We start from the raw sequence: 58,146 nt of genomic DNA on the forward strand, positions 1-58,146 counted from the left end.
TTAAAAAAATAAAAGTACATTAAAAATCACAAAAACAAGCTAAAGCACACAATTTTCAGATAGGTCTACACTGACAAAATAAGAAAATTCCAACAACTAAATAAAATGAAACTTTCATCATATAAACCCACTAATGCTAGTGCAACATTGTCCTCCTTTAAAATAAAGAATATCTAGCTTAACTGAAGATTATTTGCCCATAAAACTTTGAGCATCACAAATTAAACAACTGTCAACCAAAATAAATATCTAGTTGTATATGATAAATTCTGAATAATTTGAAAGAAGAGAAATAAGAAATTATTGAATATTCATAATTAGGTTTTATTTTTAAAGAATACATTTTGTTCAGGTACAGCACATATTATAAGGTAAATATATCTGGGAATTAATAAGAAGAATGAACCATGTAGTTGAAATATTACAATCCAAAATAAGCCTATGTTACATAATGATGACTTTTAAACACAAAAGCTCCATTTCATTTATTTCAAATATTTCTCAAACAGCATCACAATTTTTAAATATTGGCCACAAAATTGTCAGGTTAGTACATCAGTAATATGTATTGTTCTGTATTAACAGATTATATCTACATTTTAAATGGCAAATTTGGATTAAATTCTGATATAACTCTACCACTGAGCTAAGAATAAATATGGAAAAATACTGGTCTGATCCCTTCAAAGGAATTTTTTATTAGAAATGAGATATTAAAATAAAGTTTTATGTAAACTTAATATAGCATAATTGGGGCACAGATTGTACGTGATCCAAGAACCAAAACCTCAATCAGCAAAAACCAAAAACAAAACAGAAACAAAAGAAGCTTTTATTTTTTAAGAGTGGCAATGGAATTTCAAAATATAAATTAATAATTATTCCAAATTCATTTCTATAACCCATCACTTACAACATTTTTCTTCAAGTTAGCCAACAAATATGTGTGCTTTAGGAATCCCAGCACATACATGTCTCCTTCTGCATCAGTTCTTCTACTTAGAATGATTTTTTTCCAAATTAATGTAATTCCTTCAAATTTTTGAGAAGAGAACAAAAAATGCAGGACCTCAACCAGGCAAAGTGCTTGGAAACCATACACAAAAAACAAATTACAACCTAAAGTTTTTTTTTTTTTTAATAATGTGGTTAATAAAAATAAAATCACATTTATAGAGCACTTTTCATTCAAAAAGATCTCAAATTCACCAAACTAAGATTTGCTTCACTCATTACTGATGTATGTTCATGCCTGCAGAGAAAATATGGAATTTGATTAACAGCAAAAGTGCACTTCAGATATTACTGTCCTCTGAACCAAGAAATAAAAAATAAAAAATAAAGTCTCAGGAGAAAATACTAAGTGGAGTCAATTTGCAGCTGTACCTCCTTAAATTCCCCCAACTAGTATTCCGCCAGTCTTGATGTGTGCAACTTTTCTGCATCATTTTTCCAGTGTTGGATGGAGCTGGGTGGGCACAAAGCCATGCACAATATCACATCCAGCCTCCCTGTGCCTGGAAAACAGCTTCCTGGAGGCTTTGATGATGAGAATCTTGTCTTTGAAATGAAACAAGCTATCCAGGATTGCATCGTAACCCTGACCTTTCACATTAGTATTGAGCCTAAAGCCTAGGCCAGAGAGGAAATGATCACTTCTGCTTGACAGGGGGACACTCAGGCCCAGATTCAAACTTCTACCTCAATCCATGTTCCTGTGCTGTTTTCCATCCACCTCTTGGTGCATAAATCCACAATTACAACAACTAAGATGATACAGCTGGATTACATACATTAACTCAAATAGCCTAGAGCTACTCCTCTTCCAGACCTCGCCTATTGCCCTTAAATAGCATAAATGCCTTTCAAAATAAAAATATCTGAGGCCTGTTATTCATTTATCTGCTTTTTTATTCAACAAAAATGTACTGAGTGCTGTTATGTGGCAGGAGCTGCTACAGGCAGTGAAGACATAGCAGTGGGGGATAAAAAAAGACCCCAAATTCCTGCTCTCACGGAGTTTACATTCTTCCTCAAATTGTTGTCTCCCAAGACTACACTGAGAACACTCTGCAAATTAATGAGTTGTACAAAAGGACCAAATTTGTGTGCGTACATTATTGGAACAATAGATTCACACTGTACATTGATTCTAAAAGGTTCTTGTGTTTTTAAAGACATTACCTCCCACTCCCAAGCTGTTATTTCACAGAAGTGAAAATGGGGGACTTGGGGTGGGGTACAAACTTTGTATTTATACATCTTTGCATTATTTAACTGGTTACAATTAGCATGCATTGATTTTATAACAAAATATAATTCCATAAAAAATTTTAAAGTGTATATCGGCTCCTCAATATTCCTGAGAAACTGAAGCAAGACAGATGGAAGTGCATGAACCCAGACAAAGGCCCAGAGTCAAGAGGGAAGAATAGCATTGCCTCACAGAAACTCCTTCCCCAAAACCTAGTGAAATAACAGCAAAGTTCACCAGCAGCAACTGACAAGGACAGGGGCATGGCCAAAACTGTAAGCTCAAAAAGGGGCAGCTGAGAAAAGAAATCCATTCTGGGGTGGGGCTGGGCAACAGAATGGCAAGGTTCCCATCTGCTCCCTGACTCTTCAAAAGCTCTGGTGATAAGTCAGGCCAATCCTGAGAATTCTCACTGAACATTCTAAACCTGGTGAGAAGCAAACTGAGAGGATTTCCTAGTGTTTTTCTTCTTCACTGGGAAGCAGTGGAAATAACTGAACAGCTGCTTGGAAGAAACAGAGGAAGTATTCAAAGAGGCTGACTCTGGCAGAAGTGGAGACGCCAGCATCAGGTCCTGAATGGGGCATGAATCTGAAGCCAGAGGGTGTCTGTCCATCAAAAGGAGATTACCCCACCCAAACCAGACAGTGTGAACTCTGCTACAAAAGGAGAACTGAGCCTAAGCTGTCTAACAGTCTGCCCTTGCTCTCAGGTGAGTCCTCCTTTTCCCTTTGCCCTCAAGCTACTTTAAAAAAAAAAAAAAAAAAAAAGATAGTTCTTTAACTGTAGACCCCAAGGAAAAAACCAAATGATACTGTGAAATGGGAGTCAAGACATCACTAACACCATAAAAGTAAGTAGAAAACATACTATGGATAGGGCTACTAAAGCGTGATGAAGAAAAAAGAAATGGAATGACACCAATGCAAGTATATACAAGACACACACACACACACACACACAGCATGCAAAAGACACAGAAACAACCACCCTATAAAATATTCAAGAAACAGAAGAAAACATTTTCACATGTGCCTTTAGCAAGAAAATAGCCTAATAAGAACATGAGTTCATAAGATGATATAACAACAGAATGAGATGAAAAAATAAATAGCAGCTTGCAGCTCTAAGGAAACAAATGGGTGCCAAAACATCATTAAAAATAAATAAAAATACCAAAGGACAGAATAGATGCAGTAAAATAAATTACAGTTATAGAATAAAGGATTGAAAAAAATATTTGCATATGGAAAAGACTTAAATCAGAGAGAAGCCAATAGACCTGGGGGATAAAGATGATCAATAATAATAATAACCGGTATCTTTAAAGCAGAAAACTCAACACATAAAGTGAAAAAATATTAAAAGAACTAACACAAGAAAATTTTCCTAAAACAAGAGCAACTTCTTAAATAATCCTTATTACGTGCCATACACTGTTCTATGCAATTTACATATATTATATTAACTCAAATCATTCCAACAATTCTATGGGGTATGTATTATAATAATTTATATTTTGCATATAAATAAATTGAGGCATGAAGAGGTTAAGTAACTTGCTAAGATCTTATAGTTAATACCATTAAGCCAGGTAGAACTGAATCTGCCTATTGAAAAGTGCACCTTGGATTCTAGAAATACTGAATGTAAAGCTCGCACACCAAAGTATAACGTCAGAGATAAAGAAAAAAACTTTTCAGACTTAGTCAGAAATTGTAAATTATCTACAAAGGGAAATAATCACGCTGACAGCCTTTTCCACATGCTGACAGCCTTCTCCACGACATCTAACACCAGGAATACAATGGAGAAATAACTACAGAAATGAAGTGTGAAACAAGAATAGTATCCCTATTTTTAAAAAAGGCAACATATTTAAAAGAACTCAATGAAACAGTACCAATGGGCTGTTTCAGAAGAAAAAAAGTGTTTACAATGAAATCCAGTCACTGAAACAATACACCTAAATAAAGAACTCAAGAATGAAGAATATGTGGTAAAGGAATACAACTAAAAGGAATGAATGCTAAACAATAGCTATAAAATATGGCCCTATAAAAATAGAAATAATACAAAATTTGACAATGTACAAATAAAAATAATACAACTAAATATCAATAACAAAATAATGTGATGTAACAGTAAAAAATCTAAATGAGGGAAACGGAGGTGGGAAGAGAAAAAAGAGTATTAAGTTCTCAACTTGCATAGCTGGAAATAAATCAGTACTGCCGAACACTGAATCACCTAGGGTAAAGGATAATGACTACAACCTGTTAAGGTATTTCATAATCCCTTTTTAACATTAGAAGGGATATTTTAAGAAATTATATCTTCAGTAAAAAAGAAATGTTTATTTGAGGTTTAGTAATTTCTGCAATCCCTTTTCTTATTTCAATTTAAGTGAAGTTAAATGTAATAATTTTGTTTAAAAATAGCAGGTACGGTGTGATCCATTTTGAGTAAAAGTAATAATATCTGAGTGTCTATATCTATCTATCCATTGTTCTGTCTGTGCCTAGGAAATCATTAAAATCATAAACTGTTTGTAAAAGCATAAACTATCTTTAAAAGTGAAAACAAGGAAAGGATTTTTATATAAATAAGGAAATAACCTTTTGACAGATAGAGGGGAAAAGCAGACACTGGAGACTACCAGAGGCAGGAGGGTGGAAGGAGGGTGGAAGGAGGGAGAGGATCAGGAAAAATAACTAATGGGTACTAGGCTTATTTCCTGTGTGACGAAATAATCTGTATAATGAACCCCCACGACACAAGTTTACCTGTATAACAAACCTGCACATGTACCCCTGAATTTAAAATAAAAACTAAAAAAAAGAAATTAAGAATCATGGATTTGGGGAGAAGGATGTGACCTTCAAAATCTCCTTACAGATGGTAATGAGAGAGAAAGAGAGAGATTAAGTCCTAAGGGTCACATAGGCTGTTGTGATCTGAGCTAACGTTCACTCCAGGCATTCTGATTTCCTATTAGGAATTCAAGCAGCGCAGAAAAGCATAAAAGAACGTTAGAAAAAAACAAATCACACCAAGTCCTGCCATCTAGAAATGACCATCATTACCATTAGGTGAACATCGTTCCAGAAACTTTTTATCCAGGTATAAGAATTAGTGGATAGATGGATAGATAGTTGAGCAGATAGCAATAATATTAAAAAACAGAGGGAGAGTATATGTGTTATTTACTAACAGACAGATTCTATTTAATTCCTCAACTATGATATTGTCCAAAGTGATGTAAGGAATTGGTGGCAGAGTTGGCAACAAAACTCAGATTTTTTAAACGTCTGGTTTAGGGTCCATATCCTAAAGGATACTTGCTTCTCTAACATACACACACCACTGGGCAGATGTGATGTGCAGATGTGATATGACAGTGCTACCCCCACACAGGTACATATATGGCTGGCTTGCCTGGTGATCCTGTCTCATCCTGAGGTCTGACTGAGTCTCGTCTGCACCTGCATACCCCACTCTGACATGGAAGGCACTGCACAGGCATGTCAGAGCAGAGACCTGAGACGAATGAACGAGAAAAGTTTCAGAAGGCGGGGCAGTTGAAACCAAGAGGATTAAGAGAGGAAGAGTGCTTAGGAACAATGATGGCAATCCTAGGGGGCAGAAGGGGAAAAGTGACAGGCACAGAGCACAAGAAAACAAAGCAGGAAGAGAAGAGAGCTGCAGGATGTACAGAGTAAAAGAAGGGTCTAGTTCCCACTCTGAGACCCACAAAAAGATACTTTCCTATGGGCATATACTGGCATGGACAGCAATAGGGATGCAAGAAGAATGAATCAGTTTCACCGAGATCGAGTTTGGCAGGAAAAAAAAAAATACCTCCACTCAAGAAACGGATTCACTAATAAAAGCGGGTCAAAAACAAGATTAAAAATCAGCTCTTTTCTGAGAGGCCCACATCTAACACACCTGGGGCGAGATGATACATAAACAGACACTTATCGGGTTCGGGATTCACTTGGGAAGAAGGGGGTAGTATCTTCTCTGGGGAAGCAGTTGCAAAGAATCACAAGTGACCTGGGAAACCAGACACATAAAACACATAACTCTGGGTGAAGCCATTGGGTGTCTGGAGGCCATTCTTTCACCCAAGCTATGAGCCTTTTCTACCCCAGGATGCCCAATAACTTGGCTGTATTTTGGAGGGCACTGATGAGTACTTGGTACCCAGAGTTCTAGAGGGAACTGAGTAGATCACTCCTGGTCATATGAATGGTGTCATCATACTTGAATTTCTATCAAGCACTGTCACAACTCTTCTGACTCCCCTTGAAATGATACAAAAAAAAAAAAAAAGCAGGAGGGGGACAGGCGCAGTGGCTCCTGCCTGTAATCCCAGCACTTTGGGAGGCCGAGGTGGGCAGATCACTTGAAGTCAGGAGTTCAAGACCAGCCTGGCCAGCATAGTGAAACCCCATCTCTACTAAAAATACAAAAATTAGCTGGTTGTGGTGGCATGTGCCTGTAGTTCCAGCTACTCAGGAGGCTGAGGCAGGAACCTGGGAGGTGGAGGTTGCAGTGACCCAAGATCGCATCACTGCACCCCAGCCTGGGTGACAGAGTGAGACTCCATCTTAAAACAAAAAACAAAATACAACAAAACAAAACAAAACAAAAAACAAACCAAAAGAGGGAGGCCTTTCTTAATGACCATGACTAGTCAGAGCCACTTGCCAGCTCCATTTCCATTTTTCTTGCTCTTCCAAACTATTCTACTATTATCACCCAAGAGCAACTCCCTCAGTCTAAAACCTTCGGTGGCTCTCCTGTGCCTTCAAAAATTAGTCCAAAGTCCTTCGTTCAGCACTCAACTTCCTCTACAATCTGGCACCTAACTACCTTTGTGGCTTCCTTTTCCTCCTTATCGTTCCCGTTACCCAATGTTCCAATGACAATATATTCACCAACATTTCCTGAATATACTATGCACCCACCACTCTGGACCTTTACTGTGGAGTTCTCATAGCCAGACATAGCCCTAATTCAGATCTTTCTATCAAAATCCTACTCATCTTACAAGGCACGGTTCACACGCTCCCGACCCCCTAACCACCTATGGGAATGAAGCATTCCTTCCTTTCAGTGCTACAGCACTCTGTTTTGACCTCTAGTTAGCACTTAATTCATTTTGCCTGGAATTCGTTGCTGTTTAAATCTGCCTTGACTAAAATCTGTCCTTATAGGTGGTAAGTGAATGAATGTTTACTGAACATCTACTGTAGGAGCCAGGCACTTCCACAGATATCATCTAATTTATCCTGTGTTGCTAATATGTGGCAAAGTGTTCACACATTTCAGGTGTTCACAAATGTTTGTTGTGTTATTCCGCGAAGAGAAGGGAGACTGATGTCTGAACTTCTTCAGACAAGCAGTCACTAAACTATGTCTCCTTTGGGGGACTTGATGAAAGAAATGAGAAAATGAGTTAGACTAATCAGCCCAGTTGGACGGCATGAGAAAAGGGTGACAGATATTTAGTCTTTCATAGGTCTGTCTCAGAAAAACACCCTAAGTGGGGCATGGTGGCTCAGGCCTGTAATACCAGCACTTTGAGAAGTTGAGGCAGGAGGATCGCTTGAGCTCAGGAGTTCGAGACCAGCCTGGGCAAGAGTGATACCTAGTCTCTACAAATAGCTAAAAAAAAAAAAAAAAAATTAGCCAGTTATCATGGTGTATGGTTGTAGTCCCAGACACTCTGGAGGCTGAGGTGGGAGGATCACTTGAGCCCAGGAGATAGAGGCTGCAGTAAGCTGTGATCACACCACTGCACTCCAGCTTGGGCAACAGAGCGAGACCCTGTCTCAAAAACAAATGAGAAAAACAAAAAAGTAAAAAAAAGAAAAAGAAAAATGCCCCAGCCAGAAAACCACACCATCTTTTTTTCTGCTTGTTTTTCTTTACCCTACCCAAGAACTCAATACCCATCTCTACTCTGCCTAGAGTGAGGTCTCATCAGGGTGAACAGTTCTAACCCCAGATCAGCCACTGAATCATGAATTCTCTCCAAATTTTAGGCAAGATGGTGCCTCTCACGCTGCCTCAGTTTTCCTTCTATAAAACGGGGGGTTTGAGGCTGGTTGCAGTGGCTCATTCCTGTAATACTGGGACTTTGGGAAGCTAAGGCAAGAGGATTGCTTGAGGCCAGGAGTTTGAGACCAGCCTGGCCAACATAGTGAGACTTTATCCCTATAAAAAAACAAAACAAAACAACACAAAACAAAGAATGGGGAGTTTGGGCTGGATGGTCTTGAGGGTCCCTATCAGTGCTACCAAAATCCTAAGATTCTACGTTGAATGAGTGTAATCAAAATGACTTGAGAACGGACTCATTCTTCAGGCCAACTTGCAAACACCAAAATATGGAAGATAATGTAAACATGGCAATAGGACAGCAGATCTCTCTGTCTTTCTCTCTCTCTTGCTCGCTGTGTGTGTGTATGTGTGTTCTGTGAATGGTTTCTCTTCATGTACAATGGGGAGAGAGGTGGAAAGCTGTCAATCCATGAGCATATATGTTCAAGAATTATTTTTCATTTGTTCAGATAAATACATGAATAGTAAAACCATTGCTTGGTTACTCCCCACTGGGGGTTACCATTTTTTTGTTGTTGGTGGTGTTAATAAGAAATTAATAAAGGTTAATTTTAAATACATAAATCTTACAATTGAAGATCACTTGAAAAATCCACAGACGTATAGAATCCAATGAGTAACATTAACAAGTACACTCTCTTCATTTACATCTAAAACTGACTAATCACCCACAGGATATTCTGTTGGATAAATAAATGAATAAATCAACAGCATTGCATCAACTTCTGCAGGGGAGAGGGTGTGCATGTAACCGTTGATTTTAGTCAGATAATCAATGAAAGCGTATCACTTACCAGCTGATCTGAATTCAACCATTGTTTTCAAAACTATCTATTAGACTGGGCTAACCCCTTTCCCAGACAGATCTGGGTGAAAAGATGCAACATATATACAAGACACATGCATATACACATTGCAACATAAACTCCACTTTAGACAGCTCCATGAAAACCCAAGAACTTCAGCTTGAGGTCGGCAGAGCCCACCTCAGATCTGAAGGATATACGGAGCCCTTTGACTCTTCTGCTGTTATAGAAAACCAAGAATAAACAGGGGCTTCGGTGCTGCTAGTGTCAGGGTCAGTCTCACACCTTTATTTATATGTAATATTTGTGCAGTACAGATATTTGAAAATTTGTGCAGTTCTGGTATTTCACCCAGACCGTTTTACCCAAGGCCACATAATAATGGGCCTCAAATGTAGAAATACCAGAGTGGTCCCAATAAAAAGACTCTGACTACACAAGGATTACAAGTTTGCTACATGTAAAGGTATTTGCTCTGCAGGAAAAAGAAATGTTTAAATAAGAAAAAGGAAAAAGAAAGAAGACAAAAAAAATCTTTTTTTGGTTGGGTACATTTTGGCAGGGTGGGCGCAAGTGGATGTGACATTCTGAAGAGAAAGAAAACATCCAGAAAGAAAATGAAAATGAAAAACAAGTGACTAATGCACTCCACAGGGTAAAACACATTTTTAATGCAAACATAGGAGGAGCATGAGAGCTCTTTGGAAATAAGAGACCAGCCAGCTAGTCAGTTCATTAGCTCTTAGAAGGCCAGACTTAGCAGCCAGTCTACAAGGAGCAGCACAGCTTTGAGATCAATGTTGTTATAGCAATACAATTTTTAAAAGGAAAGAAAAAAAAAAAGAAAAGAAAACCAAATCAGTTCATGAAATTTTGAGCAAAAAATTTAATAGAATATTTTTAAAATTTAATTTCCTGATAAAATATATAGTATTCTTTCAGGGTACTTTTTTTTTTTTTTTTTTTTTTTTACTATATTGAATGCTTTTCCTAAAATCAAATATGTATTTTCTATTTGCTGAGAATTTTCCCTAAGAGAATCTTTCCCTCCAAATCTATGTGTTTTCACATAAATTAGATTCAACCTTCTTATTTGTTTTTGCAGAAATTGCTATAATTTTTTTTTTTTTCTGAAAGAAGATCCTTCCCCAAAATTGTATATTTTTATTCAGGATATTTTTAAATAATTACTACTTTTTCAAGGATTTTGTGATTATGGAGTAATTAAGATTTTAAAAAGTTAACCATAGTTATGACTCAGAAAACCCTTAATCCAATTATTAGGGTGAAGGATGCATTGACCTTTTCCCCTTTCAATCTTGTTCCTAGTTTGGAAAAAAAGAAATATTTTTCAGAGAGTATTAATTTGTATATTTATCCAAATATGGTAGCAAATTTAACAGCAGTGAAATTTTAAATAAGCTTGATATCGATTAGAAATATTTCCTATGTATAAATTTTGGTTTATGCATGTGTTTTTCTGCAAGAACAGAGTGGCACAGAAATTCATGTGATATTTATACTGTATGTTTTAAACTTATGTCAAATAGTCCTCTAAATTTAATTTCCCATAGTCAGATTTTTTCTTTCCTTTTTCTTTTTATATTTTAATTATTTTTCCTTTAATTGTCCTGGATTTTTTTTTCTTTGTTGCTCAGTAGCAATACCTTTTAATCACAAAATCATCAGTAAATAATGATGGTTACAGTAACATTAAAGGTTATAATTATATTTCTTACTGTTTTTCTTCTAAAGCTCTCAAGGTAGTTTACGAAGATAAAATCAGTTCTTTCTCTTTTCGCAGGATTTAGAAGCTTGAGAATTGCATTTTTTTTTTTTTTATGTGATACTGATGCTAAAGCATTCTAGTTGGGATTTCCCTATACTTAAGGCTGGAGATGAAAATTTTACTTAAAGGTATTTTGATTTAGCATTGTCAGACACAGATACTTGCACAGTTCCATAATCAATCTTTTTAAGGAAGGAAAAAAACGTTCTGAGTTTTAGTTCAGATTTGATGGTAACCTATTTTTGATTAAAAGACTATCCCATGTCAAAAAGATATTGTCAATATTTAGTTTATTTATGTGGCAGACAGACTCCACTTTGATTTGAAATGAAACTTAGGGGAAATCATATTCTAGTGCCCTGGTCAGCCTGAGCCAATTGAGACTGTTCTAACATTAGGGTGGCTTCAGATACAAATGGCTTTACCTTCCAGGTGAGAAAGTTGGCCTAGGGACTTTGCTTGTGAGTATATGTGCCTGTGTGTGCATGTGCACATGTGTGTGCAAATATGCAAACAAAAGAAAGACCTTGAAATTAACAGTATGCAGACGAACGTTGAGCATACGATTTCGGGATTTTCATGACATCGCTAAGCTAAGAAGTTGGAATAAGTTCCCTATGTCTCTCTGTACCCTGTCCTCTCCAAGTTACTTCCTAGCTGGTAACAAACTTCTCCCTCAGTCAGTGAGGATCTTTTGAGAACACAGCCTCCCTCCTCTCTTCTCAGTAAACGCATCTTAGCCTCTAAGAGTGTGTGACATCAAAAAAGGATCCTGATCCCCTTTAAGAGAAAAAAAAAATTAGCAGGCATCAACTTCCCTTCCAGACTACCATAAAACCTCCATTAAAAAAAAAAATGGCTCTATAAGCCGTATTTTACCCATACGTTTGCATATTAACAGTCAACAGGAAGGATGGAAAAAGACCCATGTATTCAAAAAGATTATACCCCAGGTTGTGCCTGTCTGCTCAGAAAAATGGCAGGGAAAAGGAAGTATGCAATAGTACAATAAATTTCATCCTTGTGATCACTTCACGTCTCAGCTTCTCTTCCATGCTCACATAATATATTGAAACACAACAGGTGGGTGGTCACAATGCAAGGTATGAGAAACAATGAAGTATTTGAAAAAATATTCAGTGAAATTTTTGGAAAAAAATAATTTGGAGTAACTCTGGGACTCAGGTTTTTATGCCGGTTTTTTTATTTTTAATATTTGATGGTGTGAATTTGAATTACTTCTGAAAATTTCCATAAACTTTATTAATTCTCAAGTAAATGTCAGAATCTACTGCTTTAATTTATTATAGGCCTTCCTGCATTAAAAAAACACACACACAAAATTTTGCCAAAAAGCAAAGCAGTAAATAAATAACAGTCACTATTTAATGTCATGTATAATCCCTTCATAAGTATAAATATTATAAATAAAACAACCTGTTTTGATACATTATATTAAGATCTATACATTTTATAATCTATGAGCACATACAGAAAGAAAAAATTGAGATGAAATCAACCTAGTGTTAAAACATAAGCTCTTAAAAATAAAATTAGTTTAAAAATGCTCTCAGTTTAAAATCGTACCTGGAAAAATATTTTAACTGAAAACTATATTTCTAACAAAAATATTAACTCAAAAAATTTCTTATTTTCAAATTAAGGAATGAAGCAGAAGAAAGTGGTGCACCTCCCCTAAATAAACATATTAATGAATTACCATAAAACTCCCTGTGGAAAGTCATATTTTCTTTGTGTCATATGAAAGTTAATGTTTTATAGTCATAAATAAAATACCTTCTTAGATAGTTGAGCTCTAGTTAAATGATGATCTTTACTGGAATAAATTATCTTTAGTGTTTACAAGTTAAGTATACAGAAAACAAATACAAAAAAAAAGAAACACAAAATTTCATTTTAAATCTCAGATTAGCTGAGAGGTAGCTCACAAAGAAACAAGATTTTAAATTATAAAATGAAAATAAAACTATACAGTTTATTTTAACAGGTTTTCCTTCTTTTAAAAAGATTTTCCTTTCAGAATTCTAAAGCATCACTAAAAAATAAACTCAAAAGCTAATAGCTAATCCTCAAAAAAGCAATAAGCTTGCATTCATATTTTTAAAATCTCATTTGTTTGTTATTTAAAGTGATAGCCACTGTTTTCATGATTGCTTCATATTTAAATACAGAGATTTCTTGTGTAAAACTATGTAAGACAGGTTTTTTCAAGAGAAACTTCCTAAAGGATAACTTTGAGAGGAAAATATCTACAATTTAGAGTTTTACAAGCCTGCAAATATATGAAAACACTAGATTAGACATCTATTTATATTACGGCCTAAAATGTTTGCTTAAATGTTTGTTTTATAAACAACACTGAGCAAATTTTAATTCAGTATGCTGTCAGTAAAAATCTATTTCTTTAATAATTTGTATTATAAATGACAGTTTCTGTATTTCATTACCCTATTTATTAAAAAAATTTTTTAAATTAGGCATAAGAGAATTAACTGAGGGAAAACTGTTTTCCTCCTTTATTTAAATATTATTTCATTTAAACATGGTGTTGAGGTTCAGAGCTGGTAGAAATCTAAAAGATAGTTTGGAGGGCTATATCTAATTCACTCTTGGTTTGAGATTAATTGATAAGCTATCAAATTACTTACTGACCCTTCATCAGCTGAGAAGTACAGAATTTTCCTGATAATTTCATTTAGGTTCATAGAACCCCCACCTGTAGCAAGCATGTTTTCTGTCCTCTTTTTCTTATGCTTTGCCCAGTGCTCTTGGCCACAAATTCAAATTTAAAAAAAAAAAAAAAAATCGAGCTGGATGCAGTGGCCTGTAATCCCAGCACTTTGGGAGGCCGAGGTGGGCGGATCACAAGGTCAGGAGATTGAGACCATCCTGGCTAACATGGTGAAACCTCGTCTGTACTAAAAATACAAAAAATTAGCCGGACGTGGTGGCATGTGCCTGTAGTCCCAGCTACTCTGGAGGCTAAGGCAGGAGAACTACTTGAACCTGGGAGGCGGAGGTTGCAGTGGGCTGAGATTGCACCACTGTTCTCCGGCTTGGGCAACAGAGTGAGACTCTGTCTCAAAAGAAAAAAAAAAAAAAATCACTCACTCCACCACAAAATAAATGGTAAAATTATTTCTTGTCTTGATTTTTTTTTCCCCTAAACTTAAAATCTGGGCCTTAAAGATGAGTTGACCCTGGGGATCATGGCTCCTCTACCGGGTTAATGTTAATGATTTGCCAGTTGAGGTATTAAAAGTTCAAGGTGCAATGTCCTTGCAATTTAACTGACCAGAGTCTACTACTTAGAAGCCAGGAACCCCTGAGCGAACCCCCCCTATGCAGTCGTTATTGGTTCAGCTCCAGACTCAGCCCCAGCCCAATTCACAACATCTGGAAAATCTTGGTAAGATTGGGACACTTGTGAAATTCCAAGAGTTTATTTAGACTCTTCTCTTATCTCATGACTCCTAGTCATTTTACATTCACTTTTCTGCTTCCTTATTCAAGGTTCAACTTCTCCAGCAACTGTTGGACTATATTTAGACCTGGATCTGCAGGAACTTGTCTTAACAATAATAACAGTTCATCTCGCTTGAGTACATACTATATGTCTGATGCACTGGAACGTGTATTTACTGACAGCTCATTTCATCTTCTCAACGATCTTATGATCAGCTACTTTTAATATCCCCATTTTACAGATGAGGAAACTGGCTCAGAGTTGCTCAAGGGCATGCAGCTGATAACTTGCTCAAGGGCATGCAGCTGATAAGGGCAGAACTAGGCAAAAAACCTAAATCTCAATGGTCTTCAAAACCCATTGTTCTTGACCAACAGGTTTCACTGCTTCCTTCCAATACTGCCTTCATCATCCTGCCCTTAAACAGTTAAAAGGAGAGATAGCAAGACCACTATCTAGGCCATGTTTGATGTATCCCTGAACCTTTTATTAGAATTTTTTTTTAAAAGACAGAAAAAAGGAAAAGTCACCAAGTGGAAGCAATGCATAGGCTGTGGGTTTAAATGTGGGAAAGTGGAAATGTAGAAAGGTCCATGAGGAAGGCTCCAATTTCTATGAAAACTGAATAAAATAAAGAGATAATAAACAAAAACAAAAATAGTTTTTGCTTCTCTTTGGAATGGCCTCAGATGTGTTCAACAGGTTCAGGGGACAAATGGTGGCCCTGGTGTTTTCTCCTAGCATTACCCAGAAAATGTAGGGACCATATCACATTCTTCCTATAATCAGCCCTGCAGTTTGCAGCCAAGACTTAAAAATAAATGCCTGATAGGACAAGTTCAGTGGATCAAAACGAGGAGAACAAAGATTTTGAGGCAGGGGGTGTTTTAAGAGGAGACAAAAAGATTTATAAGATGCTAAAAGTAAAGTCAGAAGAAGGAAAGAATGAAGATTAAATATGCAGGAAAAGGAAAGAGAAAACATTTATGACAGTGAATATTGTTACATATTCTTGCCCTTCTATTTTTCCTTTTTTCTTTCCTTGTTGGAAATTTCCTAAACATTGAAAATTTAGGACTAGATATATGCTGAAAATAAAAGTATCCTAGGTGAATCACTTTTTCTCCCCAATCAAAATAATAATAATAATTATTATTATTATAAATAAAGGCAAAAAGAGTGATTTGCAAAAACAATTGTAATTAAATTCAATTGATTTTAAAAGGAACGTGAAAGCAAGGAATTAAAAGGAGAATGAAACAAGAAAGAGATAATCTTCATGTAGGGACACATAAAGTAGAGAAAAAGATTTTTCTATCAACCCTTCTGATTTGCTCCCAGCGGGTAATCCTGGGCACTGGCAGGCTATGGAGCAAATGGACAGATGCTTCCAGAAAAGATTATCTTTTATCTGTCACTCTAGGAATAGCTCTGGTCCTATAGCTGCTGATGCTATGATTTAAGCCTTGTATGGCATTGCTATGTTTGTCAGACAGGAAAGAAAACACCATAATAATAATAATAGCTAACATTTGTTGAACACTGACTAGGCTCTTTACACATGTATAATCTCATTTAATCCTCACCAAAGCCTTACGGTGAAGGACGTTATCATTATCCCCATTTTACAAATGAGGAAATTGAGAAGATTAAAAGTTTATATTTTGATGGATTTTCCTGTACTTTAGCCTCAGCAGCAGCAACTTGTTGCTTTCTTCCCACACTTCATCCTGTCCTCCCCACAACCTAACACAAAGATTTTACAAGCTCAGATTCCTATCTGGCTCTTTCAAAGATGGATCACTTCACTTCTAGGGTCCTCTCCTAGCAGTGACTTCCACTGGCTGTTTACCTGGGAGTGCTGAATAAGAGCATCTAACTCCCCACCTAAAGTCCAGTTTGTGTTAGTAGCTGATCAGTCCTAAAGTCAGTAAATGCCCCTTGCCCTAAATAAAAAAGTTCTGGTCTTCCTCAATGCAAGTAAGAATTCTGAGGATGCTGAAAGGAGGGAAGAAAAATGCTCAGAAAGAGTGGGAACTAAGGTGAAACCTTTGCACACAGACCTATCTATGTCTGTTTTGAGCCTTTCAGCCTCCCAATTTCTCCTTCACTGAAGATCTCAACATAACTGCCTGCTATAGAGACCCTTGCTGCACTACGTGGAAGCAGCCAGTCTACCAACCCAACAGGGCCAGAAGTGGATGGGTCTTTCCTTCTCAATGAATCCCTGACCTGTCCAGCTATGATTGTGCCTGGTAGTCAAAAGCACCAGAGGAAATCCATCTTTGCCATGAGCCCTGGCACTGTGATCTTATACTGTCCAGCTCCAACATAAACCTCCGTTCCCTCCATGGAACCATCGACTTTACCAAGAATACTTAGCCTAAAAGATGGATTACCTCTTTGAAATTCCGCAGGACCAGGCTGAGATTAGTCATCAAAACTTCTCATCTGTTTCTGTCCTCAGCTCCACGTCTGCCTTGCCTCTCAGTTACGAGCTGCTGTTCAGCATTTATTCTAGCCACTTGCAGTATTAACTAAGTTCCAAATATTTATTCTCCAAAAATGGAAGGCCAAAATCACAATAAAAATGCAACAAAGTACTACTGGGGGGGAAAAAAAAAGAACAACTAAAAACCAAGATTTGACTATGTAACCTAAACTCAAACCTTCATATTGTAAAATGTAGGCCTTAGACACTTGATGAAAAAAACTTTAACTTGGGGTCCATGGAACCTAGGGATGTCCTGAGCTCCCTGAAATTGTATATAAAATGTCTGTTTTTTTTTTGTTTTTTGTTTTCCTTTTTGCTGGGGACAAGGTCCATAGCTTTCAACAGATTATCAAAGGAAGAATAATTTATTTATATCTCCAATGTCTAGAATAAGACCTGATACGTAGTACAGAAGCTCAATAAACATTTGTTGAATTAATGCATGAATGGAAGGGGTCTGACCCCCAAAGCACCTAATTTTATAGATGGAGATATTGAGGCCTAGAGAGGATAAAATTGCTTCTTTAAGTTCATAAACGTGAGTAGTTAGGACTGGATAGAATTTGCTCTTTTAATTCTTTCCACTGCTTGTCAGCCTTGTTTTGCTTTTTAACCTATTTGTATCTTTCACCCCATCTCATTTTTCTTCCTCCCAGTCTGTTGCTTTTTAAGCAGAGAAATGAATCTTATTTCCTAGTTAGAAGTTGTCAGAAAGCGCAGGGAGGTAGGGGGAGCAAACAGCAGGGAGAGACTGTGAAAAAGGCCACCAGAATAATTTATTTGTGATAGCACACACACCATGACTACTATTCTCATGTTCTGAAGACATGATTAATATGGGCTCGAAGTGGCTGATATTGGTAGAAATATGTAAAGCTGAAATAGTGGAGTTCAATCCAGGGTTTGGCAGTAAATCATGAGCTTAAAACTGACCAGGCCAAGCAGCTGTCCTACAAGCAGGTGATCTGCAGCATTCTAAAAAAGTATCTTGGGGACAAGGATCAAACAGATCTTCACTTCATTTGAAACCTCCTTATGAGGGCCTTCTTGCTTATAAAGGAGATCCTGGGTCAAACTACCTTCTTAACAGCTCTCAGTCAAACCCCACAAGACAAGAAGGATGAGAATCAACTGCCACCCAGAGGAGAGAAATAAGAGACAGGGACCCATGCCTTACGGAGCTGCTTCATGCTAGCAAATGTTTTGAAAAAGACCAATACTGGGATTCTATGACACAGCAACTTTCTTGTGCTGATGCCTTCCTCAGCAGACCAAGGCAACATGGATGCTCTGAGGTCTAGGCCATGTCAGAGACAAGAGATGACAGCCATACCTAACCTTCTAATGATGCCCCCAGAATGCTAATTGCAAGCAGAAGAAACTTTCTTTAAACTCTTTTTTGAACCCTGGCATTCTAAATGCCAGTCATTTTCAAAGGGAATCTGTTCTGTTGTCCTGGATTATGTTTACGGATTATCTATATGATTTGGTAGTAATAGGAAATGCTTAGTGGGAAAAAAAAATACCCAGAGAACACAATAAACAACCTGGGGTTGAGCCCCAGCTGTGTGACCTTGGTAAAATCACTTAACCTCTCTGAACCTGTTTGATTTATAAAATGAAGAGATTAGTCTCTCTCTGAATATACTCTACAGTTCTTTCCAGCTTTGGCATGCTACATATTCTATCTAAATTTGAGGTTTAGTCTATCCATGGATTTTTTCAAACGTAATTTAGAAGAGATTACCTTTCAGGCAAGAAAATCACCCCCCATCATATTATTTTCTTAGATTTCCTCCCAGTGCAATTGAACTATCAGTTAAGGAGGGAGAAGGAAGACGTGAAACTCTTGGAATTAACAACTATTGCCCAAAGACAGATGCTGCAAACTTCAGGTCCTCATATTCAAAAGGGGAACTTAAAAGAAGTTAGGCTCATTTAACAATTTGATGGCCTCATCCACACTTTACATGCTGGGAAGTATAGACGATTCCAGTCAATTTACTTGTTATTTAAGTTCTACTTTTAAAATGTAAAAATTTCCAACAATCCGTGTAGCAGACATTTAATTAATATAGAAAATAGATCTATTGTATAATGATCTGAAGATCTTCCATGTAATGTGCTTCTATTCTGCCATAGCCTCGAGTTTCCCTCTAAAAATTTCTGGCAGCTTCCCACATTTGGCTCACATGACCTCCAAGGATTAGGCAGGTAGCTTGGTTTCTCCTTTCCTCACAAATCTAACAGCCCTGGGGTTTCAAAATTCTCTGCCAAGCTCTGAACTGAAATCCCCAATAAGAATCACAGTATGACTTTGAAGCTCAGAAAGGCAGCTAAACAAAAGCTCTATAGCAAGAGATTTTGCTGGTTAATAGGAAAAGTAAATGCATTTAGATTTTAATGCCTTACCCTTCAAAAAAAATATCCAGAGCCTAAAACTTCTCCCATGCATCCTAGGCTGAACTCCAGTTAAGGAGACGTAACAACGTTTGGTATCCTCAGAGAAACTTGGCATGGCAAATGACCCTTCAACTCTGCCCATCCCCTGGGCCCCTGAGAGGCCCGAGATGGTCCAGGAAGTGGAGGTGAAGAAGGAACAGTGGGCCCCTTGAATAGGGCCTACACCCCTCAGTACTGGGGGTTTGGAAGCTTCTAAACACACAGGCCCAAGTCCTGTTTAGAGGATAGGACAGGAAGTCCTATGCAGTCCTATGCCTCATGCGGTAGGTACTGTGCCCTTTCATGTAACCTCTGTGATGGGTGCCTTCCTTTGCCAAGGACTAAGCCTTTGAGGACAGTCTCCAAGCACTGGATCTGTGGCTTCCCTGTATCTCATCATCAAGTGGGAAGTATGTGTGGAGGCCCCTTGGGTCTGCTCAGGCGAAGAAACCATGCGCTGACATCTTGGTACTCACCTGGGACTTCTAAGTTCATTCATCCAAGCTCTTCATCACCTGTGGCCTTTCAGAACTCCTCCTTCAGTGGCCTTCCCTCATGCAGACCTCTGGGTGTCAGGACAGGTCTGACCACCTGAAAAGGTCAAAAGATGGGCAGGGTTACTCTGCTGGCTCAGAAGGAGAATGGGAGTGATTGGTGGCTGGGTCATTTCACAGGAAATCAAGGAGTGGGAAGGCTGAAGGAAAGGAAAAGGGTAGGGGGCACATCTAATAGCTACCAAGGCATGGTTGCTGATGCAAGAGCAGTCTTTCAAAGATGCCCACAAAGCCTTCCAGTTTGAAAAGTCCCCAGGACAGAGAAGACGGCCCTGGTCTGAGATCATAGCAAGCCTTCCCAGCACATCTGAATCGACCCACGCTTCTGCCTTTGCCTCCAACGTGAGACAGGCAAGGCAGAAGGACTGAAAGCAACCACAGGTCCGGGAAAGAGGATAGAAGAGACAAGAGGGCCGACAAAGGGAGGAAATCTGGCTCCAGACTCCAGGAGCGGAGAAGAGGCAGGAGAGCAGATCACCTGGGGTGTGGTCAGAATGGGCCTGAGAAAGACCACCTGTGAAACTGCCTTGCCTGGCCCAGCCACCTGCCTCTCCCCACTGGGGGCAGGTGACCTTGAGGGGACTCTGTGGCCCCTGAAACCCTTCCATAGCTCCAGAGATAACCCCTGGTCTTGATTTTTACCACAGGCAAAGGTTAAGCTTGTTGGCTGGGCCCAGGGGACGAAGTTTCCCCAGCTGCCTCCCGAACACTTCTCACACCCCCGGAAGGAGTAGCCTGGGGTGAGGAGGGGTCCCGAGGTGCTGCTCCCTCTCCTATAGTGCCTCCAGAGGTTGGCATCACATGCAAGTGCCTGGAAGTTTCCGTCAGGCCCCTGGCTCAAAAGGCGAGGTAGCTTTATAAAGTGGGATGTGCATCGGCAGTTTGAGGGTTCATAAAGGCAACCCCCCCCCCACTTTGCCCTCCTTCCTTAGCAAAGACAAAATGGGTAGAGAGGGACAGCTCAGCTCCCACTGGGCTCAGACTGACATAACCGCCCAAAGGAGGGAAGGAAAGACACCAAAAGCCACAAAAAGCCACCTATTTTCACTTATTGTGAAGGGAAGGGGGAAGGGGTCCCTTCCTTTGATCCCACCCAGAATGAGAGACCCCTTTCCGCAAGCTCGCAGCCCCGATCAAAAGTCAGCAGCCTCAGCCCCAGGCGTGCAGCCGCCCCAAGCAGCAGCTGCAGCAGCAGGAGCTTCTCCAAGGCAGCAACAGTTGTCTGGCTGAGGCGAGGCGAGGCGAGGACTCGCTCCGGTGCCGCACGACGCCGGGTTCGGCCATTGCTCCTTGGGCCCTGGAGCCCTAAACTCACACTTAGCCTCGGAGGGAGAAGTGAGGGGGCTAGGGTCGCAATAACCCTGAGCCGCCTGCGCTGCGGTGGCTCAACCTCTTCTGTGCAAGTTCACTTGTCTTGGGCCACCTCTCTCCCAAATCTGGTGAAGGTTCAGGCTTTGGGAGAGAAGAGGGCTTTCTGGCTGGGAAGAGGAGGGGTATGTAAGAAGCAAAAGACAAAAGAGGAGCTGAAGGGACACAGGGTGAAGCTATTTTTAATCTAACGTGGTTCTTATGCCTCTCCCTCCGCAAAGCTATCGCTCCACAGACGGCCCCAGGTGAGAGGCAGGGAGGAAAATCCCCGGAGCTTTTGCTTTTTCCTCCATCTCCTTTGCAGATCTTAGGAACCTTTTTACTCTTTTAGAAAACGCATTCAGGGAGGGAAAATTTCCTTTATCTGGGGAGGAAAGCTCTGATTTAGCCTTAGAGTTTGGAGTGCTCGCCTTCTGTGCCTTCTCAGAGTCTTAGCTACAAAAGATTGACTCTGTCCGGCACTCTCGGACTCTGCAGCCCTTCCTAATTCTGGAGAGGGTAGAGTCCGGGTGTTTAACCAGCGGACAGGGTAATGACGGTGGGCGTTTAGTTTGTTGGAAGAACGGTGGTTGCGATACGGGGGAAATTCAGGCCCTCCCCGAAAACGTGAAGGTTTGCAGCCCTCGGGTCTTGAACTCTGGTGTCTCTAGACCCGTCTTCTACCCGTTTCCGTCCCTGTGGGCACTCATGTGTGTATGTGTGTCCTTCTGGCCCAGTCCCTAAGGGCAAGGGCGTCTAGCAGTGTTCCTAGCAGGCTAAGGACGCGGGGAGCAGAATGTAGTGAAGGCCTGATTTGTGCCACTTGCGACCGAAGTGGTCAGGACTGCAATGAGTGGAGGGGGAGGAGGGGGACTCATAGACTCTTCCCTCCTGCAGCTTTGTCCCCCTCCCCAGGACCGGCTCCTGGAGAGGCCGGGATGGGGCTACTGCTGCTGCTGCTGCTTTTCTGCTCCTGCTAAGCGTCTGAGTCGGGCACAACCGCATCTCTCCAAAGCTCCTTCTCTGCGGGGGCTTCCCCAGTTCTCGCCTGTTTTACCCCCTTCCGTGCTACTTAGTTTTGAAAAAGAGGAGAAGGGGGAGACCCGAGGCTGCAAAACGCCCCAAATTAGGTTGGAAGTAGGCGCGGGAGGAAGAGACTCCGGGGATCGGGCGGTGCCTGTGTGTTTTCCCTCTTTTTCGGAGCTTCCCAATTCACGGCGGCTCGCCTCACCTCCGGGTCCCCCGCACCAGGACAGAAGATACTAAGGGCCTCTAGTCCCTCCCTGAAGGGCTTCCCGACCCCCATATTGCAGAATCGGATCATTAGGGTCAAAAACGACCACAAAATGTTCTAAACTGATTCATATTCCAGGTTCTGACTTGGCCCTACGCTCAGATCCTTTTTTTTTTTTTTTTTTTTTTTTTTGCATTGAGTGAAGGGTTATTCGTGGTGTGGGCGGGGGCTGGGGGGAAGACACAACTTCTGTAAACTTTTATTGCATTTTAGCTTCTTCTCACTTCTCCGAAAACACACGCACCCCACCTGCTCCAGTTCCCCCTGTGATACAAAGTCTGTTAAAAAGTTGGGGGCGGGGGACTCGCTCGGAGGAAAGACAGGTGACCAAAACCTCCGGGAACGCAAAAGGACAGGGGGGAAAGGGCCGAATCTTCCGTGGAAAACGGGGAAAGGGCCGGGTAAGGCTCGGATGGAGCAGCTTCGGGAAGGTGCGGGCTTCGGCGATCGCTGGATGGCTGCCGTCTTCTCGACGAGTGCGCCCTCCGCGAATGCTTTTTGGGGTAAGGGCTTCCGGCTATTGAGTTATGTACAGCAAGCCCAGACCGCAAAAAGATTCACGAAGGGCAGAATACGCCGGCTTCTTCGGTTCGCCGCCGCCGCCGCCGCCTTCAGCCCAGGATGTCTCCGAACCCCGGAGCCGAACAGGCTGGGTCTCACCCGCGCGCTCCATCGCGGCTCAGCCTCACCACTCCGCGCGCCGCCCGCCCCACCGCACCCCTGGACTCTTGTCTCCATTTCTCCAGACCGTCCGCGATCCCCCAACTCAGCCCCGAGAGAAGTGTGTGGAGGGCGAGAAGGGGACGGCGGAGGGGCACCCGGGATCCCGGAGCCCAGCCTCCACCCCTTTCCTGTCGCCACAGTACCCGGAGCCTCCCCGCCTGCCTGTCCTATCCCTCTATCCCCCTATCAGAGTTCCGCCAGCCACGGCTGCAAGGTCGCCGATCTCTGAACAGGTACAGTTCGGATTCCCCCCGAATCCCCTCTTATCCCTCCTAGTCCCCCAGCCAAGGTTCCAGCCGTGACTACAGGCGCTGCGTAAAGAGAAAAACTCCCCCAGAGCACTAAATAAATACAGACGAGGCCGCCAGCTCATTGGTGCGGGCTAAAATCGTCACCCACCAATCAGAAGAGAGCTCACATTTCCCCCTTTTTTTTCAGAAGGGGGAGGGAGAAAAAAATATTTCCATTTCTAATTATTCAACAAAACCTAGATTGGAACATGTTAAAATATTGTTGTTGCCAAAAAACAAAAAAGCGGTTCAGGACCCCCTCCCCATTCCAGCCCAGGTGAGGGGGTAGCGCGATGTATTGGGAAAGAGAGGTTTAAGAGAGCGACCTCTCCCAACGGGACCCAAGCCAGAAGATCCAGACGAAAAATGACAAAGATGAACATAAAATAAACCCAAACTCCACACTAGTCAGCCTATTTCTAGAAAAAATGAGAATGTCTCAACACCCCCTTCCCCACCCAAAGTTCTGAATGCTCAACTAGAAAGGTGAAGGTCCTCCCTCCGCATCCTCCCCCAAAACCGTCTCAATATTGGGTGTCTAATGGCCCATTCGCCTCAGGTGCCCTTTCAAAGCTGCAGCCCTCCCCTCCCCACCAACTTTCTACCCATTCTGCAGAATGCTAGGGGGAACAACAAGGGGCGAACCCGTCATTGACTGCCGGACCCCAAAACGACGGGAGATTCCACCTTCTGCGAGAGGAGGAAAGGAGGGGGAAGACTAGAGAAAAGGGAGAAAGATCTCCTTCCCTCACTCTCCCTCCCTCCCTCTTCCTCCATCCCGCTCGGTCCCCTCCCCCATCCCATCCATCCAAACTTTGAGGGGCTGCCCTTCTTCGCAGTGCAGCGCCACCCTTCCCACGTCCTCTCCTGCCCCTCCCCCCATTAGTACCTAAGCAGGGTGTGGGCTAAGGGACGTCCTGACTATCTCCCTCCCTAGCAGTACAGTCCCCCAGTGTGGGAAACCTCACCAGGATGGGTTACTGCAAACATTGCAAGAACTTGGGGGGAAAGTTGCCATATTTGTTCTTTGGCACCCTGGAATCGACGTGCGGGCGGGCGCGCGCGCGCACACACACACTCCCACCCTTGCCCAGCACGCCCGGAGAAAACATCTCTAGACGGTGGAGGCACTGTCTTCAAGTCCCTGTCGACCCACCCCCTTCGCCCAACCATCACCCTCCTGCAGCTCCGCGACCCACTCACCCTCCCACGGCATCCCCTAGGCTCCGCGACGGACAGACGCAAGCACACACCCTCCGAGCGTCTGCGCGCCCGCCGCGCCGGAGGGGGCTCCGCGGTCTGCGCCCGCCGCCGCCGCGGCGCGGGGCAACTGGGAAAAAAAAGTTCTGCTCAGACTACCAGTGAGCCGACCGACCACCAGCCGACCCGGGCGCCGACCCCCTGCTCCTTACCTCGGTCTGGGGGCCACGGGAGCGCGCCGGTCCCGTCCGCACTGCAGCCAGCTGGAAGGAGCACCTCTCCTGCCGGCCAGCTCCCTCCGGCCCCTCCCCGCCCCCCACGGGTGTTTGCCCGGCGGCAAAGCGGGCTCTTCCAGGTAAGTATATAAGTTACTGTACTGTGTGGGAGGGTCACGATCTTGGTAATTGCGGCTTTCCGAGCTTAACCCCTGCGTTCCTGCCTTCCTCCAACTTGTTGAGGACTCGTCGGGTAGCGGGAGAGCGAGCAGGCGCGCCACTGCGAGCGCCGGCCGGGAGGGGGGAGCGAGGTGCGCGGGGCAGAGAGGGGACAGCGAGACAGCAAGCGGCGGAGTTCAAATGCCCCCCTGGCAGCGGTTTTCATTGGATAGGTCTTCCCCCCACCCCCGTCCCCACTGATTTGGTGGCCCCCCCGCCCCCCATCTCCCATGTAGGGGACGTCTCCAGGCGAAGTCACGATTCCTTCTCAGTTCGGAATGAACTGTGACTAGAGCCATGACGCAGCCAGCGCGCATTACTCACTTTTTGCAGTCACGACTTGGGAATCCGTGCTGGTTCCAACCAAAATTACACCGCTACCATTGAATTATTTAATAGGATCCAGTTCGGGGGGTAAACTTGTGCATTGTGCCAAGCAATGGGAAGGGGTGGGGAAGAACGGGGGGGGGAAATGAGGACATGGGGTGTCCCTCCGCCCCGTTCTTGACTCTTGGACACCTCCCCCCAACCACCGCTCCACGTGTTGCAAGTGTTTTATTGCGCTACCACCACTCCCGCCCCGACCGCTCCCCCAACCCCTATTTCCTTTGCAATTGTGGCAGAATTTGTAAACACAACCACGCAAACTTGCAGGGCTGAGAGGGGCGAGGCTTGGGAAAGGGAAGGAGTAGGTCCCCGTGAATGACGAGGAGGCCGAGGGGTGGGCCGAGAGGCTGTGAGCAGCTTTGGTTTGAACTGAATTGTCAAGACAAAGTGTGGGTTGCAGCGTTATTTGTGTTATTCTGCACATCGGTAACAGCCCTTGTTACTATTATGAGTTGAATACTCAGTCTCAGCCAGGGAATCTTCCGAGAGAGGGACGGTTTCTGAGCTAAACATAACTCACCCACCCTCTCATCCCCCGGCCCAGGCTGCACCCCGGTTACCCTGTGTGGAGGTCAGGTCACTAAAGCCAGAGGCTGTTGACAGAGGGGAAGGGATGAATGAAGCAGAGAGACCTGGTCTCCTCTCTCCTGAAGGCTAGCCACCACAAATACTTACCTCACCGTCCCAAGTTTATATTTTTAAATAAACATATAAAATATTCCTGCATGCACACAAAGCTTACTGCAGACCTGCAAGAGTGCTTCATTTCTCCCACTGTCTACAGCCCATCCTCATGGGCCAGCTTGAGGATGTACTTTTATTCTCCCTCTCCTGGAGTTAATCAGCATGAATGTCTTTGTATGCGCGTGATATTCATTCCCCCTCTGCCTCTGATAACCTTCCTCCCTCCTCACCTGTCTGGCCACAGATTCGGCCAAAGTGTCTGGAGCTGATTGCAGTGAATCTCAGTCTGGGTCCAGCCCACAACCCCAGAGAGTTGATGGTATTCCCAATAACATTTGGCAACTTAGAGAACACCTCCTCCCCAATTTCCCTTCAGGCTGATTTAGGCTCCTTTGGCTTTTGGCTTTAAGGCGCCCCGCGATGTTCCCTAGCTTGGATTCTCTGCGCATCGCACCAACAACTCCTGTGCTTTGGCTTCTAATTCACTCATTCCACCAACTCACTTGGGGCTTCTATGACTAGCATGCGAAAAGGGGGAATAATAAGAAAAATGTCACACCACACTACCTTACACACCTCCCGGGAATTACAGAATACGGGGATATGGGGGGCATGAAGTGGGAGGGGACGAGGGTCCGAAAAAAGCAACCTATTAGCCTGTTATTTTGAGAGTCACCATCACCGAGGAGAAATCTTTCAAACCCACTGGCGGGAAGGTGCGGTATCCTGGGAATGGAGACCCGGATAGTGCCTGGCCTCTGCAGGGAAAGCCGGTGAGCCATTGGCCTTCCATTCCTGAAACGCCCGGCCTAGACTCATCCTCGAATCTAACACTTCGCTCCCCCTCCTTTAAATTTTTTTCCTTTCCTTCCCACTCACCCCTCCTTTCCCCCAAAGCTCTCACCGAAGTCACGACTATCCCCTTTGAACATCCTTAACCCCCTCGTCCCCGTGTCCCTCTCCTGCATCCAGGGCGGGGCTACCCGCAGCTGGCGCCAACCCCGCCCCCTGGCGCTCGGAACTGAACTCGCGGAGGACCAAGGCATTTTCAGCACCTATCTTCCGTGGACAGCAACCGAGTCCTGGGCCAGCCCGAACTAGGGTCGCGGTCCTCAGTTCCCGGACCGGAGCCAGCGGGGAGGTTTGTCAAAGGAGTAGAGATTTTTCCCTGTCTTTACCCAACCCCATCCATGCAATTTTGATCTATGTTGCACAGTCTCCATTAATCTCTCAGAGATATGGCCCATTAAGTCGTGTCTGGCCACCCTTTAAGACAGAGAAAATGGGGAGGGGAGGGGGCCATCGAGAAAACCAAGCTCAACAGCGCCGACCCATAACGAGAGAGAGAGTTGCAGTCGCTATTGATTCAGAGATTCGTGAGGGTGATTCCCGGCTCTGCAAGAATTCCCTCTCTCGGTTTCTTTGCATGCAGCCCCAAACTCATTATACACATACACACGCACACAGCTACACCCCTTACCCCCTACTCAGTCCCACTATCCTCTTTAGAAGGGGCGAAAAAGGCAGCCAAAAAAGAACCCCGGAGCATGCACAAGGTAAGCGTCAGCTCATACTCACAGTCTGCGGCATGCACATGACATAATATTACTTACCCAAACGGGAACTCCTTAAGAGAGAGAAAGAGAAACACAGGGGGAGAAAAGAGAAAGTGGATGGAAAGAGGAGAGAGGAGAGGAAAAATCCAACAATTAATTTCCAGACATAGTTGTGGGGGGAGGAATGCGGTGATGTCCAGGTTTTCTTCCACCCGCGCTGGCTTTTTATCCCAGTACAGCCCTCGGTTTATTTCTGGAACAAGATCAAACCCTGATGCTATTTTTAGCAAGTACTGAAAAAACCTCCACACACAAAGGCATTTCGCTGGAACCTTACGTCCAAAACATTAAATGTGCATTAAGCGCCCCCTCCTCACTTTTTTCCCTGCACCACCAGACTCACTTGCATAACTGCAGAAAATGTTTTTCAAATCAGAAAAATGCCCAAATATTTCTTATATTCTCCCTCCCTCCCGTTAACTCCCATCTGTCTCTGCCTGTTGCAAGCTCCTCGCAGTCTCCCCGAGCAGAAGGCGTCGGAGTGGTTGTATTCTTAGAGCTGCATGTCTCCATTGATCAGATTCCCTACATGCTGAGGAAAGTAGGGGGTGGGGGCCAGAGCCCCTTCCCCAGAGGAGCTTCCCAGGAGAGCTCTAGAAGCTATTGCTATCCACGATGGAGATTCCCAGATGAGAAAAAAAAAAAAAACATCCATACCCTTCCCACGTTTCCCACCCACGCTTTGCAAAATCGCGTTGTGTTTGCAACACACCGCCTTTGGAAATGTATATTTTGAAAGCTGCATATGTGTGTCTGTGTGTGTGTTTTGCGTTCTAGTAATTCACTACGAGGGGGCTGGAGAAAATAGACTCATGAAGGCAGCGCGGAGCAGCCGCCTTGAGTCTCCTTTGCCAGCCTGCGTCAGTCATCAGCTACTGACGTCACGTGCAGATTCTCCTCTTTGGTGGGTCTGGTTCAGCTGAGAAGACGCTTCTGCTCGGAGACAGCGCTTTGTGTTCGGCGCAGCCACTGAGCAGGCGAGGCGGCCGAGGCGGGCGCCACCCCAGGCTTGGGCTGGGCAGCTGCAGAGCAGGCTGCAGCCTAGTCTGCACCGGGCAAGCGGGGCCCCGAGGGGCGTGCCCAGCAGGACAGCCCCCTCCCCAAACCCTCCCAAGACGCCCAATGCAAACTCGACCGTGCACAGACTCCGGCGCGCGTCCTTTCCCCGCCCTTTCTCGTTTGGTCACTGTAGCATAGACAGCTATAGCTATAACTCGGATTAATTCTGTGTGTTTGTCGGGCAGATAGCCCCGGCTCTTCAAGTGACGCAAATAACAGATTCTAAGGCTCCCGCTCTCTCTCTCCTGCTCTCTTTTTCTCCCTCCTTTTCCCTCTTCTGTTTCCTGCGCCCACGCATCCTGCCTGGTCTCCCACGGAATCAGCCAGCTATACAGCTTCCCAGAGAGCAATGATCCAAGTTACAGAGAGACGGACAGACTCCCAGAGCAGAAACAAATAAGCCTGCAATTAAATACACACATGCACACAACCCTTTGCAAATGGCCAGCAGCCATTTAGGGGCTCCCCTGTGTGGGGGAAGGGGGAGCTGATTCACAAATCCACCGCCCTCGAAGGCGTCAGTTCTGGCGGTGGGGAGTGCCCAGAGGGGAGTGTCCGGCTTGCTACTGCGGCTTTCCCTTCTGCTCTCCACCCGAAGAGGAAACTCACCTCTATAAATACCCAGATGGCACGGTATTCGGGAATAAACAACTTTTGTTGAATGGTAGGTGGAGGAGAAAATTCAACAAAGACTGCAAATGCTTACTCTCCAGCGACATTATCAGGACTTTTTAAGGCGAGATGACGTTTACCCTTTCTCCCTCTCAACGACCAGGATATCTTTTTTTCTACTTAAAATAACGTCCCTGAAAAATGAACTCAATGGATTAGTGCTATTTTTAAACCAATTTGAATGGAGCTTGCTTCCCAAGGGTGAGGAAGGGTGTGCATGTGTGTGTGGATGTGTGTGTCTCAGGGTGTGTGGGGTGTGTCTGAATCTGAGGTTTTCAGCAGAAGAAATGCCACACCTCAGCATGACAAAGGGTTTCTTGATTGATGAGTGATGGAGGTAGGGAGAATTCTTACAGATTAGAAGATGTGAAGAAAACCACATGCACACAAATCATCCTCCTTAAATGCACACATATTCTAGATCCACTTGGATAACTTCTGCCCTGAAAGGGGGGAAACCAAAAGCAGAGAGCTATTTACAATCATGGCTGGAGGAATGGCTGATCTTGTTTCTTAACCCTAATTATCAACCTTCCCTGCAATGGTTTCCTTTGATGCCAGTAAACACTTTTCCAGAGGTTATCCCTTGGATTTGGGGCACAAGGCCTGGGAGAGAATGATCATGGGCCTCAGCTGTCATCTCCCTTTTCAAGCTCTCCTACTCTTTGTAACTTGCCTGAGAGATTTGAGGTAAAGCTTATCCCGTCCAGTACCCTCAATTCCTGTCTGTGGCTTGAGCTGTGCCTACTAAAGGGAGACAGAGGACATCTGCTGTGTACGGAGGACACCCTCTGGCAGCCCATCAGCAGCTGTTTATTTTTAGCTCACTATTGCATGCATGTATGCATGTGAGAACGTTGCTGCAGTGGGGAGGTGTGCAGTCAGGAGAAATATCAATGAGAGAGAGGCGGCCCTGGTTCTTGCACTGAAGATGACTTATCACATGGGGTCATCAAATGTGGCCAGACGGACAGGAGACACTGGCAGTATTTCAATAAAGTCTCCTTGGATTAATGAAAATGTCAGGCTAAACATGTTTTTAAAGGCACAGAGTAGGTATGTTTTTAGATATGAGATTAGGTATGTGTAAGCATAAATTCATGTGTGTGGGCACATTCACAGAAGTCACATGGTTTCTGTATGGACTACTTAAACTACACAGAGCAGGGCACTTTAGAATGTAACCTGCTTTCTATGCTGTATATAGTAGCTGAGTGTTATTGCGTCTGATGTTGAGATCAAGACAGATTCATTTAAAATCACTAACAGCTTTTAAGCAAACCCAGAATCTAGTCCTAACAAATAAGGTAGTGTTGGAAATGGAAGAAATACACATCAGAACTTTAAGGGCAGCAGCCAAAATTATGCTAGTGTAACGCCGGCTTTCTGGTGGATTCAATGTCTCTGCTCCTCCCTCCCAGAAGAGGGCGCCTCTCTGCCTTGTTTCTGTCTCGATCCAGTAATCAAGACAGAGCGAGAGCGGCTTGGAAGCTCCGCAGAAACATCTGCAGAAAGTTAGACCTCCATAGCTAGCATCTCCATTTCCCCTACTCCTCAGTCAGGTCCTTTGGAGGATGTCTGGGCTGGAGCTGGTGACCTTGGCTTCCTGAGCTGTCTTATCATCCTGTGCTAAGGGCTGTGGTGCCCAATTCCTGTCTGAGCAGTCAAGCTAAAGACCCTGCGAATGAATAGACTGATGTGGAACCTGTCCAAGGTGAAAACCGCCTCTGCATTGCCAGCTCATTACAGGGCACCCCAAGCATGAAGAGGACTCGTTCCCCCTAATGCTCCCCCAGAGGGCTTGTGGGAGTAGGCTGCTTGTCACGAAGCCCTTGAAAAGAACTGAGTCTCCTCTCTTTCAGGGTGAGCGAAGCCCAGAAACGTCCTGCCTGCATCGACTGTCTCCTCCCCAAGCACCATGAAAAATGCCAGTTGGGTAAGGTACTGGATTTGGAGAAGGAAAAACAGTCCAGTTCCCAGGATATCAACCAAGGGAAGTCCCTCAGGGAGGAAGTCTAGGAAAGTGATTCCTCTTTTCCTAAAGGTGTCTTCATCAGGGAGCAGAACTATTTTGGCCTAAGGAAAAGAGGAGAGAGAAGAAACCAATAGTTTTTCAGCTTCAACTATATGCCAGACACTGTGCCGGACACTTTTACATAAGAAGGTTTATTTAATCCTTAAGGCAATTCTCTGTGTGTCATTATGATAATGGTACCTACCCCTTAGGCTTGTTGAGCATAGGAATCACTCCCAAAACAGTTGTTACTTTTCCCATTTGAAAGCTAAGGAAATAGAGACCATAACGTTTAAGCTGCTTTTCCAAAAGTCTTAGAGCTTGAAATTACAAAACTAAGGATCAGATCAAATTCATATCTGTATGGCTCCAACACTCATGCCACACCACTCCATCATGTTGCCTCTATTCCAATCTCTGGTCTTTAATATTCCAGGTCTATTCCCCATCATGTGGAGTTGGAGGTGTCTGGGACTTTCTCAGACATTTTCTGAATAACGAGACTGATCTATTCCTCCTAAGGAGCCTGTTAGCCAATAGATGCCCCCTGAACAACGCTATCTGTCTCTGAGAAGAGACCCCTCCATCCTATTTCAAGGAAAGCCCTAGCTGGTTCAGTCCCATCCAAAACTCAAGGAATTTGTCTGAAACCAACCAGTTTGTGGTGGACATGCAGTGAACTTGAGATTCATTCAGGCTGCTGCATCCAAGCATGTTTCCACCCACACCGAGGATGCCCCTGAGATGGTGCTAGGGAAGAATTAGGAACTCCCTGGTCTAGTCTTCCAAGAAAGCTGTCCTAAAGTAAGAACAGCAGAAAGTCTACATGCACCTTGAGTTAGCTAGTTATCCTAGTCCTCCAACGCTCCTTTAGAAACTAGCATCTCTGATCATTTTTCTGATTCTGAAAACTTTATAGGCTGAGCCATTATCCCAGTGGCGGTAGATAGGCCACAGCATGCATAATTCAGGCTATTTTAAGATCCCCTCCCCCTGTTAAATACACATTTTCATCACTTACCCTGATCAAGAGGTATATTCGGTCTTGGGAAGCACTTCTTAGAAGCCAGCATATTTGGAGATTTGAGGGTGAAAGTTTTAAGGACCACCGGTTGCTGGAGGAAAGTGGCTGGAATTCCACCCCTTCCCCCACTTTTTTTTGGTTGCCATCAACAACTCAAAATAGTCTCAACAGTCTATTCACCTGAAAGTAGTTACATTGTTCAACTTCAGAACAGTTGAGACAACATCTGCTTTTCGCACAACCCCATTATCCATGGGCAAACTCAAATGCCCTTGTTCTCTCAGCCATTCTAACTGCTGGACACCTTGGAGAACCAGATGATAGATTTTTCCATGCCTTGGTGATAAAAGGCACATTTGGGAGAATGAGAACCTAGAGAGTCACTCAGGGATATCTAGAGTTGGTTTCATGGTGAGGATCTCAGCAAAGACAGGGGAGCCAAAGCAAGCACATGATAGGGGGCTGAGGCTGGGGCAGGTATCAGGATTCCAGTACACTCGAGCTTAGCAGAGGCTAAATAGAAAGGTGTCAGGGGTTGGAAAGCATGGCCACAGAGAAAAAAGAACAATCTGAAGCATGCTTAGAGATACCTGCATGCGTTCGGCCTTAACCTTGTGGTTCAAGGACAGTTGTTTATTTTCCTGAATTCAGCAGGTCGAGAGATAGCTCAATCACAAATTCATGGGTATTGGGTAGGTCTGAATTAGCAGAACTTTTTATTCATTCACTATTAAAGCAGCCTTGCAATTAGCTGCTCATCTACTAAGCTTGGATCACTGTATCTGGTAGGCCAAGAGTAAAGAATGGGGATTGTATTTCTTTAATTCCTAGTCCAATAAGTATAGGCTGTGAGACATAGAGAAATAATGGACTAACATATCTGCTGGATAGGCAAGATTTTTTATACTTATTGGAAAGGTTATTAGTTAAATAATGAATTGGATCTGAATCTTGTCATGAGAAGAGAGACCTTCAGCTCACATTTGAAAACCTGGTATCTTCCATCAGTGCTAGCTTACCTATAAAAGTAGAAAGAAAAGGGGAGGGGAGAAAATACACCTTCTACATATGGTGGGTTTTCAGAGAGCTACACTTTTTGTAGTAGTGATTGTCTTTGAGAAAGAGATTACTACGAAGTCAACAAATTCTGGTTTGATCAATCCTCAGGATCTGTTTTGGTTTTATAGAGGTCTAAATTAACATTGTGAGGCTGGACTAACATCTACATCTGGGCTGGGATCCCTGAAGAGCATTTGGGTAAAGAGGGACCAATAGAGGACAAATCTTAGGGTGTAACAGGGTGGATCTGACTCATCAGCACAGGGTTTATCAAAGCACTACAAATCACCTTAGACAGTGCAGGCAAATGCCACTTACCTCACCATCCAGGAACCTGTGGCTCAGGACCCATGAAGAAAAGCCTGGGTCTCAAATGAAAATGCCCAGTATGAAGCCATTGCAATGTGGTTGAATGAAATGCAAATTTAATTGGAGAAAAAAATCTAGATGATTTCATCCTGTATTCAGAGACAATCCACTTCTGAAGATCTTTCTCTTTCTCCTCCCTAGCTCCACTACATTCTAAATCTTAGTCCAGTCTTGAGTAAGCTCTTTCACTGTATCTGACTGGGGGCAAGGTATTTCTAGTCTTTCCATGTGGTTTCAATTACATCACACTCAGATATACTCTGGGTCCCTTCATTGAGTGTGACTGCTCTGGAAAAGTGTCTTGTAACTTCATTATGGCAGAAAGTAGGATTTACTATGGTTTTCCTGACAGGGGGCTGAGTGTTGGACTAAGTCTAGCATGAGGGAGAAATAGGAGAAAGAGAAATTAATGTTAACCACCTGGACATAATTTGCCAAATAGAGACCAAAGTCACTGCCCATTAGAGGGCACCTCAGAGAAGGAGCTGAGTGGGTGGTGGATGGAGGAATAATGGTGGTCAATAAGGGGTTATTATGGCAAATGTTAATAGGAAGATGAACATGAACAGCAACATTGCAGAAAGCACGAGGCAAAGGATGAGGTGTGTCCTGGGTGTGTGAGGACTGCTTTGAAAACTCATCTGGTCTCCTCTTGGTCGTTGACGCTCCTACAACAAGCAAGAGGAAAGGGACATGGTGTCAGCAATCCACATTCCATCACTCATAATTCCCTGTGAGTGTTCAGTTCCAGGCTCTCCCCTCCCCTTCTTCAGTGAGACCATTTTGGCTTTCCTGGTGGAGGGGGGCAACAGGGGCGCAGATGCTCAAAGCTACAGTTGGACCAGGGGATGATCAGTCTTACCAGCAGGTGGCGAAATATGAATACACTCCAAATTGGCCGGTCTGAACAGACTATTCATTAAGAAGTCACTTTTCTGGCAAAGTGGAGTTTGTGGTATTAGGAGGTCAAACCAGAAAGTGTTGCTTCCACCCATAGCTGAGGTCCAGGAGGTTACATTATGGATAAATCTTTTTAACCTAGCTGTTCTGTTTAGGACAATGACAACCAATTGCTCAGGAGGCACTGCAGAAAGTCTGCTCTTGTAATCTCTGTGTTGTTATCAGCAGGTGCCATTCTGATACCATTATAACATCACTCTGTTTTTAGGGGAAGGGGCAGCTAGTGGAAAATCTTGAGTCAGGGGTGGGAGCTGAGTAATGTCTGGTGTAGCCACTGTCCCACTGTGTAGATTTAAAGAGACACTGACAGTGAAATTGGAGACCCAAACCCCAGGCAAAGCAGGAATGGGACTCCTATTACTTACCCATATCTCAACTCCCCAATAAGAACCAATGTGAAAATGCTTTGATTCTCCTGGGTGAGGTGAAATATTTACGGCTTCATGAGCTACTGGAGAACTGAAATAATATTTGGGATTCTCTCAGGGACCTAGATATCTCTAAAATGTGGACCTGGTGAGAGACCAACAGTAATAAGATGAGTGGCTTATGTCATTCCCAATTCCCAAATGGCTCAGTATCAAGGAAGCTCAATTATGAACCAACCCAAAACAGAGAGACTCAGGAAAGGATCTGGATGTAAAACAGAAGGTAGCTTCACAGTCTTTATTTTATATAATTAAAAATCCCATGCTAGGCTCTGAGTTCCAACCAACACCAACCAAAAAGTCAGAACTTAAGCTGAGAGTGACAATTCTGGCCTTGACTCTGCCGTTTGCCCCTAAACAAAACCTGGAACTAGGCACTCAGTATCTTAAATTCCCAATCTGTAAAATGTGTGGGCTACTATCTGCCCTACCTATCTCATGGAATTTTATTTTAAAAGGAGGCATGAACATGTTCCACAAATTTTAAAAGGCCTCACTTCTGTCATGGAAACTCTTCTCAGTCACTATGGTAGTTCCCTGCTTTCTTCAACCTGGGCATCACAGTGAGAGTGCAGATTGGACAAAGCTTTGCCATGTAATTAATTGCCTTGAGGGATGAATTAAAAAACAAAACAAAACAGGGGCTGGGTGCAGTGGCTCACGCCTGTAATCCTAGCACCACTTTGGGAGGCTGAGGCGGGTGGATCACTTGAGGTCAGGAGATCAAGACCAGCCTGGCCAACATGGTGAAACCCATTCTCTACTAAAAATACAGAAAAAATTAACCAGGTGTGATGGTGCACGCCTGTAATCCTAACTACTCGGGAGGCTGAAGTGGGAAGATTGCTTGAAACCAGGAGGCGGAGTTTGCAGTGAGCCAAGATCGCACCACGGCACACTCCAGCCTGGGCAACAGAGTGAGACTCCATCTTAAATAAATAAATAAAATAAAATAAAATAAAAGAATAAAAAAACAAACAGGGCTGAAATTCTGTAGGACCAGGAAGTTTATGGTGCAATCTCAGAGCCTCTTTATATTAGGTGACGAGAGCAAGTGCCACTTCCAACCTCACATTGTCCATTGACTCTTGCTTCTCTTGAGTTGTCACTCAGGAGAGTAATAAGAATGATGAGGGTCACTAAGGAGGTCTACTAGTCTATGGTGATGCCAGGACCTTATTTAATCTCTTCAGGTCTCAGCTGCCTCATTTGTAAAATGCAGGTTTATGGTGAGTATTAAATGAAATAATGCACACAAAATGCTCAGCATTATCTTGGCACCCCCAAAACATTAGATGAAATTGTAAAGGAGGCAGAAGAAGCCAGTATCTGCAGTTTCATCTTCCTTGGCACCTCAGGACACCTTTTCTCCTTGCTTCAAGGTGCCAGGATGCTCGGATGCTTTAAATTAATACCCAGAGGGCAGGGCGGGATAACTGCGATGGATCTCTATCAAAGAGCCAGTAGAGGGAGCTCCAGAGCAAAACTGTTCTCTATTGCACATTTCCTTCGTTTCTCTATAGAACAAATCTCTGCCCAGAGGCCACAGGCTTTTTCTCCACTAGAAACCTTTTACTTAGAGAAAACTGGAGACCTCAGCACAGGACCTGGACCCAGTTCCGCTTTCAGATAATCCAGGTGTTTCTGAACTTTAAAGACATCTTGAGTCCCATGCCGAGGTTCAACTGTTGGGCTCCATTTGCAAGTTGGACTAGAATGGATGGTTCTTATGGGGCTGGTCCCCGGAGATCTGAGGCTGAGGCTGGAGCTTGAAATTTTTCTGGCCCTTGGATTTTGAATGTGTTCTAGCTTTCCAGTCATTCTCTTCCCACAAATATCTAGAGTCACCGCCATTAAAGGACCTAAACTTTTTATAGAAGAGTCATGGAGCCTGGATAACCTTCCTCTCCCAAAAAAGATTTGCATCAGAATGGTTGTATATCCCACTTAACAGCAACAGGATGAGGAAATCGTTCTTGCCTGCTCTCAGGAGCCTTTAAAAACACATTCTCTGATAAACTAAGTGATGGACACGGAATCCTTCTCAGACAAAAGACCTAACGTGACTGTCAAAAAGGGAGCAAGATGGATTCTACTGAAGCTCTGAACCAAGTTTTTCTGCAGCCCTTTCCCTGCTGAAATTCCTCAGGTTAACTAGTTGGCTGATGTGTCGGGGCACAGATCTTATTATTATTTTAAATGTTCTGGGGGCTGGGCACGGTGGCTCACGCCTGTAATCCCAGCACTTTGGGAGGCCGAGGCAGGTGGATCATGAGGTCAGGAGTTCAAGACCAGCCTGACCAATATGGTGAAACCCCGTCTCTAATAAAAATACAAAAATTAGCCGGGCGTGGTGGCATGCACCTGTAGTCACAGCTACTCGGGAGGCTGAGGCAGCAGAATGTCTTGAACCCGGGAGGAGGAGGTTGTAGTGAGCCAAGATTGCACCACTGCACTGCACTCCAGCCTGAGCGACAGAGTGAGAGTCCATCTCAAAAAAAAAAAAAAAAAAAAAAAAAAAATGTCTGGCTCACAGTTAATCAGTGCAATAGTAAAAGCCCCAAGAGATGATGGGAGATCTTCCTGGTTTTTCTTACAATTAACATTTGCTCACTGCCTGATTTTGATTAGCAGTGGCCTGGCTTCTTGTTAGGTACCCAAGAGGCTCTGTGTTCACCTACTTACAGGATGATACATAGCTCAGAAGGAACCCAGAAAAAGACAAAGACTTGCCATTCAGGAAGGTTAAAAATATTTGATGAGAGCACCTCACCCCTTTTCTGCTGGCAAGATATCAAGAGTAACAATAGCTAATATTTAATGAACCCCATATTTATTAATCTCAGGTACTGTGCAAAGAGGTATGTATACATCATCCCACTCAACCCTAATGACAACTCAATGAAACAGTCCCTATTACAATTTCCACATTCAAGTTGAAAAACTGAGGCTTAGAGAGGTTAAATAACTTGTCCAAAGTCAAACATAGCTGTTAAGTGTAGAAGCTGGTATTCAGAAATACAGAGCATCCCTTCTTCAGGCCCTGGCTGGGTTCTCCAGAACAGACAGAAGTGGAGTTCCATTCAACATTGAGAGAAGTTTCAAAGGGTGAGGGGAACCTGAGCAGTGGGGCACACCTTGTTAAGTCCCAATCAGGACTGATGGAAGAAGCATCTGGTGTTCCTTCTCATTCATTGTCTCATTTCCACAGGGCAAGTGCAACCTGTCTGAGGAGGAAAACATTACCTCTAGGATGAAGCATTTTACCTTTTTTTCATTTTCTAAGATGATCTCAGATACCTTGCGAAGCCACGTAGAACAAAAGGGAGTCATTACATATTTGGAAAATGCACTGGACTCTCATAATTTGGGAATTAGCTATAAGACTGACAGCCGGGACACCTAATTTAAGAGTAGAATTCTTTAGGTCCTATACCTTAAAGGAAAAGAGAGTTTTCAGGAACTGCCATTAAGAATAATCTGACGGTAAGTAATGGATTTTCTCAGTAGCTATAAGCCGTCACTCCATCTACCCTTATTGTAACTGTGCTAGGCTCTGTTCACCCACCTCTGGTTAAGGGTCAGTGTTGACTCACTGGAGTTTGGACCAGCTAGGGGAGGCAGAGGCTGTATAGCTCACACCACAGGACTCACCTCTCCTTAATCATAGATGACAAAGACCCTGCCTTCAATCCCCTAATTAGCTTGGCTGCTCCTATTCATCCTCCACTTCCTGAGGTCAGTGGAGGGAAGCTGTTCAGTGAGAAGGTGGACTTCTGATTACATGTAGGAGAAAACATGAAGGTGCCACTTCCTCGAAGGGCCTTATGACCACTGACTATAAGAAGAAAGACTCGTCGGGCGCAGTGGCTCACGCCTGTAATCCCAGCACTTTGGGAGGCCAAGGCGGGCAGATCACCTGAGGCCAGGAGTTCAAGACCAGCCTGGCCAACATGGTCAAACCCCATCCTCTACTAAAAATATAAAAACTAGCCATGCATGGTGATGGGTGCCTATAATCCTAGCTACTCAGGAGGCTAAGGCGGGAGAATTGCTTGAACCCAGGAGAAGGAGGTTGCAGTGACTGACACAGTGCCACTGCACTCCAGCCTCGGCGACAGAGTAAGACTCTGTCTCAAAAAAAAAAAAAAAAAAAAGAAAAAAAAAAAAAGAAGAAAGACAACCCATTGTGGCCTGTCCTCTGGCCTGTCCTCTGGCCTATCCTCTCATCCTCATCCCTCATCTCTAGAGCTATTACCAAATGTTTTCCTTCATGGAATAACTTGCTGCTCTGGGCCACCAGTATTAGCAAATATATGGGTTCCAATTGGTTTAAGATAGTATGTTAAATTACAAGTCAAACACAACTTTGATTGGGATTGTAACTCGAGAATTGTTAATGTTTTGATAGGATCTGGGGCTCATGCATATGAAAGGTTCATTCTGGTTAGGGATTTGGGGTCCAATTTGCTTCCAAGCCCTGGTGGGAATGCATCAACCTCTCAGCAGTGACCAGCCTTCATCATGCTGCGACTTGCACGATATAGATGATTAAGCTTTTAAAAATCTGAGAGCTTAGAAACTACCAAGTTAAGGTAGAGTAGGAAAAACTCTAGCTTTGGAGAAGTGGCTAACGTAGGAGTTTTCAGGGAAGGAAGTGGCTATTTTGATCTTCCCTTGTCCCTTATATCATCTCCCCAAACTACTGTTGTTTTCTAAATCTATGCAAATATAGAGAAGTATGTAGAAGCAAATAACCTTTGTAGTGAATTGGCATCCTCACTCCTGCCCCAGACCTGAGGCTAGGATGAGGCTGCTCCCTGCAGAGCAGGTCTTCTCTGGCTCTCTGGTTCTTAATACTCAATATGTGGTGGTCAGGGTAAGTCCTATAGTTCTAGGGCCCATGCATTCTAACATAATCAGCCCATGGACTCCTAATGGAATGAATTGGGCCAGGCACAGTGGTGCACACTTGTAATCCCAGCACTTTGGGAGGCCAACGCAGGAGGATCACTTCAGTCTAGGAGCTTGAGAATAGCTTGGACAACATAGCAAAAAATAAAAATAGCCAGGCCTGGTGACGCGCGCCTATCTTTCGAGGTTGTAGTGAGCAATGATTGTACCATTGCACGCTAGCCTGGGTGACAGAGCAAGACCCCGTCTCTAAAAAAAAAAAAAAAAAAAAAAAAAAAAGAACGAATTGCAGTAAAACATAAAAGAAGACTGTTCTTCTCACTAAATATTACTAATGACCAATGGGACGAAAACTCTGGATCTTTTTTTTTTTTAAAGACAGGGTCTTGCTCTGTCACCCATGTTGGAGACCAGTGGCACAATCATAGGTCACTGCAAGCTTGAATTCCCAGGCTCCAGCCATCCTCCTGCCTCAACCTCCAGAGTAGTTGGGTCTACAGGCATGCACCACCATGCCTGGCTAATTAAAAAAAAAATTAGTAGAGATGAGTTCTTGCCTTGTTGACCAGGCAGGTCTCGAACTCCTGGACTCAAGTGATCCTCCCACCTTGGCCTCCCAAGGTGCTAGGATTACAGTGGTGAGCCACTGTGCCTGGCCAAAATCTGGATCTTAATAGACAGAAGTTGTTCTTTCCCAACTGGTACTTCCACACCAATTAACACACATCAACTCATGGATGAAAGGATTCTTAACAGAATGGGACATCGGGCAGGTAAGTTTGGAACAGGAAACAGAAGCCTATGGTGGCTTATTGTTCAGACAAGGGCTTTATCATTGCATAACAGCCCAGGATTGGTAAGGGTCCTACCAAAAGGAGAATGTGGACTGTTAAAAGCCTCTCTCACCTCTGGAGTGCGAGTGCTACAATGGCAAGCAGCATCTGTGTTTTAGTTATTGCTGGATCCTGAGAATCTAGTGTATGACCTTCCATAATGGGCCACACAGAAGTTTGTGTTGAGTTCCCAATTTTAATAAGTCCATAGGGACTAGGTAAGGGGTTACTTTCTTCTGTCTTCCACTATGAGATGAGGTCATTGCAACACAAGACCTGAGTGAGGAGTAGATAGTGGTACCTGCCTCCAGAGAATCACTGAGGGGCTCTCACAGCATTCAAGGAGGACTTGGAACATCTACTTCAGCTGAGGGAACACTCGAGTTTTGCCTCTAGGCTTCTGTGAGTCAAATGCAGATGATCTTCTCCCACCCACACTTGAGGTCCAGACCTGTGCTAAGCATTGACTGAGTCCCTCTCTCCTTACCTGAATGCCCTCTCTTTCAGGGTTGGGAACTTCTGAGACAAAAGAGTTGAGTTCCTAGTTGAAGTGAAAGCTCCAGAGAAGTTGCCTAGGCCTGTCCCTTGCTTGGTAGGGCCAATGGCTTTCAGTAGAGTGTAGGGAAGATGGACTTTACCCAGATCTCCCAAGGGAAGTCCTTGTGTGTGTGGAAGAGTCTAAGAGGTCTCTGCTAACTTCAGAAAAGGAAGAATCTACCCAAACAAGAAAAAGCATATGGTAGAAATACCATCCCACACCATGCCTCATAAGAAGATGTTCCCAAGTCATTTTTCTGATGCTTCCCTGGGCCAAAGGTATAATAGCCAAAATAATAATAAAAAATAAAAGTGATAGACATTTGGTATGTGCCAGGCACTGAGCCAAGCCTTGCAAATATCAACTCAATCACCACAATAACTTTTTGAGGTAGGTACCCATTTTAAGTGTCAAGAAACTGAGGCTAAGAGAGTTTAAATAACTTTTCAAAAGTCACTTAACCAACCAAATATAGGAGCTAAGATTTGAATGCAGGCCTTCTTGGCTGCAAAGCCTGAACTGTCCACAGTTACACTGTTCTCAGGATGCCATCCAGCCTATCAGAGACCTATGCCTACTTCTATTGCTGAGTGAGATGGGAAAGAGAGGAAGACAGGATTTAAAAATAAATTTAATATCCGTCTTTGTGCACACATATATACACAAACACATGTATCACTTACGTATCTAGAGTGCTTTAAAATGAGCCAACTCACTTCTGATTTCATTCTCAAAATAACTGTGTGGGGTAGCTATTATAATGTGAATACTCCCATTGTTTAGGTATGATAAGCAGATTACGAAGAAGGTAAATAATTTGCCCAAGAGCATACAGCCACATGGTTGCTTGAACCTATGTGGTTTGATGCCAAATTCATAGCTCTTTCACTATCACATAGTGCCACGATAATGAGACACACTCAGAGTCAGCTAACATTTATTAAACACCCACCATGGGTCAAACACCGTGCTAGGCTCATTTGTAAACAGTCAATAATTATTCATTGATTGGTCTTCCAGTCCACTAACTGGACTGTCGCTGCAGCAGACTCCAAGTCTAGTAAAGGTTTTATAAAATAATAAACAAGAATAGGCTGGGCGCGGTGGCTCAAGCCTGTAATCCCAGCACTTTGGGAGGCCGAGACGGGCGGATCACGAGGTCAGGAGATCGAGACCATCCTGGCTAACACGGTGAAACCCCGTCTCTACTAAAAAAAAAAATACAAAAAACTAGCCGGGCGATGTGGCGGGCGCCTGTAGTCCCAGCTACTCGGGAGGCTGAGGCAGGAGAATGGTCTAAACCCGGGAGGCGGAGCTTGCAGTGAGCTGAGATCCGGCCACTGCACCCCAGCCTGGGCGACAGAGCAAGACTCTGTCTCAAAAAAAAAAAAAAAAAAAAAAAAAAAAAAAACCAAGAATAATAATTCTTCTTTTTCTTTTTCCTAGGTACTCTCAGTAGCCTAGACCAAGCTAAATATTTCTCAAAAGGGTGTTGGTGTCACCTGAAGGACCAGGCTAGAAAGGAAAGCTGTATTAAGCCTGAAAAACACAACTCTCAAAAACTCTCAAAGTCCCTGAACCAACGATGGAAGGTCAATAGTCTTCATTCTCTAGGTTGGATGTGTTTTTAATGCTATTTTATTTACAAACTAGTCCACCTCACATCTCTAAGATGCCCTCTAGCTTTGCTCCCTAGTAGGTGAGGAGCAAAAGGCAGTTGATGAAGGAAGGAAAAATACTCTTTTTATTGGGTCCATCAGGAATGTAGGCCCATCTTCCCCTTGACCCTTTAAGCACCAAGCCCTGCTTCTTCCACAACATCAATTGAATTTATTGCCAAAGTAATATCTGAGAACTTGTCATCCTGGGCCAGGAGACCCCTGGGCAGACCTCAGAACAGTTTTGAGATAAACAAGAAGAAGCACTAAATAATTAGCACAATTATTCATGAATCAAGACAAGTATATTTTATTACTTTTAGGTGGTGAAACCTATGTACAGATCAGTCAGGGTATCTGCTGGATGGAACCAAGCTTGAAAGTGGTGGGTGCAGATTGGAACCAATACTTCATCTGCAAGGCTTGGGCTCTAAGCCAAGGCTTCAATGAAGAGATCAGCAGATGAATTCTCCCCTCAAAGGTGTGACAGCGTCACCAGGAAGTGGTGAATTTTCACAGAGTGGGACTTGGTTAGAGGAGAAGAAAGTCCCAATGGGTCAAAAATGGAGGTTGTTGAAGTTTTTTTGTTTTTTTGTTTGTTTGTTTGTTTGTTTTTTGCTGCAGATACAATTATTCGCTTGATGAAGGAAGATGAGTAATAGGGCTCTCAGCCTGAGGTCTAGGTTACTTCTTACTTCCTCCCACCTGGATTAACTTCAGGAAGGTGCAACTTATGTAGCTGCAGGGCCCTAGGCTCAGAAGGGCTCCATGCTTGGTTTAAGATTCTACTGTTATTGCTTGAAATTCTTGAAAATTATGTCTTTGAACCTGTGTTTTGTAAGTGAAGTCTATGGGATAATAGAGAATGTGTGTGCCCATCCATCGTTCCTGCCCCCACAATGCTGGCAGTAGCCCAGGAGTACAGAATTCCAGTGGGAGCTCAGCGAGACTCACGGTAAGTAGAATGGAAAGTACGCCTCTGACTACGCAGATGGGGACACGGACAGTGCCCAGAGGTCATGCTTTCTGTTTGAACCAGCTGCTTCAAATGCAGAAGGAAGGCAATGGAGTTCTAAGAAACACTAATGACTAAGGGACCCTAGAGTAGCATTTCTTACTTATGTTCCTTCCCTGTATTTGCCAAACACCCATGCTGAAAATGATGACGCAGAAGGAAAGGTGAAGATACAGCAATCCATACCTATTTCTCCTCAACAGCAAGCTGAAGGTGGAGAGTGCTGGTACAAAGCGCTTGTATCAAGAAGTGAAATAAAAACAGTGGAGTGCATTTTGTCAGCATCTCCACTGTTCTGGTAAGAATGAAATACCTATGCATATACGACCTATGAAATGTGAATTGTGTAATTTCGATGATTCTACAAATGAGTTAAATGCTCTTGTGTTTACATTTACAACTGGCATCACATAATATGAATGTATTATTCATATGTGATGAATAGTAAAATTCATGCTAAAAACTTAAAATTTTTATTTTTATTTAGCACCACATAAAAAAGAGCAAATAAAAAACCACCATGATGATTCTAGAGATAGACTGTGGAAGAAAGACAAAGGCATTATATGTAGGCACTTTCTTCCTGCTTTTTGAACAAGGGGCCCTACATGTTCATTTTGTGCCAGGCCCCATGAATTTTATAACCGGCTCTGCCCCTGCCCCTAGGTTTCTTTTGAGAAACAGGGCAAGCGCCAGGGCTCATCGAAGGTGATGAAGATAAAAGTTGGACTTCATTCTTGCCATAAATGAGTAGACACCTGCTTGCCAAAACGCTCTCCAACGTCGCGTGAAGGGGCAACTGACACTCCTGAATGAATATGAGGAAACCCAAGGCAAATTCAGGTTCACCACATACACTCAGGGACATCAGGTCCACCCCTAAACTGGATGAGGCATGTCTCAACTGGCATCTTCAGACTTGACAGACAGGAAGAAGGTCTGTTTCCTTGTGTTTGTGGCTCATGAGCCGACATGGGCTCTCATGGGCTCCCATGTGGAGAGAACTCTGGGTACCCACATACATATTGTTGTGGTCTTTGCACATATGTGTGCATGTACACTGCACATACATGTCTGCATGTGACAGGTGCCTGGGCACCTGCTAGAACCTGAGGGAGGCGGTCTTTCCATGGATCTCCGGGGGGGAAGGCTGATGGACATGAAATACTTTTTAGGTGCTATCCTTCTGGAACTTGGTCCCCAGAAAACCACAGCTGAGAGTAAAGAGAGATACGGACGGTCTTGGAGGACTATGGAGAGCAGATGGCTATAATTCCAGGACCAGATTTTTTTTTTTCTTGTAACCACTTCCCCCACAACCTTTACACCAAAGGGAGACAAACACTTGTTGACTTAAGCAAAAAACAGAAACAATTTCCTTCTGAGAAGTGCAACACAAAGAAACCTGATGCTTTTTGGGCTGTGGAAGACTCCCCATCCCCCTTCTTGGAGCAGGACCTTCAGTGATGGGGACAGTGGGTGTCGGGCCAGCTGGCCTGGTTTTACTTCACACCAGGAGATCCAGGGAACGAGCCACCATCCTCTCTGCTTTATTTAGTGAGACAGCACTTCATAGCAACAGTAGGCTTAATCACAGTCTATACCCACATTTCACTTCCCATTTCTATGCCTACTCCTTGCCTTTTGGTTATTTGGGGTGGGGGGTGGCAATGGCATGCTGATTCTATCTTCCAAGCACCCTCCTCAAATCTCCTACTTCCCTGCTGGAAAGGATTCCCTTCTCATGTTAATTTGATGACCCAGCCAGCTGCACCTCTCCACCCCCGCACCCCCAGCACAAAAGAAAAAGCCACTACCTTACTCCTTCAGAATTACATTCCCGCTCAGGTGGTCTTCTTAACTACCAGCCCAGTCCAAAGAACCCTCGTCATATTTCCGGGTTCATCTGAACCAGACATTCAAGTAGTGCCCCCACATGGATATTTAAGGACCATGGAGGAGGGGGTATTCCCTCCTCCCCCTGTGTTCCACCTCCCAGAAGTGGCTGCTTTTCAGAGTGGAGGTGATTCAGCTTTCCTAGAAGATCATTTGCAGGGGAAAAAAATTTACAGTACTACAGCTGAGAGTGCTGCCTGCTTCCCTCGATGAAAAAAAACCCTGCTCTCAGACACATGGAATTCCCATTGATGAGGTTTGGCCAACACCAGGCACTGGATTTTCCCCATTAAACTTAAAGCTCAGGGTGAAAGATGCAGGGGTGGGAGAAGGGATAACGATACCTTTTCAACCTTTTCAGCCCTCTGGGGGATTTGAACTTTGGCCCCCAAGGTCTAATGGCTGATGTTCAAAAGCCCCCCGCCCTCCATCCCTCCACCTCTCTTCCCCAAGCTCCTTCCTAACAAAGAATGATTCTCTTTGCTACACACAATAAAGCCCTGGTGGATTTACCCAGATTAAAAAACCCCTTGAAGTCCCTGTCAAAACTAATCTTCTCAGGAGAAACACTTGTTGATAACCACCTCGCTTTGTGCAACAGCAGGGAGGAGCTGGGAGGACCAGAACCCAACAGAGAAACTGGCTTGTGACCTCCCTATCGTCACATGGCCCCAGGCACGATACAATCCCTGACCTCAGAGAACGCCCCTCCTCCCACGACACACAAATATTCTGCAAGCCCCCGCCCCATTTAGCTTCTCCACCTCAAGCTCCCTCTGTAACACCACCAGCCCCTCAAAGCAGGAAGGCCAACCCTGTAGGTCCCCAGACCGACAGACCCTGGCTGAGCTCCAGCCTCTCCCTCCTTCTCTGCCGCCCCCGAGCTTTAACTCTTCACCCTGCAGGGCCCAGCCTCTCTTGTTTTTCCTGCTGCAAACTTTGTCAGGAGCCTTTTCAGGCGGTTTTCCTCTATACAACCAGCCCTTAAGATATCATGCATAAAGATTTCCCTCTACAGGTGGTTGTGAGCTGTAGCAGTTTTTGCTCTTGCAATGGAAACATTTATTTTAAATTTCATTTTACCCACAAATAAGCTTTTAAACAAAAATTATTTTACTTACACCCACTAAAGACTTAGCATTTTCTCCAAATAGTGGGGAGAAGATTAAGTTCTCTATGCAAGACATGTTACCACTCCCATCACCACCACCATACCCTGATTCTTCATCTCCCCGACTCTCCCCACTTTGCTCTGACTTCATGAAGCCTTTTTGGAACTAAATTTTCATGTGCAAAATAATTACAGGAATTAAGACACTCAGTGAATGAGAATCAATCCACGATACGGCCAAGTGGCAGAAGCACATGCCCACTACAGAATACCCCTCCACCTTCCACCCCCAAACCACAGAACACTAGGGTGGGGGAAGCCAAGACGGCACCCCCTCCCCAGCTTAACAACAGAGGACTGTCTTCCAGCTGGCTTGCCTCCTGCAAAAACCACACACACAAGACCCCAGGAAAGCCTGCCCAAGAAGTCTAGGCAATTTGTACAAAGATAATTGTTCAATGAAAACGACAGTAATCATGGTCAGTCATACAAATCTACTCCTCCAAACATTCACCAACTGACATCATAAACTTTGCAAAAGCCAAACACAAGACAGTGCATGGTATAACCTACCTTGGCGAGCTCCTTCACTTTTTGTGCAAATGTTTTCCCCTCCGCATGCTTTACATAGATTTCTAGGGAAATTTGGAAGGACTGGTGAGGGGGTGGGGGGTGGCGAGGGAATGAGGGTAATATAAATAAGGAAGCATTTTAAATGCACCACGCAAAAAGCTCGGGATTTCACGTTATGTGTCTGCACTCTTCCCGGAGCAAAGCAAAACAGTTCGCGTTCAGTGCCAGACTTGGAGGGAGAGACAGAAGAGAGAGGGTGGGGGAGAGAGGGAGGGGATGAGAGGGAGGAAAGAGAGGGAGGGGGAGAGAGAAAAAGAGGGTGGGGGGATGCTGAAGGAGCGAGGGAGAAGAAGAGAAAGAAAGAGGAAATGAGAGAGGAATAGAGGGAGAGGAGAGGGGAGGTGAGGGGAGAGGGAGGGAGGGAGAAGAAAGGAGGGGGAGAGCCAAAAGGAAGGAGGAGAAAGAGGAGGCAGCCCCCTCCCACGCTCCCACCCCCACACATTCAGGCACCTTCTGAGTAACTGATCAGAGCAAAGAACTCATCTCCCACGTTTAAAAACCCCGTTTGGGACTAAGTCCCGATGCACACGCGCTCGGGTCTATTTATAGACAGACCCTAATGATATGTATTGCATTCTGAACGTAAATGTGAAATGTGTGTGTGTGTGCGGATTATATACGGTTCCTTTGACAGGTATGATTTTTTTTTTTTTTTTTTTTTTTTTGCACTGCAGTGCGTCTGATTATATCTGTTTGGATTTTCTTCTTTCTTTTTTTGCATCTAAAAAGCATGCATCAAATTTGAAGGTGTTCGGGAAAAATGGTGGGGGTCTCAATGCTTACAAAACCCTGGCTTTTTTCCCCCTGCAAAGCTGGGATATTTGCAGAGTTGGGGCTGTTTGAAAAGGCTCCAGCCCTGGCTCAGTGTAGCACGCCCAGTTCCAGCAGTGTGTGCTATTGACCTGCATTGACGTCAGTGCGTCATTAGGTCTCCCTTAGAAACACTGACTTTCAAAAATAGTATCAAATTAATTCAGTTGGAGCCTGGTGAAGAAAGGATACTAGCTGGAATCAGCCATAAAACTCCAGAATTTTCAGCCCTAGATCTCTTCTTTTTCTAGGAGCCAAATAGAAATCAGATTGTATGGAAAATGCCATTGATGGGATTTTTTTTTTTTTCCTTAAGAAAAGGGACCAAATTAGATTGCAAAACCCAGAACTGCCTCTGTGTTTTTTTCTTTCCCTTCTTTTTTCTGATCTAAAAATAACCCCCTGCTTGAGCTGACTGCGGTATCTTTTGTGTTGCAGCTCTCTGTTTTTAGCAGTCCGGTCCCAGTGAAGGGTGGAACACAAGTACAGATATTGATCTATTGATATTTGCAAAGCCAGGAATTAATTTTAATGAAACAGGTGGGCCCTATTGTGGTGGTCGGTAATAAAAAAGAGAAGGTGCCGTGGGCTCCATTTATGTCATTCACACATTCCGTTTCATTTTTTCCAATTCATTTTTTAAAGACATAATTCCCCCACCCCCCATGTGTCTCACATGGCTTCTGACCAGCACATGCAACCCCCATTCATACAAACATGAAGCACTGGTACATTCAAACTCAGTGGAGACAGGGCATTCATAAGCAAGGGTTCTGGGATGTTCCTTCCTTCTTGTAGCTGCTTGGCAGGAAAGGCACAGCAGCCCACCAAAACAGGCTTAGGTTTCATCTGGGGGACCTAAGTATGAAATCTGATAATGATATTGTATTATTAAAATCTGCATTTATTTAAACATCTGCCTTTTATGGGGGGTGGGCAACTGCCCTCTTCACTTAGCTAACAATACAGTTTTCACTGGTCCATTTCACAATTATACACTTTTATAAATACTTATGGATTATATATGTGAATACAGAGTGCCTCCCCACGGAAGCAAAGTGGGTGAGATTTGCCACTTTCAAAGTATTTATTGGAGAGGGGGTGGTTGGGGAATGTTGGAGTTTTCTATTTTCAGAGGAGGCAGTTTACAATAGTTTTGCAAAGTCTTCATTTCCCACATATCTTGCTTCTCAGCCCTCCCTCCCTCACTTGCCCTCCTCAGATAGGTTCACTTGGGCCTCAGGATGATAGAAGAATTTGGTTTCTCTGACCTATTCAGTCTTTGGTCTCTGCTGAGACTGTTAATGAGGGGACTAATTGGGGCCATCGGGTATAGGGGCCCTCACAGAGGCCACTTGGATGGCAAAAGCTATGGGGGACCTTCAGTGGGGCAGAAGAGGAGCCCAAAATGGATTTAAATCATATGATTTCAAATTAAGTGGCCCTTAATTTTTTTTTTTTTATCTGCTCATGAAATCAGGTTTTCAACTGGTAACTACCCAATCATTTTTGCTTATCACCACTTCCTAAAAGAATGCGGCGCCTCCTTTCATTCCCTCAAATCTGGTTGGGAGACAGAAGGGAAGATGGTCTTATTAATCTCAACATTTCAGATAAGCACAGAATATGAATAATTCTGCCTGACCAGGCTAGTAGGTCAGGGGAGTAGAGGTCAGAGAAAATCTAACCTGAGGTACCACTCATCTGCCCCTTGTTCAGCCCCACGGGCTAGTCAGGAGGCTCTGTGACTAGAGTTTATCTAAGGACAATTCCTGGTGCCTGGAGGAGTCTTCAACTGACGACAGACTGACCACATGTTTTTGCTTGTCTTTCCCCCGACTTTCTTCTCTGGGGCTTCAGGGAGGACAAGGCAATTGCCAATGGTTCATGCTGCTACGCAGCAGTGGCAGCAGCAAAAGGGAGGTGCTGTGAGAAAACAGAATATTCCCCTCCTCCCCCCTCAACCCAACACTCATAGACTTTGGTAAAGATACTGATCAGTAGATGCTTCCAGCCAGCCAGCCAGGCACTGCAAACCACTACCCCAGCTTGCAAGGGCTCCCATACACTCTTCATCACAAATACATTCATTCACAGAAACTTACAGTCATTCATGCACCTGCACACCACCACATTCATTCATATTTTAGCCACAACTGCAGTCACACATTCGCCTGTAAAGGCTGGGTAAGTATGAAGAGCAGGAACATGCCTTCAGAACATGCCTTCATTCTGCCCCCTCCCCTGACACACACACACACACACACACACACACACACACACACACACACACACACACACACACTGTCCTGCTTCCTTGCTCCAGGAGGTTTCAGCTTGGAAGCATGCAAAATCCTGGCAGGAAGAAATTTCTGCCATTCACAGTCAAATCCCTAGACTGTATAAAAACCCCCTGACCTCATCCATGATTAGATCACGGACAAGATGCCCAAGTGCTGGCAGAGCTGCAAATGCCTAGGTGGATGAGGGGGGCTGGTTCTTTTTCTGGCCTGGTTTTCCTCACTTGGCAGCCCAGTGACTAAAGACAGGGCCAAAGGAGGGGCTTGCAGTGTGGCCCAAGCCTGCACAATGCCCCACGTGGCCCGTTCAGATGTTGTCCTCAAGGGATAGGTGAGAGTTGTCATGACCTGTGACGTACTGCGGCAGCCAAGGCTTGGCATTCAAAGGCCTTGGGAATTGGTGTTAATCTGCACTGGTGCTGAGGATGGTAAGCAGGGGGCTGTGCATTTACCCTCCAGATCCACTCTGCACTCACTCCACTCTGTTCTGAGAGGTTGACCTCTAGGGACTGCATTAAGACTCTCCTGATCCCTGGTTCAGCCAATGGGGGCCCTGAGAGGGAAATCCAAAGATGGGAGGGAGGCATGGCGGCTTATTTATTCCCCACCTTCCTCCCTGCCAAGCGATGGGCTGTCTTTGGCTGTGTTCTTCTGTGAAAACCACAGCTCCTGTCAGGTGGCCCCTGAGCAGCTGCAGTTCCAGGTCTCTCCAAGTTCTGGACTAGCGTGAATACATCGAGACCAGTGATTCCCAAACTCTCTAGGTCTGTGGAACTCTTAACAGGATGACAGTCACTTGCCTCAGTGGTGCCTACTGGCAACCGAAACCAAAAACAAACAAACAAAACACTCCCATCAGAATGCTGGGTAAGTAGTGTTTATTGACATAAAACAAGGCTGGGGGGGCTTTTTCAGTCCAGAACATGAAATTACAGAGTAGATGCTGCTGGAGAGATTGCTGACTAGCAGGTAAGGAAAGTGGGCCTTCCGCTTAGTTGTTTACCAGCTTTGTGATCATGGGCAAATTACTTAATTTCTCTAAGCCTCAGTTTCCTCCTCTGTTAAATGAAAATAATAAGAATTATAATAAGACCCTCCTCTTGGAACTGTAATGAGGACTGTATGAGATAATGTATGTGAAACAGTGTACCACAGGTGCCCAGCACAAAAATAACCTGCAATAAATGCTAGCTATTTAAATATTAACATTAAGAGTATTAGTATGTATTCTATAAAATGACCATTTATGGGACATCTAGAACTTTCAAAGTTTTTAGACAATGGCCAAGAATAAGATGTTCATTTTATTTTTTATTTTTATTATTATATTTTTTGAGATGGAGTTTCACTCTTGTCACCCAGGCTGGAGTGCAGTGGTGCGATCTTGGCTCACTGCAACCTCTGCCTCCCGGGTTCAAGTGGTTCGCCTGCCTCAGCCTCCCAAGTAGCTGGGATTACAGGTACTCGCTACAATGCCTGGCTACTTTTTGTATTTTTAGTAGAGATGGGGTTTCGCCACATTGGCCAGGCTGGTCTTGAACTCCTGACCTCAGGTGATCCACCCGCCTCAGCCTCGAAAAGCGCTGGGATTACAAGCGTGAGCCACCGCGCCTGGCCAGATGTTCATTTTATATCATGACCTGATGATACCCACAGTGGAAAAAAGTAACAGTTACCCTTAAAACCTGCAATGCACTCTGCTATTTCCTCATTTGTTCTATGTCATCAAAAAATGTAAGTCACAACACCTTAATGGCTTGAGATCCACAACTGGAGAAGCTGTGATCTGGTAGACTTGCCAGGGATCAATGTGATGAAGACTGAGTCGTCTCTGGAGGTGACAGGATAGGTAAAGACCATTTCCTGATGTCTTTTAAACAGGTATAGTTACATTAGTGGAGGAAAAGCAGCTGGGAGTGTTCGCTGAAGAATCTGAAATTCAGACAAGCATTTGAGTGGACTATGTGTAAGAAACTAGGACTTGGAGAAGGGAACTCAAATGTAAAAAACATGGTGCTTGCCCTCAAAGAATGTATAGTTTAGTAGCAGAGCTTAGATTCATTCACTCCTTTATAAAACTGAGTACCTACTATGTGTAAGGAAGGTTCTACATCAGTGAACAAGACAGGAGTTCCTGACATCACAAAGCTTAACTTCTTATGGTAGTGATAGGCAACCAAATTCGCATAATATGGTTCAGACAGTGGTAATGGCTCTAACGAAAAAGGGAGTGGAGAGTGTCTGGTAGAAGACATATTCTAGATAAGGTAGTCAGGGAATGCTTCTCTGAGAAAATATCTGACCCGAGACAGGAATGAAGTGAGGGAGTGAGCTGTGTAAATTCTAAAAGAAATGCACTCCAGCAAGTGCATAGACTCTGAGGAAGAAATAAGCTTGGAATAGTGCGGAAGCAGGAAGAAGGACAGAGTGACCAGAGCTTAGTGAGCAAAGCAGAGGGTGGTAGGTGTCTGAGAGGTAGACAGGGCCAGATAACGTAGGTCTTGACATTCATACTAAGTCTTGAATAACATCTGAATGTGATGAGAAACCATTGTAGGGTTTTGAGCAGGAGAGTGACATGGTCTATGTTTTAAAAGGATCACTCTGCTGCTCTGGAGAGAAGTGACTAAAGAGGGTGAGAAGGAAACAATGGGGCCGATCAGGAGGCCATCCCAGCAGTCCAGACAAGAGATGATGGCGGCTTGGAACAGGCTGACAGTGATGGAGGTGGTGAGAAGTGGTCCAATTAGCAGTATCTACTTTGAAGGATGATGTCTCTGCATATCCATAATACAACGTGGAACGTGAGGTGCCAAGATAGAGTACACGATGTTGTGGAAACTCAGATGAAAATTACATCTGGCTGGGGGATGAGCTGGCACTTGAGCTGTGTTTTCAAGGATGAGTGGGCAGAAATGGTGAGGGAGGAGAGAACTTTCCAAAGAAATGAAAAAGCATGCAATTGAAGGCAAAGAAGAGGAAAAGTAGAGGGCACATTCAGGGCCCAGAGGTAATTCTGTGGATATGGTGGGCCTGAAAGCGTAGAACAGGAATCAAGCTGACCAGGTAGGTTTAGGATAAATCATCATGGGCCTCGTGTGCCATGATAGCATTTGGGCAATGGAGAGCCACTGCATGTTTCTGAGGATGATTTCATGTGATCAGCACTGAGCTTTACAAAGTTCTGGGCAATTGGGGCTGAATGGGAACCTCGAAGCCTGTGCTTTGGGCCTCAGTAGACTCATTCGTCAAGCAGATCTTTGGCCTTCTCTGATCCTGCACCCTTTGTTCCAGCCAAACCAGCTTTCTTAGTGACCAGCAGGCTGGCCAGAAACACTCCCTCCTGCCTTTGCTCATGCAGTTCTCGGCACCCAAAGCTCCTCTCCATTTATCCAGATCTTCCCCCTTCTTTGGCTCCTTGGTCTCTATCGCTCTCTCCTTTCTATCAAAGCTCTTGTCTACACTGCTCATGTTGGCTCTTAACCTCACAGACCCACTGACATTTTGTTAAGTATTTCCAGAACACAGGCCTTCTCCCACGAGACAGAAATTCCTGTCAGTCAGGCACATTACCTGGCACTCCCTTTGTTCTCTCCACAGTGTCAGGCACTCAATAGCCATTAAACTGACTATTCTCATTCCTCATAAGTGAGTTTGGAAAGCCAAGGGTAGAAAGGCACTTGTCCAGATACGCTGAAATCCAGACACAAAGCCAAAGGGACCCACTTCCTGCCTCCAGCTCTCTTCCTATTACTCCACTTCCTGGCCATCCCAGCACTGAACACACTTAGGTGTTGCCTTCCTTAGAACTATCCTAAGGGGAAAAACCCTTGCCTTGGGAACAGGATCCCTGTAAAAGCACGAACCCTCTGATTCCCCTCAGGGAGACAGGGAATGGCCTGGGTCAGATTCCATTAGATTCCTTGTCTTCCCCAGTGCTCCATATTTGGTTGGCGGGTGGCTCCCCCAGCTCCCTAATCCAGGCTGTCTGCCACATCATATATGGCTTTTCACGGACAGGGTTTGCTTCAGGGGCTTCTACTCTGGAGTGCTTGTCCCAGGTAGCCCCCCACCCCCATTTTGTAACTGCCCAATAGGTTCCTTTTACCCACTTCCCAGATAGAACAGATTTATCAACGGGGGAATTGCAATAGAGAAAGTTTAATTCACACAGAGCTGGCTGATCGGGAGACCAGAGTTTTATTATTACTCCAATCAGTCTCCCTGAAAATTCCAGACTAGGGTGTTTAAAGGATAATTTGATGGGTAGAGGGCCAGGGAGTGGGGAGTGCTGACTGGTTTGGTCAGAGACAAAATCACAGGGCCTCGAAGTTGTCCTCTTGTGCTAAGCAGGTTCCTTGGTAAGGGCCACAGGACCAGACAGCCAGTTTACCAATCTGGGTGACGCCAGCTGATCCATCAACTGCAGGGTCTGAAAAATATCTTCAGCACCAATCTCAGATTTTCTAATAGTGATGTTATCCCTAGGAGCAATTGGGGAGACTTAGAATCTTGTGACCTCCAGCTACATGACTCCTAAACGGTAATTTCTAATCCTATGGCTAATTTGTTATTACTACAAAGGCAGTCTGGTCCCTAGGCAAGACGGGGGGCTGTATTGTGAAAGGAATGTTGTTATCTTTGTTACAAAGTGAAACTATAAGTTCCTCCCAAAGTTAGTTCAGCCTATGCCCAGGAATGAACAAAGGACAGCTTGGAGGTTACAAGCAAGATAGAGTTGGTTAGGTCAGATGACCTTCACTGTAATACTTTTATTATAATTTCTGCAAAGGCGGTTTCAATTTCGCCAGCTATTGGAAATAACAACTAGCAGAGACACACGTTTGCAGACAGCAACAGGCTTTGTGGACTACCTCACCACCTGACACCTTGCAAGCAAATGGGTCACTTAAGGACACATTGCAAAGGCACAAATAATGGGTTTCCTTCTATTCTGTTGCTGGGGACACCCACTTTGGTGCTTGGCCTGTCTCGTGGTCTCCACCCCTCACTGCTTCTTTCCAAATGCTCTGCCTGCCATTTCTAGAAGGGGAAATGGGAGGCTGAGGGAATCAGTAAGGCACCCACCAAGGAACCATAAAGGACGCTGGATTCTTGCTCATGCCCTCAGCTGGGTGCTGGGCTGGGCCCAGGTTGCAGTAAAAGAGGGCTCCTGATCCAAAGGTCACAGGCATAGTAATGGAGGCTGAACGGACCGCTGTGGGGACTCCACCCCCCAATTTCAAAAGCTCTTCCGCACCTCCTTCCCAAGCTTAGGTTTAAATTTGAACAAACTCATCTCTTGGGGAAGAGCCCCCTTACCCTGCCTCCTCCTCCCATGCGTGGAGTGTAGGGGCAGATGGGGTAGGGAAGGGAGACCTCCATTTCTCAAATCCAGGCGGGCACAGAGCTCTGCACCCCCGCACCCCCGCTCAGCATCCCCAAGTCGGCCAGGGTAACAAGGCCTAGGACAGGGACGCGGCCGCTGAGGAAGACTTTCCCGCAGCCGCCACAAGCCAGTCGCCCCCGGCGCCACGGCCTCCCTCCCACGCGTGGAAGTCGAGCAGAGGCACAGGCGGCGGCACTGCCGGACCCGCAGGTCACGCGGGCGGCACGAGGCCCTGCGCCCTACGCACGTGAGGGGGCGGGGCCTGCGCCCAGGATCCCCTCTCGCGGCGGCTGACGTAGCAGCGCGGCCCCGCCCCGCCCGCTGCCTCCCCGTGCCGCCCAGCCCCTCCCGGCGTCTCCACTGCCCCCGCGCTGCTGCGCGCCGCCTCCGCTGTGAGAGCTCCCGCGCGGGGGCGGAGCCTTGGAGCCCAGGGACCCGGAGCTGGGGGAAGAGAAGGGCGCGGGGGCGGGGGACAAGAAGGAAGGTGGGGAGGAAGCAGCCTTAGGCCGGAGTGGCGGGCGCCGGGGGCTGCGCAATGCCCCCTGCCCGGGGAAGCTCCCTCCCTAGTCTCTCCAGAGGCTGTCCCGGACGCCCCGGGTTTTTGTTCCCCTAGATTTAGGGCAAGGAGAAGCCAGGATGCGGGATGAAGGTTGGCGGGGGGAGGTGGGTGAGGCTGCCTGTGAGGACCCTCCCGCCATCCACCCACGCGCGCGTGTTCTCCCGGCGCTGGCGGTGTCCTGCCCGCTCGACTGCTCCGGCTGCGCTCGTGACTGTGCTTCGTGCTGGCAGAATTCCGCAGCGTGTGCTCGGGGGTGGGGCGGGGGTGGGGGGCGGGTGGCACCTGGTTGCCCCTTAAGCTTGTCCACCCGCGGGTCTGCCGGGTTGCCAGGCAACACACTTACCTGCCCCCTCCCCCACCCTGCCCGGCTTCCCAGAGGCAGGTCGCTCCCGGCCCAGCCTCTGTGCCCTGCGATGCCCCTCTCCGCTCCGCGATTCAGTCCTGTGTCTCCATCCTGCACCTGGTTGTTCTGGAAGCATGGAAAGCGCCCATGTCTTCTCCTGGGCCTCGACAGCTGCGCCTCCCTTGTTCACCTGGGTGCTGACATGGAGGGCCGTAGTGGGGCTGCAGACAGACTGTCCACACAACCCCATCCTGTACCCCTTCTTGGAACAGGGCAGTGGAAAAACAAACAGGAACTGTGCAGGAGAACATGGAGCCCAAACACCAGCTCATTTCCACCCTTTCCGTGTAGATCACCCAGCACGTGTCCGCCCCCGGGGTAAATCTTGTGGTTTGGTTCCACTTAGCGCCCAGAAGACGCACTCGCTGTCCCTGGTAACTGGGCAGCAAGGCTTGGCCTTGGGGCTCCCTCCCCTGGGATGCAGTGCTCCTGACGTAGGGTCCGAGATAAGGCAGGACACACGGAGAGAGAGGTAGAGTGAGAAAATAAATATTATGAAAAGCAAGACTACTCAGCCGCGGCGTGCCCCGCGGTGATTCCACACTGCGCTAGAGGGTATCTGCTCA

The 58,146-nt window shown here is 44.7% G+C and overlaps 3 long non-coding RNA genes across 3 annotated transcripts; 1 reads left to right on the forward strand and 2 right to left on the reverse strand.

Annotated features, from left to right (window-relative positions):
• Positions 1 to 346: 346 nt before the first annotated feature.
• On the reverse strand, positions 347 to 48,400 carry LOC139357467 (uncharacterized). The gene is made up of 3 exons (XR_011610647.1): positions 48,060 to 48,400; positions 19,884 to 19,998; positions 347 to 1,252 (listed from the first exon to the last, which is right to left on the reverse strand). It is a non-coding gene; the product is annotated as an uncharacterized lncRNA (long non-coding RNA).
• A 4,556-nt stretch (positions 48,401 to 52,956) lies between these two features.
• Positions 52,957 to 54,110, forward strand: LOC139357319 (uncharacterized). The gene is made up of 2 exons (XR_011610290.1): positions 52,957 to 53,078; positions 53,827 to 54,110. It is a non-coding gene; the product is annotated as an uncharacterized lncRNA (long non-coding RNA).
• A 952-nt stretch (positions 54,111 to 55,062) lies between these two features.
• On the reverse strand, positions 55,063 to 57,442 carry LOC139357318 (uncharacterized). Its single transcript, XR_011610289.1, has 3 exons — positions 57,325 to 57,442; positions 56,318 to 56,501; positions 55,063 to 55,713 (listed from the first exon to the last, which is right to left on the reverse strand). It is a non-coding gene; the product is annotated as an uncharacterized lncRNA (long non-coding RNA).
• Positions 57,443 to 58,146: the final 704 nt, after the last annotated feature.

The sequence above is a fragment of the Macaca nemestrina genome, chromosome 12 (genome assembly GCF_043159975.1).
Source record: "Macaca nemestrina isolate mMacNem1 chromosome 12, mMacNem.hap1, whole genome shotgun sequence".
NCBI lineage: Eukaryota > Metazoa > Chordata > Mammalia > Primates > Cercopithecidae > Macaca > Macaca nemestrina.